This window comes from Cebidichthys violaceus, unplaced genomic scaffold (genome assembly GCF_023349555.1).
Source record: "Cebidichthys violaceus isolate CVI_PGR_0920_01 unplaced genomic scaffold, fCebVio1.0.p SCAF_28, whole genome shotgun sequence".
Taxonomy (NCBI): Eukaryota; Metazoa; Chordata; class Actinopteri; order Perciformes; family Stichaeidae; genus Cebidichthys; species Cebidichthys violaceus.
Genome location: NW_027176461.1, coordinates 4,673,464 through 4,745,209, shown reverse-complemented (window position 1 = coordinate 4,745,209; position 71,746 = coordinate 4,673,464). Strand labels below are relative to the sequence as shown.

The 71,746-nt window shown below is 44.3% G+C and overlaps 1 protein-coding gene across 3 annotated transcripts; it reads right to left on the bottom strand.

The window, feature by feature from the left end:
• Window positions 1–12,525: 12,525 nt before the first annotated feature.
• LOC137880350 (ryanodine receptor 3-like) lies at window positions 12,526–71,411 on the bottom strand. 3 transcript variants are annotated; one of them, XM_068721677.1, is made up of 92 exons: window positions 71,348–71,411; window positions 70,231–70,366; window positions 68,640–68,735; window positions 68,223–68,341; window positions 66,600–66,733; window positions 65,433–65,674; window positions 64,955–65,147; window positions 63,629–63,845; window positions 63,442–63,546; window positions 61,146–61,249; window positions 60,485–60,568; window positions 60,213–60,372; window positions 58,946–59,093; window positions 58,402–58,604; window positions 58,084–58,258; window positions 57,522–57,730; window positions 57,241–57,440; window positions 57,070–57,136; window positions 56,830–56,990; window positions 56,564–56,729; window positions 55,887–55,973; window positions 55,537–55,763; window positions 54,405–55,212; window positions 53,859–54,059; window positions 52,135–52,237; window positions 51,411–51,542; window positions 46,723–46,996; window positions 46,511–46,625; window positions 45,784–45,916; window positions 44,407–44,510; window positions 44,196–44,331; window positions 43,777–43,963; window positions 43,514–43,622; window positions 43,298–43,418; window positions 42,543–42,712; window positions 41,797–42,017; window positions 41,459–41,549; window positions 40,556–40,696; window positions 39,843–40,006; window positions 39,625–39,703; window positions 39,015–39,104; window positions 38,765–38,911; window positions 38,346–38,408; window positions 38,104–38,179; window positions 37,742–37,865; window positions 37,534–37,649; window positions 37,369–37,436; window positions 37,136–37,257; window positions 36,921–36,970; window positions 36,203–36,263; window positions 35,067–35,305; window positions 34,816–34,897; window positions 34,596–34,726; window positions 33,998–34,321; window positions 33,511–33,751; window positions 33,318–33,405; window positions 33,124–33,216; window positions 32,469–32,483; window positions 31,440–31,610; window positions 31,221–31,280; window positions 30,992–31,126; window positions 30,563–30,675; window positions 29,651–29,750; window positions 27,824–27,933; window positions 26,296–26,347; window positions 26,154–26,207; window positions 25,968–26,067; window positions 25,797–25,876; window positions 25,608–25,684; window positions 25,204–25,277; window positions 24,386–24,403; window positions 23,654–23,734; window positions 23,463–23,551; window positions 23,247–23,375; window positions 23,023–23,127; window positions 21,727–21,808; window positions 20,213–21,525; window positions 20,020–20,078; window positions 19,586–19,757; window positions 19,370–19,456; window positions 19,068–19,265; window positions 18,603–18,733; window positions 18,462–18,504; window positions 18,222–18,349; window positions 18,056–18,116; window positions 17,823–17,969; window positions 16,440–16,574; window positions 16,182–16,338; window positions 15,953–16,017; window positions 15,005–15,105; window positions 14,112–14,163; window positions 12,526–13,596 (listed from the first exon to the last, which is right to left on the bottom strand). In XM_068721677.1, exons 2-92 carry the CDS (start codon window positions 70,361–70,363, stop codon window positions 13,501–13,503), a joined length of 13,224 nt encoding a protein of 4,407 aa, XP_068577778.1. In that variant the 5' UTR covers window positions 70,364–70,366; window positions 71,348–71,411; the 3' UTR covers window positions 12,526–13,500. The 3 variants fall into 3 exon arrangements, with proteins under 3 accessions (XP_068577778.1, XP_068577777.1, XP_068577779.1); XM_068721676.1 differs by lacking the exons at window positions 24,386–24,403; window positions 29,651–29,750 and adding exons at window positions 28,775–28,864; window positions 28,950–29,046 and having other exon boundaries at window positions 23,463–23,734; XM_068721678.1 differs by lacking the exons at window positions 29,651–29,750; window positions 32,469–32,483 and adding an exon at window positions 28,950–29,046.
• Between the last annotated feature and the right edge of the window lie 335 nt (window positions 71,412–71,746).

Here is a 71,746-nt window from a genome sequence, read left to right as displayed (position 1 = left end):
ACTCATCTCCACGAGAACAAACAGAATGTGTTTTGTGTTCTGCGTGGTGACTCATTCACTTTCTCCGCCTCCTCTTCTTCGTTCTGTCACTTTCATTCTCTATCTTTTCTCCCTCTCTCCGTATCTCTGTCCACATTCCCTGGAAAGCATTTCATGCCTGAGCAAAGTGCATCTGCTTCTCTTCATCCATACCCTCCGTTGCCCTCCGTATGGCCTGAGGTCCACAAGCTTTGAATTTTTCCCGGTGACAGACACACTAAGGCTTACCTCAGTTCACGGAGACGCACCTGGGGACCCACGCGTCGACAGTGAAATGCTCAAAAAGCACCTAGAGTGTACCGTACGGTGAAACTGTACCCTGAAGCCCGTTAAACATGCACACCTCAGTCAAAACTTCCAGATGACGGACACACGAACACAGACCCAGCCTCCTCTCTCCCACTCTTGTCTGTACATATGCTGTCTGGCTCCTGACATTTGCTGTCCAGCAGTGGTGGAGCGGAGCTGTCAGAGCTCATCTCATCTGCTTCCTGTCGCACTCGCACGCCATCAAACCCCCCCCCCCCCCCCCCCCCAGTGACTCCATACAGCTCAGTGGCAAAAAAAGTCCTGCGGAGGAAGGACAAGAGGAGCAATTCTTCAACAGCTCAGTCAATGGCAGCGATAATTCAGAGCAGGACAGTGTGGAATTCAAAGCAATGTAACCTAAAAGGGATAAATTATATCATTTAGCGAAAGAAGGACACGGCCGCCTCCCTGACTCCCCAATCGCAGCGCGTGTTTCACGCTGTCAAATGGCTGGTGGTGATGATCCATCATTCATGGTAATAATGTATTGTGGGAAAAAAAACAACTTGCTGTAATCTTCAACGCCATGCCACAAACCAAACGCTAGCGCTAGCATACTAATATGCTCACAGTTGCCAGGTTTCCATCCAAATGTAGCCCAAAAAAATGTTAATGAGTTTCCAGAAAACCAGATACCATTATGCGAATGTGAGGAGATGGTTCGTCAAGATAAACAGGATAAATCTGTTAAAATAGAAAACATGATGGAAATATGGCATCTATGTTTGTTTCGTGAATCTATTTGAGGAAGATTATATTCTCCTAATCGAGATCTGATGTTTTTTGGGGGGGTTTTTATGCGCAAATTGAAAATGCACATAAAAAGAGGTGGCTGGAAACAGACTTAATGCCAACATGCAGATGTTTAGCAGGTATATTGTTCACACTGTTCACTGTCTTTGTTTAGCTTGAGAATATGCTAACATTTGCTAATTAGCACTAAACGCCAAGTACAGGTGAGAGTAATGGGATTGTCATTTGTTTTGCAGGTATTTCAGCAAAAAACGTTATTTCGTTTTTTTTATTTTCCTAATAATTTGCCAGGAAGCTTCCTTAAAATAAAATTTAGGAGTTGGTAATTACAAAATGTCTGATCCATATAATCTCAAGCAAATATTCATTCATTATTCATTTATTTTTGGAAACTTTATTTTCTACATTTGTGTAATTTGTGTGTCGTTGTAGACAAACATCTTTTCACATATTCAGTTTGGCTAGCAGTCGACTGAAGTGAATTGAAGTGTACAAATTGAACATGCTTTCGTGATATCTTTGGTCTATGCACCTGTGTTATCACAATCTGTTCAGAAAGCGTGGCGGCAAGTTTAACCCGGCATCCCTGACGTCCATGACCTATGCCTGCATCCCTCCGACAGGCATTTTCTTTTTTACAGGAATCTCTGTTCTGCCACCTCCACCACACAAACCTAAAAGCCCATTTATGTTCCTTTATCTTCCTCCTTTTTTTTTTTTTTTTTTGTAAAAAAAAAAAATGAAAGAACGATTCATTATTTCCAGAAGGAAACACACAGCTGCCTTTATCTGTGCCACACAACAGCAAAAGAGAGTGAGTGCAACAGCGGAGCGGTCTTTTGTGTGGCTTTAATTTTGTGGCATTAGCGCTGTGGTCAAAGGAATGTGTGCAGAGGCAAACTAAAGGCAGCGTGGAGGCTTTTGATGTCAGGTTCTGTTGTGTGCAAGCCTCATGGCTTTTAATGAGGCAACCTGCCTCATTATCGGAGCTCTCCAAGGCCCTGACAGCCACATGGTGGGACTGCCTCTACTCACTGTTCTGAAGACACAAATTACAGCAGCTTAGCCCCTCACTGGGACTAGAGGCCAACATGGTCGGCCTTTCTAATGGCACCCGAGGGACACGGGAGCTGTACATACCTCTGGCCAAAACTAGCTTCAAAGGCGATTCCTTTGTCAGTCCCATTAGAGTGAAAGTTTAAGATGTGAGGTGTAAATGTGGGATGCTGTCCCTATCGATTGAGTGGAGGTATTCAGTAAGTTGTAACACAAAAGGCAGCAGTCGACTCTACTTTCAGCACTGCCTCATGTTGTGACTTTTCTCTCATTTTGTTTTGGCAGTATTTTTCTGCCAAGTCTGTGGCCGAACGATAATTTCATCTGGGGACAGTTTAACAACAGCACAGCCGCAGCAGGGATGGAAATATCATCTGCAGAATCATATTAATACACTTCACAGTCTGTTAAATTCCTATTAACAGTAATTCATGACCTGCTCTGCAGTTCTCCGTCAGTCGCTTTCAACCTTTTTAAATGTAAATATCAGTTTGTTCTTTAAACAAGATAATGTTCCCCCAAGCTCTTTACACTGACACCTTAATTAACCTCAACATTATTGAGTTAATCCAAAAATGAATTCAGTTGGAATTCAATTTTTTTAAACAAAAGCTTGTAATGAAAGCCTCTCTCTCTTATGTGTTCTTATTAATGTTCTCTCTCCCTATTTCTTATGAACTCAGACCTTTATTGTAATAAAATAAGAAAGATTAACTTAATGAGGGTGAAAAAAAGGGGATGAAACAAATAGTTTGGGGCTGTCAAGTCAAGGAAAAGGTGGAAGATGATTGTTAATGATATAAACAGGGCTGTGCTGTTTGTGTTGGAGCATTGAAGATGATAGCTATTGTTCTGCCCTCATCACAGTACAGACTTCTGAAGAGCTTCCATGTGATCCGACCATTAACGACATACAGTATCCTCCAGTAGCTTTGGATTATGTCCCTACAGGCTACACCAGTGGGTTTTGCACGTTTTATACATCTATCAACACATTGCACATTGCTGAACATGTTGCGTTGCCTTAAGACTTGAAACATTCAGACGGGTTATTCATCACACAGATCCATAAGTGAAAGTTCTGTTATCTTCCCACGCAGTGCAGGTAGAGACTGGTGTCTTTACATCACTCTATCATCAGGGTGAACATTATTTGAGATAAACCCGTAATGATCACTGTCTAAATGTCTTTTAACCACTCCACTTTGTGTGTGTGTGTGCGCGTACAAATAGAGTCAGAACCGAGTTTAGTTTTGCGTGGGATGCCACCGCACGACATGATTCGTGACTCCGTCGCTTCAGTGGAGGGAGTTAATCCAGGCAACGTCCTGTGAAACGGTGGAAGCTTTTCACCAGCCTTCAGAAGATGCAAAGCTGCGAGGAGGTGGAGTGACGCCGGGCACACCTGACAGGACCTGTCCTTCACGCTGGGACACTAAGCCTCTTCAAAGCTCCTTGACCCTCAAGCTGACTCTTAAAAACACTGACAGACTCTCCGGAATGACACTTTAGAGTGAATCGTGTCGTGCAATTTTTCAAGAGATATCGCCAAACTGAGTGCGTATTTGAGTGTGTGTGTGTGTGTGTGTGTGTGTGTGTGTGTGTGTGTGTGTGTGTGTGTGTGTGTGTGTGTGTGTGTGAGCGCATGCCTGGACTTGCCGAATTTAGCACACGCAACAATCACCCTGTTTGTTCTTGATGAAAATTGCACTCCATGAAAATAGTCCGTTGCCCAAAGCTGTACAGAGCAAGGTGCTGAATGCTAATTGGGTGAGATGTCTGTCAGAAGTCCTCAGCGGGCTGATGCCTGCGGGCCGTTTACCCAGCAACACCCCGACTCCAAGGTGTTTATTTTGGGCGTATAGCCAGCGCTCATCATGTGGTCCCTCATCTTACACACAGACAATGTAGCATCCCACCATCCACCAGCAAATGACTTGCTCTCACATGCACACCCTGTTCCAGGAATTTGGCATTAAATCACACAAGCAGTCCGCTGAAGTCCCTTTGTGGGTAGACCATGCTGCGTTTCGCCTGAAGCGAGTCGATCCGTACAGTTTCCGCGATATCACTTTGTGTAGATGGCGTTTTCATTCACAAGCGCTGCTGCCTGACTTTGTTGTCTGTATGACGTGCTAGCAAATTGAAATCAGTAAGTACAGTATATGAGGTTCCCTGTTGTTCGTCAGTGAGATCAGCCCATTTCAATGGCCTTAAATAATTAATTGATACACGTAACGTAAAGTGTATCCTTGATGAGGAGAAAGATGAGAGAGGGGAGATGAGAGAGACACTCTTAATGGAAAATAAACACAGATGGCCTCCCACAACTGCGGAGAACTCCTGATCCACCGGCTGGCAGGAAAGTGTGGCCTCATACAGCCGGGCCATCGAGTAAATATTAAAAGTGACATGTCTTCAAAAGTTTGAGGATGAACCCGGGCTAAATCATAAAGTGCTCTTTGATGGTTTGAAGGGCCACACTTGTCTTTTTAGGAGTCTCTCTCAAGCATGAATCTTTCATTTCCATCCTAAATAATGTGCCATGGTTTATTGATGAGATTCGCTTTCCTGTGGTGCCGTGTGCTAATTGGTCCGAGTTGCACTAAGCTCCCGGCTGGAGCGATAACAGAATAAAGCCAAGGTAGCTACTTTGGATAACTTACGCTGGTTGTGCTTCTAAAGGTCTCGCATGGCGGAGAAAGCTTCGTCAGACTTCTTTAGAAGCAGTTCAAGCAAAACCGCTGCGAACACAATGTGCATAAATCAATGGCAGTGGCACATGCTACATGCAAATGACCTTTAGCGTGGTCCAGCATACTTCGAGTAATGGAAGCTTGAGCTCTTATTTGGAAGGTATGATGCTGGTAAATGCATAGATACTCAGTAAAATGTTAAAAGTGTTTTCAAAATAAAAGAGAACTGTGTTTGTTTAGCACCTTTCTGATAAAGGCACAATGTTTGTCAGTATTATGTATAATATTGAGTTTGAATATTTTATACGTTTTTTTTAGGCATTGTCATTTTGAAAACTGTAATTGTATCCTTATAGTAGGTGGTTGCAGCTGTATTAGCACAGGAACATGATACTGTATAACCCCCCCCTTTTTCAAAATCAGGCTCCCTTAAGTACAAGTAGTTCTTTTATTTAGTTTAGTTATTGTGGGTGACCATGGCTAAGTGGAGAGCAGGGCTGCCTCTCAATCAGAGGGTCGTCGGCTCCTGCTCCGCTAGTCTCATGTCAATGTGTTCTTGAGCAAGACACTTAACCCCAAAATGTCTCCCGTAGCTGTGTCTACGGTGTGTAGATAGATACTCAATTGTAAGTCGCTTTGGATAAAAGCGTCTGCTAAATGACTGTAATGTAAATGTTTCTATTGAGTCTGAACTCAGTGTACCTAATGAGAGTATATTGTACTAATTTGTCCCGTAACAAGACATGGCCGAGCCCTCTCCGTGGCTCAAGCTCCTTTAGTTCTTACAGTGTGTTCACAGAGCCATAGACTATATGACACACACACACACACACACACACACCAGCGCTGATCTCAGTGGGTGAAGGTTATATTTCACATGTGGGACATGTAGCACCTACAGCTGGGCGTGTTAGCGGAAAATGGCCACCCTGACATGAGTAATGGAGGTCAGAAGGGACCTGCCGTTTGCCTTTCCGCCATCGTGGATGGAAGGACACTTCACGGCAGCCCTTGTCTCCCTGTATGCGCGGGTCGAGCAGAGGAGAGGTCCAACTCAAAAGCAGCAGCAGCAGAGCTAGTTATTACAAACTGCTGGTCATTTATCAACTGCAGAGATGTCGTCGTTGTCCATCACGAGTCCCATTTCCAACATGATCGTAGTTATTGTCGTATTACAATTCCAACGTTTCATCTGCAGTCAGAAATAACAGAATTAAAAGATGCACAATGTGGATAACGCCGCCGTGGTTGTACCTTTAATCAATAACTTATTGTTCCATTTATCTCAGCGCTAGATAACTGTGGCAACATAAAACCCATTTCAGATAACGACAAACTTTAATAGTGGATTAGGACTCTGGTGACAACTGCCTGCCTTGTTTTTATGTGCCCAATAACCTAAAGCTGTCTAAGCTAACAGCCAAGTCCCGGGGCACAAAATGTAATAAAGCTGAGTGAAAAACAACAGTAAATTGCCTTTATAAGCTGGTGTCATGTGGAAATTACCTGTGGAACGCACTTGAGGCTTCCACACAGGATCAGATGACATTACTGTATCTGTTTTCCCTTTTCAGTGCTGTCAAGAGCAAAATGATATAATTGCATGCCACTTTATTAACCTCAGGGCAGCCAAGAGATATAGAGGTACAACAGCCCCTCTTCAGACATCACTCACAGGTTGTGCCTCAGGTGGAAAGGTGAATGCAAGTCCTTTACAAAAAATAAAAAAAGAGGTTAAAGAGTTGACCCTGAAGGAGGAACATCGCTACTTTGTGTTTTGAATCGTGGCAATTCTGCTCACCTCAGATAGCAGCCTGTACATCAACAGCTGCTGCTCCTGCTGCCCTCCCTCACATCGGGATGTGGCGCAGACGTTCACGGCCCCCTCAGGATGAATTGAATTAACGGTGGTGATCCACTGTCTTTTCCTCCAGCGCCATCACCGTTTCAATCCACCAGTACTTTGTTTTCCCCTAACCACTGTGAAACTATTCCTATCATCCTCATATACTTGTGTGGCACATGTTAGCACGCTAACAACGCCAAAGCTAAGATGAACATGGTAAACGTTGCACCTGCTACACATCAGCATGAATGCATTGACGTTAGCATTTAGCTCAAGCACAGCCTCACAGAAGCCCTGGCAGGACTCTTGTTACTCTGTGTGTGGATTACTCGTATGCTTATAGCCGGCAACTTCCAAACTTCCTCTGCTCTCTCCGTGACCTGCACCACCGTTGAACAAGCAACCAAAAGGCCGTGAAAAGGTCTACAGCTAATGACAGAAGGTCCCCTAGGGACTCCCGTTTCCCTTACTCGACACACCAAACGACACAAGCTGACTCTGGCTAACATCCAAGGAAGAGTAAATGGACCATGAAGAGGAAATCCAAAACTGCTCAGAAGAATGGAGGGGGCGATCTTGAAAAGCTTTCGAGAGACGTACCTCTGTGTCCTTCCTTGACTCGCATTAGTCAGCATCAGTGTCAGCCCCGTTCATACTCTGCGTTGATAATAACATGCATTATTCATATAGGAGGAGCAAGATTAAATTATACAATCACTGTCATCACTGTCATCGTCAATCACCTGTTTCTGCTCACGCAAATTATCTTTCAAGTTTTTCATTGCTATTCATTAAGTATGAATCACACACGGTGTGATCGAACAGTAATTATCTTCATCTGTATGAAGAGATTGCATCCTGCTTTGAAAACTATATTCAGGAAGCTTGTGGCACTTTGAATGACGACCTGGTGATTGAAAACAAAAGCGTGATTACCGTACACGGTAATATCATCGACTACACGATTACCTTGATTAGAGTCAGCCATTTGTTTCTGTGCCAGGCGTGTTTCGTTTGGCTTAGTGTACAATTTGGAATTTGAAAAAATGGAAATGGCAGAAATGGTCTTTGCAGCATCAGATGGCATGAAGTGAGATTAAAGGTAAGATGGTGATATCTTTGACGCCATCTCTTTCCTTGCCTCACACACTCGTTCTTCTCATATTCTGTCTGATCCTCTCTGTGACGCTCTCATCCTCTCTGCGCTCGTCTGCAGGATTAAGCCCACGTATCTTTGGATCGCATCGAAAGGGTTTGTTGCCTGCAGAAAAGTTAAGCGTGATCAGGATCAGAGAGCTGGAGTCTATCTTTTTTTTTTTTTCATATAAGATATGTCAAAGGATTTCTTTTGACATTTTGGAGAAATATCTTTCAATTTCTTGCTGAGAGAAAAAAGTTCGCCAGGCTCTGGCACATAAATGTAAAAAGGAAAATGCAAATATAAAAATGTAGATCAACTTTTATTGTCACACACAGCACACACTGACATTTAACCTCTCCAGCTAAGCCGTCCTAGTATTAGGAGCTGTTCCTACCTTAACTTGACTTTTTCCTCACAGGTTAAACAGGTTGATAAGTGAGCAAAGGTGTCCCTCTGACAGACCCTGACAAGCTGTTTCCCCCCCATTCCCATGACCATTTGTGCAGTCTGTGTTTACTTGCCCCAAACACCAACTGTAGCTACTGATGTTAGCTGTTCGATAGCTAGCAACGGCCGCACCGACCGGGTTCCTTTCGTCTCTGTACGTTAATGCAGCAGTTGCACGAAGATCCGGGATAAGCACAAATCTCCCCAAACGTATTCTCTCTGCATACGGTCTAAGGGCAGATTTTGCAGTAGCCGGCTGCTAGCTGCAATTTCCTATTAAAAGTTAATGTAAAATAAAAGATTAAAGTAAAATAAAAGATTGATTTCCTCATCTGACTTTCAAAAGAAAGCGTAGACACATATTTCCCAAAATGATGACATGTGCAATGCAGATTCTATATTCAAAAGTTTATCCCCAATCATTATATACAAGCTTGGAAAGTCCCATTTGCACGCTGCTCTTATTTGTCATTCGTCCTCTCCGGTTCGGCGGCCCCGGTGTCAGAGCTGGATCTGCACTTGACTTGTCCCTTGCCGCATCAGCGCAATAGAACACCCGGGGAGTACGACGCCGCCTCTTCAGCTCACTTCAGCCCTCGCTCAGCACCGTTCACCTCACATCGCCGTGCGCCTGCACTGCGGCCATTACAGCATTCAGTTACTCAGCAGCCGCGGGCTAAAGTGCCTCTGTCTGACCTTGGACATGTAACGGATCCCCTGGACGAGAACCTGAAGACCTGGTTTCTCTGCAGATATCCAAGGACAAGGCCATTAAACCAGTATGATGTTCAGGTATTCGTTAGATGATGAAAATATAAATGAGTTGTTCAATCTATCAGGATTTCAGTAGGACAAGGTTTCATTTTCCTGTCGAACATTGTTTTGCCAGTAGCCGCTTTGAGGGGGTCTGTGTCACTCTGTCTTCGGAAGATGACGTATAGAAGCTGAAAGAAGAAGCTCTTTTCTCTCTGTGACAATAGCGAGTGAAGGTATTTCCCACTCATGCGTTCTAAACCTAAACACCCTGTAAATTGCCTCAGTGCAGCATGCGTGTCCCAGAGAGACAACAGGAGAAAACTACACCAACTGCGTTTTGCGCCCTCAGACGTAGTCAACTTAAACAACCCAGATCCATCAATCCCAATCGCTTCACAGGAAAACCTCGGAGGATGAAGATACGGAACTTTGTGGTTGATGTGTCGTTCAAACGGGCGATGAAGCAGCTCTTGTCCTCAAATAACACAGACCACATCAGACCTGGTCTCAAGCCTCCCAATGAGGATCAGTGACACCAACAGATGTCACCCTTAACCACTCAGTCACAGACGAACCAATTGAATCTAGTTCAGTTAGGTGTCACATGTGACGAGGTGTCAGTGACTGACGTCAGTTTAAGATAAAATAAGAGGCAATAAGATACAATCTTTAACATTTGGCCTCTCTTTCTCTGTCTCTCTCTGTCTCTCTCTCACACACACACACACACACACACACACACACACACACACACACACACACACACACGCACACACACACACTTGAAGTCTCACATAAACTTTATTGATGTAGACGGTGCTTCAGGGAAGAACACATCTGTCAAAGAGGTGGATGCCAGTACTGCAGTGTGTGAACTGAGGACAGAGAGTTTTATGTTAGCATGGAAAGTGCTAACTGCATTCATTCACTCACACACACACACACACACACACACACACACACACACACACACACACACACTCACACACTTCTTCATTGGACAAAATGAGTAATTTGGTAATTTGAAGATGTCACCTTGGGCTTTGGGGATGTCGGTCATTTTTCAGCATTTTCTGACATTTTGTAGCTTAAACAATTTCACAATTCTTCTTGCTCAAAGGTCAAGAAAGTTTAACTGTTAAGCAGCATGGAGGATCCTAAAAGTGCTGTGGATAAAATCATCATCTTGACTAAGCTCCTTGTCAACTGTCCCCGTGGTAACTGAGAGAACAGTTTTCGGCCAAAACTTGATTCTTTAACTTGTTTCTTTTATGCTTAAAATGAGACTTTAAAAAAAGTTTAAATCTATTTAACATCATAGCTCAAGGTGAGCGGAATGCTAGAAGCAAATCAGTACCAAGTGAAAATCAGTTATCCATTAAAGGCCTTCAGAGTTGATTAAGCTTATCTAATGAAGAGGGAAATACCCAAATTGTCTCTCTTCCTCTTGGTTTAGCGATGAAGCCGTTGCATGCTGTGTGATGTTGATTGAACGGCTCAAACACTGACGGGACGCATCAACAGTGACTTGTCACCACTTGGAAGTTTTATCTGCAGGTCGCCAGCGGAAGGTGACGGCGAGGACTCAAGCTTCTCTCTTTTTTTTTTTTTCTCCAGACCTGCCACTGTCACTCCACCCGCGCTGCGCACCAGGAGCTAACAGACCGGAAACGGCTTTCAGGGGTTATGCATTACGGCAAGCAAGATTACACTAAAGAATATTGCCTGCTGGAAGCAACACAGATAGGAGGCTAATATTTCCTAATCGGCACTCCCGAGTTCACTCTAATTTAAAACCACAGACGTCAACCAAAACGAACAAAGTTTTAGAGTCATCTAAATTCTTGAAAGCTGTCAATGTCTTCCACCTGAAGGAGGACAGCGGTGGAATGACGTGCAACATGTCCCCTGGGTTGTGTCATTCTCTGGCCATGTGTCCTGTTTAATAACAGCTCTGTGTTGGAGATCAAGCCCCTGGTGTACAGTGTATGTGTGAGGAATCTGTTGGCAACAAGCTGCTCGCTAAATGACCCTCTCTCTGTTTCTCCTCCCAGGTAGCATAATGGAGTAACTGTGTAAGGCGCTTCCATGCGTCACTTCTTCTCAGGGGAGTTCGACTGGTGTTGTTTTCACCCTGTGAGTCTGCGTGTCGTCATGGCACCTGGTGGTGGCCAGGGGGGCCAGGAAGCGGGGACTTTGGGTCCCCGTCTCATTTTGGCTCTCTGTCTCTGGAGTATGTTTTCTTGTATCTTTATAGAGCAGAATATATTAATAAAATGTAGCAATGAGAACCTCATCAGAAGCCTCTCTCTATTGCCTGTACGGGGTTTATTACACAAAACCAGATTATGCGTTAGCTAATTGCATATTACGTTATGTTGTATATATCATATTATACATACATTGTTGGAAACAGAATCGGATGTCGACATGATACTTCAAAACCATGAAAAAGTCCAATATTTCTAATATTTGCTGAAACCCGACTAATGTGGAATACATTTCCTCAACAAGTCATTTGAGAGCAAAATTACAGGCTTAGCTTCATTTTGCCGCCACCGGAGATAACAAACGAGAATTTAATAGGTATTATATGTCTCCAGCTATTTGATGGCTTAATTGTTACCATTTCATGTTGGGAAAGGCTTCCCACAGCTTTCATTATGTCAAATTATTGAGAATGATCATATCCGTGACTTCACACATCGTTTTCTCCCGTTCCCACAACGGACACATAATATGCTAAATAATGCAGCAGCTTGTTAGAGCATGGAATACAATAACTGAAACTTTGAATCGAGTTTCCCTCAGATATTCATTTTTTTTTACACAGCGCATCCAAAACCACATTAACTAAATATTTACTATGACAGTCACAGCTTTTTTTTTTTGGTGTTTATGGAAATGTGGCTTGAAAATATGGCTTTTCAATCTTGCAGTTATTCATTTATGGAGGAATGAAGGCAATAAGTCACTCTTTTTATCTTAAAAATACAATTTCCTCAGCAGTGTGCTGGAACCATAAGAACCAGTCAACATGCTGGAGCGGCTGCCGGCGTAAGTAGAGGAGGCAGAGCTGCTCTCAGCAGCAGACTGCAGCCCTGTGTGGTGCCTGAGGTGTGGTGACATGATGCGAGCTGACAGGTGGCACCATGGGTAATAGGGCTAAAACTTCCATCATGCAGCCCACTGGGGCCCCAGTCCTACCTCTCTGACCAAACCAGAAGTGCACATCTACTTACCACGCGGTAATTAAAAGCTGCAGGATGGTCACGGCTACGATATAGCTTTGAGGTTTGTGGTGAGTCAAATTAACTTAGAACTAAAGCCAAGGGCTGTTTGCACACAGTAGGTCTCTTATTTTGAAAAGATTTGGATTAGCTGCAGAGGCAGCTGTTGCATCTTGCTGGTTTTGAGACCGATATGACTCACTGGCAGAGCTTCAGGACTCGAATAATGTCCAAAAGAAATATTTCTTGCATTGATTTCTTTATTTTTTTTCCATCAAAAGAAATGCACAGATCCGCAAAAGCTACTACATATAAATGGCCATACAATAGCAATTAACATTTTTGTTCCGTTTGAAAGTGATCAGTAAATTCTGATGAGTCGTTTTTACACTTTGTACCTTTGAACATTTGCAATTATGCTGCATTCAGTAAATAAAAATCTGTCAAATCAAACGAATGCTGTTGAAAAATGAGAAAGTTCAGCCATCAAACTATGTATCTGGACAGCTACTTGTTACTGCTCCAGGAGAACTACTGTACTTACATACAATAAAGAAGAAACAAAGGTTTTGCATAGCTTCATTGTAATGTAGATACAGTACTGTAAGGCACTTCATGAAAAAATTAGGCATTTTTTTTTTTTAATCCTACATAATAAACCTTTTTGCCACTTCATTCTAAAACTGTATCTCAATATGCAAGGTTACAACATCTGAAAAAAAGAACTTCTCACGTCACATTTTTTTGCGCACAATGTAAATCTACTGAACTCCTCCGCTTTTCTTTTGGCATTAAGTCTCAAGTTCAACATTCTCAAAATATTGAAGTTGGGTTCTTGTGCATAATATGACTGACACATTGTCCCATAACCCCACACAACCCAGTGTTTCTCAAAAAGACCAACAAAAATAATTGTGCAATGACTTGGGGTTATGTGGAGTAAAAGGCAACACGCTGTCAAAGACGAGTCCCAAAACAAACAAAAAAATGAAAAAAAACCGAAATGTCTGGGAAAGTTGCACATCGTGTCCTCATAGACCGGCACCGACACGGGTCGGAGACGTTTTCTCTTTTTTAGATTTAAAAAAGCAGTTTGGTCTCTCCTCCGGCCAGCCTGAAGCGTTAGAGGGATGACTGTGTGGTGTTTGTAGTCCAGCAGCTGTATGCAGGACTACATGTTCCAGCAGCCCACTTTATAAGAGTAGAGGTAAAGAGGATGCGTCTGCTCTATCCAAGCTGGTCTTCGTACTGTTTGCGGAAGCAATCTCCCGCTGGGAAGAAATCCCAGCAGCGCTCCTGGTACATCTTCCACACATATGACTCCTGGAGGCGGACGCACGCACACGCACACGCGCACACACACACACACACACACACACACACACACACACACACACGGACATTAAAGAGTTTCTATAATTTACAACCATTTGGACATAAACCAATATGTATATCTATTCAAAAATATGCTGAGACAAGAGCTGAACAATTACATTATTTCATATGAAAATAAAAGTGCAGTTTTTATTTAAATAATCAACTATCTTAACAGGGTGTAGATGTTAAAGTTTAGGTTGATAACTGCAATTGTAGTTGGCATGATGTCATCAATAATGTCAGCTGTCAAACCAACAGAAAATGAATACTGTGGCTGTTGTTGTGGTTGTTATGCTCACTCGTTCAATGCCTGTGTTTGCACATTTTTGTAAAACATTTTTTCCTTAAATCACAGACAAAAGCATTATTATCTCTGACAGCGACGGGACAATACTTCTCATGATTTCATAATTTCCGGTGGGTTACAGATGAAAGGTCGTTAGTGTAGACTCATACTGTACCTGGCCCGTGTGTTCTGTCTCGTCCTTGTTGATAAGGTACATCAGGAAAAACCTTTAGAGAAAGCCAGGCCAATGAGACAAAACAAAAATGTCACACCAAAAAAAAAAAAAAAAAAAGCTTGACAAGCGCTCACATTCTCCAACCTAAACATCAGTAGATAGTAGGAAAAAAAAAAAAGCCTTTAACCGAGGTACATCTGATTTCTCCATCGCCTCATTAACAGGAAATGTCACATTCGGTGTTACTGGAGACAATCTCTGATGCAAGTGTCAAACAAAGAAACATCACCCAATCACCCAATCACCAAGTGTAAATGGCGATCGGACCCTGTATCTCAGTGAGCATCGCAGCCTGCCAAATCCTGATGAATACTGTATGAGGGCACGCTATCACAAACCTATTTTCCAATAAAGTTCATAGCATTAAATAGTAATGAAGCAACATAATGAGGTCGCTCTCATCTCCTCCGGCCAGCTCACTGTGAGAGCAAATGGACTGAGACTTTCTTTTGTCACGGGCATTACACTGAAACACTGTGATAAGCAGGAAGTGCGGGGGGGGGGGGGGGGGGGAGACAGAGAGACAGATGGAAAGAATACCTGAAGGGATCTAGTGTTCTGGATCGCTGCGGCTATTAGTGACTTTGGCCCTGATTGCTGTGGTTACGCGCTAAAGCCATCAACCATGTGGTTAAATTACAAAAAAGATGCAACACGAGTTGGCGACAGACCATTATCATCATCATCACATTTGCATTAAAAAGGGTTGTAAAAAAAAAAAAAAAAAGAATGCTTGAAAGCGGCACACTTTACATTACATTACATTACAGTCATTTAGCAGACGCTTTTATCCAAAGCGACTTACAATCCAGTATCTATCTACACACACTTACAGGTAGTTGGCCAAGTTGTGCTCTTGTAAGGTGTGAGTCTCAAAGCCGTGCGGCGTCGTGTCAAAGTAGTCATTACCGATCCCACAGATGAAACATTTGGTCTGAGGACAGAAAATGAAAAGATAATAAGAGCACCTGCTCTCTTTTGGACATATTTTTTAAAGGGGCACTCCTCTGATTTCACACATAAAGGTCAGTTTACAGTTGTATAAAGTCTTTCTCTCAGAAAAATAATTATAATAATGTCATCTGGGCTAACTTAATTCACTCATTTTTTTAACCCCCCCCCCCCCGTCTCTGGAATCTTTTAATGACCCAGCGCCATATTCATAAAGCTCCCTAGTACAAAGAGTTCACTCCTAGTGAAGACAATTCATAGATTTACAACATTTCTAAGAATATTTCCTTCCAATTTAGACAAGATCTGCCAGAAATGAACTGATCACAACACTACAGATATTTGGCAACTGGAAAAATGCAACAGTGTTCGCTGGTTTATAGATTTACGTGCCGACAAACGGCGCTACTTATATCGATTGGCCAGGAGCTGATGAAAGCTGAAGCACTTAAGATCAAATAGATTAGGAACGTAAATTACTAGCATGGTAAATGAACTTAAGCAAATAACAGCTATCAGCATGTGAAGAGCTAGTGTTTCAATCATTTTAAAGCCAATTGATCAACAGAGATGTTCATTAAAATAGCATTCATAACTACACCATGTCTGAATAGAGACTAAATGATATGATACTATTGATTTCTATGAGCTTTACCACTATCAGTGCTTTGTTCTTTTTTTTTTTTTTTTTGATCAACCAATCACACCTCTTTAAAAGAATGTGTCATACCACTGAGCACTGAGGTCATTCACAACATACAATAGTGTAAATATGAATTCATCTAATATGATGCAATATTATTGCATTTTCAGTTAAACTCGACTCTCACCTCCATGTCCTCTTTGACCTGTTCCTGCTGGTCTCTCAGCTCTCCAAAGGCATCAATGATCAAACCTGCAACCACAAAGGGTTTTTCTGTGTTAATAATCATAATCATAATCATAGTTACTGCGAAACAATCTTACAATCTTATGTGGATCTACTACTGTGGTGAGTAATGCAACGTCTGTGTGGAATATCAGCGTCTTTGTATTTCTGGCTACGAAATAGGAGCTTACCCTGGATGATGGCCAGGAGGATGACGATGACGAAGAAGAAGAAGGTGATGTCAAACAGGATGCGGTAGAGCTCGTAGGGGTCGCCGGCCGGGTCCTCGATCTCGTCCCCAATGCCCCCTCCTGCTCTCACCCCGACGTACATGTGGAACAGGTAGCACTGTGACAACACAGAGGGAGGGGTGAGCACAGACCTCTCCGGGGCCGAGTGTCGGTATCTCGGTGCGTCTCTAATTAGAAACGCATGCGACGGATGCTTACGGTCATCATGTCGTCACACTTCATGTCTGGCTCGTCCTCGTCCTCGCTCTTGTTGTAGAACTTCCTGAAGAAGTTGAAGGCCACCACAGTGTAGAGATAGACCACGACCGCCAGCAGGCCCACTGTCAACACCAGCTTCAGAGAAACGCAGATGGCAGTCAGTGAAATGTCACAACCGACTTCCTGTCTATTTATGTACTTTTGGTGTAGAAACGCACTAAACAAAAGCTGCCAGCTCTCATTTATTTTCTATGTAGATTGCTGGCAGCGACCGAAGAAGAGCAGGCGGCGAGAAGGGAGGAGCTCGAACGAGTGGAAGGGATGAGAGAGTTTAGCGTAGCAACCAATCACACACACACACATCAGTTTTTATATTTATATAAATAAATCTTTATATAAAACTCCATTCAGATGCAGCTCCCTCACTGATGACAACAGTGGAAGCAGCAGTAAACTGCACTCGGATCGACGGTGCAATCGGTCTGCACGCAGATTTCCTCGCCGCCTCGCCATTTGGGAGCATTTCCACCCTTTGAGATTGAGGTGACATTCAATTTTGATTTGTGCCTCGGGGCAGTTGACATGAGAGTCCCCCGGAAGAACTGTCAGTCAGCATTGGGAGTGAGCCATTTGAACTCAAATGTCAAAGACTACTGGGTGCATTTAAATTCACATTTACACTACGCATCCTCGCTTCCTCCACTTGCATCGCTCCCTTTCGCCTTAGTTCTCTCTAATCATCTAATGAAGGAGAGATGCAATTATTGGATGTAAAGATACAGGAATTTATACAACAAAAATATTTACTAGATGACACATTCTTGCTCAAGCAAACGTTGTGTTAAAATTGACTATTCATAACAACATGTTGAACAGAAGGTGACACAAGTATGATACCTGCCGGTACCAGAGAGAAATATATCTCCCAGGAGTTGGGAGATATATGAGTAGGATTACTCAGGTGAACAGACACATATCTTAACATATTAAGGTTTAGTACTCTGGTGGCTTTAAGTGTGTGGGAAAAAAAATACACAAACATCCTGCAGCTTACACAATTCTGTTCAAAGTTGTCTGTTTTCTTGTGTAAAATAATCCATTAAAAAAATAAAATCAAGCAGTAGATTGTGACACTCTTAAGTAAAATGAGACATTTATATAGTCAGATGAGACAGATATGTGTCTACATTATTTGACAGAGTTATTAACTAGTTATTAATATTATTCAAAACGCCACCAGTGGGGCAGGAATATGGAAACCGTGATGAAAGTGGCTTGTGGTTGCACATCATGGGATAAACAGGGAGGTGGTTACAACCCGACCACTAACTCTGCAGTGACCCCTGCTGCTTGGAAGAAGACCTGCACCCTCCTCATCCTCACCTGTTTGCCGTTGTGTGTGACGGAGGACAGGATGGTGCGAAGGGTCTTGAACCCCATGGCGATGTCCAGCAGATGAGCGGCGAAGAAGAAGTTGTTGTAATGGCCGAGGATGGACATGGTGGTGTACCATACCAGATACAGGAACGACTGGCAGAGAAAGAAAATGAGATCAGAGTCAATCTGTTCAGTCCAGAAAAGCTCAACACAGAGAAATTACTCAGATTCAAACTTACATTGTCTGTAAACACCACCCCCAGTTTCCACACGTGGTACTTTGTGTCGATTGAGCTCAACCTGGCAAAAAAGACAAGGTTGATATGAGGGGCTCGTATTTTCCATTCGACCTACATTCAAGCATCTATTCAAGCCTGACTGCTCTTTATCCGTCTAATCTCTCACCATGACACCATTGAAGCCTCCTTGACGACGGTTTCCTCCGTAGGGTTGAAATCCAGGGCACTCTTATCCATCCCCAGCAGCTCTGCTATCCTCTCAGCTCCATACAGGTCTCCATACTTTTTGATTACCTACAAAACAGCAGCAAAAAAAAAAAAGTACACAAGTAGGTATCGCCAGATGGGTTTGTGGTGTGTTTGTATAACAGATTAAACACACACAAAAAAAGAAAAATAAGCTTACTTTGCGTTTGACAAATTTATCCCAGTAGTTGTTGGGGAAGGAACTGGTAAAAAAAAAGAAGCAGAAAAACAAAATCAGCAACTATCCTGTGTTTGTATAAGATAATGAGTCGGTAGAATAGCTCTACTGCAGCCGACTCACGGAGTGTTGATGACCAGCCGGTCCCACTGTCCTTTGATGTCATCATCCGACGGCTGCTCCGTGATGTAAAGTCCGGCGAACTCCAACTTCCTCGCTATCTCCTTCTCGCGTTTGAACACTACCAGGGGCACCTTGGACAGAAAGGGAGTTGGGCTGCATCATTAGTGCAGTGAAGGAAATGACATACAGTTACACACACACACACACACTGCAGTGTTTGATATCGACATGCTGCATGTACAGTCTGTCTAAGAGCGACAGGAAGTGCATGACTGTGTGTGTGTATGACAGCGATCACAACATGCTTACAGTGAAAAAAACCCTGAAAAAAGCACTGTTGAGATATTTTACAAAGTGTGCAGAAATGTGCAGAAATGCTAAAAGGAAAATAAAATAATTTGTTTTAGAACAAAAATACTAAAAGCAAACTTCAGTGTATTTTCTTGTCAGTTGGTGGTAATGTACCTTCAGGTAGTAGTATCCCACTACACACAGGAAAGATATGAGCGTGTGCAGTATAGCCAGACAGCGAAGCGTCGGCGCCATGTAACCCGTGCTCTCCTGCAGGACAAAATACTCAAGTGCACCCTCGTCTTCCTCCTCCTCCCCAGCTCTGCCTCGACCGTTCCAGGGGTCTTCATCGTCCGAGTATTCACCGGTCACCTGAAAGACAATGAAACATATAAACAGATATTTACCAAAGCATATTCAATCCCGATGCTGTATCCAATGCTGTATACATAATTATAGCTTAATGTCAAGCTTACTTTGTAGAAGAGCAGAATGAAGTTGATAGCAAAGGCGACAAAAAGCGCCAGGAAGCGGAGGTTGTAGAAGTTTCTGGCCAGGTAATTCTGTGAAAACAATCATTTCTGAATAAGTTGAATATACGCAGCAAGCTGATTTGAACTCTCTTAACATACTTAAGCTCATAGTTTTGGTCGTATTTTTTTTTAAAAAGAGATGGGAAGGAAATATCTGACCAGCATCTTGGTTTGGTAGATCTCCAAGCCAGCGAAGAAGCTGGCCATGAAGACCTCCGGGAGTTCTTTCTTCTGGCCGAGCCTCTTCTTCGGGGCCTTTTTCTGCACCGGAGGCTCAGGAGGGCCTTCGTCTTTCCCCTTGTCATGGTCTTTCTTCTCGCCATCTTCTGAACTGCAACAGTAATTTAGTCTTTAGCGGCAGACAGATACACGCTGCTGCAACGTAATGAATATAAACACACACATTTGCATGTGATCTATGAGAATAATAAAAACCACGGTACAGCCAGACTCTTGGAACTCATCCACATCACATCCCATCAGGACTTAAATCCCGTTAAATATCTGACATGTGTCATACTTAAAGCGATCACACAGAAGATGTATCAATTGATCCACTGAGGAAGAACAATGAACAAATGAAGAACACTCACTCTCCTTTCTCTGAATCCGATTTGTGGTCTCCATTTACAGCCCTCTTCTTTGCAGCCAACTATAACAAATCAACCATCAATCACTTCAAAAATGTGTTCTGATACAACAAACGTCTTTCAAGTAAAATGTCAAGGCTTAATGTTGCAGCGTCCCCAGTGTCTATCAATTAGGAATAGAAGTTATTCAACTGACCTGCGCCTTCTTCTGCCTGACGGCGCTGGCGATGGACGGAGCGTCCCCCACCACCACCTCAGACACGTCCCCCAAACCTGGCTCCGCCCCGTGCTTTCCCTCCTTCTTGGGCTGTATGTTCAGCAACTCGGCCATCAGGTCCGTCTCTCCGGCGTCCCCCTGCGCCATCTGACCCATCTCCGCCAACGCCGACGCTTCACTCGCCTCCATCTTTTCCATCTCCAACACGTCTCCGTGGATCCCGAACTGGGTGGGGTCCGGCATGTTTCCCAAAATGTCCGTGACCTTCATGTTCTTGGCCCCCTCGACGAGGCCGCCCCCAAACATGGTGGTCCACAAGATGTGGAAGAAACCCCAAACCAGGCTGTAGACAAAGTGGAAGAGGCCTGTGATGATCATCCAGAAGAAGGAGAAGAAGCCTCGCACCATCTCCTTAATGCTCATCTTCCTGAATTTTCTGTACTGCCGCCTCATGCTCTTGAGAGTGAGCAGCTGGCGGAAGTGGCAGAGGCTTTTTTTCAGGGAGATGCAGGCAACTGTAAAAGCAGAGGAAGACTCCAACATCACAATCTCCTCCTCTTCTTCTTCCTGGTTTTCCACCACGCTCTGCTTGTCTTCCTCGTCTTCCTCTGGACGCTCCACTGGGTCCGGCTCCGAAATTTGAGACGCCAACTGCATCTCAAAGATCGTGTCCTCGCAGAAGTTGACAAACAGCTCCATCTTCTCGCTCTCGCCGCCTTCGTTGACGACGTCGAAGATAAACTGCCGCTTTGACTCTTTCACCTGAGGCTTTTCCCACTGGGTGCGACTCGACTCGCTGATCTCAAAGTAGACTCTCTCGATGCGCTTGGCTCCACCCATGATCTCGATACGACCCAGGTAAGGCTCGAAGTAGCTGAGGACACTCTCGGCCAGGTCGAGGAACGTTGCGAGGCGAGCGTCATGAGGCATATGCTCAGAGAGGTTAGTCAGCAACACAGCCACATTAAAGCCAATGTCCTTGGCGGGCTCATGAAATCTCTCCACGAACTGCTCGTAGTTGAACATGTCGTTCTCATCAGCCTCGGCGCAGGAGAGGAGAAACTCAATCTCAGACTGCGAATACTGTTTCTGGTTCTCCATGGACTTTTGGAAATCTTTCTTGGAGATGACCCCTTTGCTCTCAGGGTCGTACTCCTTGAAGCTGTCCGAGGTGGTCAAGTCCTTCAACTTGAGGAACATGTCGAAAAACTTAAGGATCATCTCCACGTTGCTGGAAGATTCCACCAAGGTGTCCACCATTTGTTTGCCAATAGTACCATTGACAACGTTACCTGTGACGTAATGGAGAAAGAGACCAAAGCAAAGTTGGTCAGAACGCACGACGACAACAACAATCCATGCAGATTAAGCTAAGCTGCTTTGGTAAATATTGAATTACATTCCACACAAACAAAGCTGTTTGATGAAAGTCATATGAGAGACAATATCCTTGCAAACTAGCGTTGCCGGGGTCATATGCTCAAAAAGTAAACCTTCGAGAAGGGAGAGCATCATGACGATCATGTCCTTCTGCAGGTCCAGCAGCTCCTTCAATAATTCAATCTGGCTGGAGTCCTGTGAGGAGAAGACACTACAGTTCATCACACAGACCACTGATGGCCTCCCTGTCAGAGAACGGCCATCCTGTCTAACATCGCTAAGAGATCAAGGCTGCCTCAGATTGTGGGGACCCACAATGGTCCATCCATCAGCACCAGGGTTAATGTTATTTTACTGTCCAAGAGCAGACGGCTAGGGTCAGTTTGACTCATTTAGGGTCTCAAAGGAGTCTGTATTCAGCATGCCATAAATCTGAGGCGTACTTTGATGCGCTAAATTCAAACCCCTCCGCCCGGGCTCTCCCTCATACTGGCTACTACTGTCCTTTCTGATGACCATGAGATAAGGTTAGGCTGCTGGATTTCATCCACTTCCTGGCTTATTGGGCATGGAGGAAATATAGATGATGGAGTCATACATCACATAGCTGAGTGGGATGACATATGTAATAGTAATGCAGCAGCCTGAGGTTATGCCTGAGTCTGGAGAGACCTCTAGTGGCTGCAGATATTGTGAAGGAGCCCCTGGCTGACGAAGACGCAGACCATTGGTGGATGAAATATTCAGATTTTAACTTCAGTAGCAATATTAACATTCAAAAGCACTCTATTACAAGTTCAATTCCTACATTTAGCATTATTTTATTTTTTTGCAAAAATGTATTAAAATGATAAAAAAAAAATTATCATACAAATTAAATGTTTTATCTTATTGGATTATTATCACTCAAGTATTAATGTATAAATAGAAATGTAATCTTGGGAACATCTGGGAGCCAAATGATTAATACACACACCGTACAGTCAAAGCACTTGAATGGCATGAACACTTCCTCGAGATTAAATTTCTGCTCATACATTAATGCAAACCCTTTCAATTTGATTCCAGCAGGATTCATACGTTGCATGTCACACCTCCCTCTCTCCCCCTGTAATTCCTTTCTATAATTTATAAAATAAAACTGTCCAATAAAGACAAAAGAGATCATCTTTTTCATAAATTCAATCTAGCAGTTGATGTAGTGGAGCTAATATCACCACTTAATAAACTTATGGGTAGTTTAATCTATAAAGCAGCATCACATTTAATAAAATAATCATGTTTTGAATCAAATAAATGAAGTGGATTAAAAATGGAAATACTCAAGTACGAGTAACTCAAAACTGTACTTCAGTACAGTACAAAAACATAGCAGCACCACCACTTTATCGCAGATATAAAACACAAACCTGGGATAACTTCATCTGCATGTTGGCAAAGACATGCAAGAAGCCCACCACTGCATCCCACAGCCTGCTGTGAGCCAGACTCTGCTGGTTCCCAATGCATGGACCCTGGAGCCCAGTAGGTACAGAGAGAGGAGAGACAATATCACAGAGCGTCAAAATCACACTTTCTGGCTCTGGGTTTCCATTAGTGCTCGTTCGTGGTGCAGTGTGTTGCGGTACGGTACCTGTATATACTCAGTTAAAGAGTTGAAGACCTGCTTGGCCACTGCTAGTGCTTTGGAGAAGTTCCTCTGACCTGCTTCATCTATAATATCCTTACCAGAGTAGTACCAGTAGAAATCACTGATGGATTCCTAAAAAGAGGAGGAATACAACACTTTAGCATATTAAAGAACATGAATTTTTATATGATTTGTTTTTATAAATCTGTAGTAATATACCTGAAGTCTTAGTAGGTAGTCGACAGTACTAATAATGATGTTAACTGTAGTTGTGTTCCCTGTCTGAGTTCTCAGGAAGTTCTGAAAATCTAAATAAAATTGACAAAATAAGACAAAAAAAAAAAACAATTGTAGTCGAGTACATTCACACCACCCAGCTTCTAAAACTGCGTTGTTCAGCGTCGACCTACCATTGTTGTGTCCCTCACAGAGAAGTTGCAGAAACCTAAAGAGATCCTTTGTGAACTCGTCATTCTGCAGTACCTTGGAACCTGAGGACAGGAAATGAGATTAACTGCCTCTTTCAGCGATAAGAAGGTCAGAGACCCATCATTTTAATATCAGTGCAGGCATAGCTTCCGCTTCCTTATAAAGCTGCTATCTAACAACATCAAATTAATTATGTGCACTATATTTGCGGTTCAGACGACGTATAGTGCATCATTTCACAACTTAACAACAAGGTTAGGAATAGGAATAAAACTGGGCTTTGTTGTCGAACACCAGCAAAGTGTTGTTGTTTCTTACAGACAAAGCTTTGGGAGATTTATTTCTTATTACACGCTGGTTAGTACCAAAATGAATTTTTAAAAAAAATAAAAAGCTTCCACGAAGATGACAAGCACTGACTTCTTACAAAAGAAGAAGCGGAGAGATTTGAATCAGTTTTGGGCGCCTGACCATAGACTGAACAATCTATCCGAAGCATGCATGCGTTCCTTCGGTCCAAGGTACAAAGAAAGTGGCTGTAATTGCATTCAGGGCGAGGGAGGAGGAGGAGGAGGAAGGAGGAGGAATGGGGGTCGAGAAGGATTGGAGGGGAATGGGGGGGGGGGGGGGGGGGGGGGGGGGGAGTTGAACGGAGAGAGCAATCAAGATGTCAGCATTGCATAGAATGAGTAGAATCTAAACCATGTATTTACCCCGCTCACTCACGTTGACTGCGACCGATGAGATAAAAAACATGACCAGAAGAAACAAACAAACAAACAAAACAAAAGCAGACATAAGCAAAGGAGAAGACATTGATATTCAATCAGAAGAAGTAGGAACAGGAGAGAGTGATAGCGCTATAGATATATCTTAACATACTCACATTGATTGGAGACATTGACATGCGGTTACAATTAAACAAACGTCTTAAAAAGTACAGGTTGCCGCTAGGCAGGTGTTTGGACTACAGGTTAGACAGACTTAACAGTTACCATCACTTATGCCTGAGCTCATGAGGTGAAAATGAGCAGGAATATGCATGAGAAAAAAAACATATTTTTATACTGTATGCAACCCATCACATCGAATAGACCTCTGATTAAAATGTGGATTTTCGTGTGGACGTACTTGTGACTGAGTGCTTTTGAGGCCCGGACAGGACTTAGGCATACAGTAGCACAGGTTTACCTGCATGATGATGACGACACACAACATGACACGCGAGTGGAGATGGAGCTCGCACAAACGGCAAGCTAAAGAGCGGCCGCTTCGTCACGCTAATGCTCCGTCATTCGTCTTGCAGCGGATTACAAACCTGACTAAAAAGGACATTAATAACTCCATGAGCCAGACGCTTAATGCCACAATACGGCGTCTACACGTAACATCTCTCGTAGCCTGCGCTGTGGTCTCAGCCACATCTGGAACACCGAGTGTCTGCTGCACAAATAAATCTAGAAATTCCATAACCTCCGTTTCATTGTTCTCAGTCTCAGAGGAGTTTTCCACGTTTAGTATCCTCACTTACTTGATCCTTCTTCAGTAACCATCCCCAGGCCTTCAGCTTTATTTTGCCTTTCAAAAGCATTTAAGTCCAGGACACTATAAGAGATGAAAGATATACCTATGACACATACAATTTCGAAATTTTGTATTTCTGCAATATGCATTTTAGAAAGGGGTAAATTCATAATAGACGGTTCAAAACACAATGTCAGGGTTATTTTCTCAGACTTGACAAAGCTCCACCGGACGACATTACACAACTTTTTTTTTCACAGGGAGTACTTCCTGTGACAAGTAAACTGACCCTTAGTGTATAATTGGTGGAGTTCTCCTTTAAAGTAAATCAGGTGTTTTGTGTGTGTGTGTGTGTGTGTGTGTGTGTGTGTGTGTGTGTGTGTGTGTGATGGTCGGTTGTGGCTTTATTACCTGCAAGACATCATCAGTCCAGACAAACTTTTGAAAAAGCCAACATCTCTTTTTTCCTTCAGGTAATCCAGCATTTTCTGTATCAAAATAAAAGCACAAAAAAAAAAACCGTGTGATGCTAAAGATGCTACTAACTACAGGCCTTTTTCATTGCCATGTAGAATGTTTACGTTGTGGATGCCGACAGACCTGCTGCACCAGTATGTTTCCACCGTTGAGGACGGAGATGCCTAGTTTGAGGGTGAAAGTCACCATAGCACCGAGTCGACCTGATGACCACAAAGCGTACGTCATACAGCGGCGATACCGAAAAGGTGGAAGTCGTAAGAAGACAAGACAGGTAAATGTGTCTCTTCCCACCTTTGCTGGCACTGATCATCTGAAGCACCATCTCTGCAGCTCCTCGATCATGTAGTCTGGCTTGCTGATACAGCATCTTCTGCTTCTCCATTTCCTTTTCCTGTAGGAAGTAACACAGGAAGCGCCACTTGTGAATATGATTCAAAAGCAAACGCGGAACAGGTGTTCCTGAGAAATCAATAGCACCTCAAATGTTTTCTCTTTTTCCTCCTCTTCTTCTTCTTCGCCTTCATCGCAACTCTGAAAAAAAGAGAGCAGAATGTCAAAACCTGCGGAATTTTGCTGAACAGCGTGCATTTCAGGAAAAGTAATTTAGAGAATGAAGTACCTTTGCCATCATATCTGCATATGCAATATACAAGGGATCCTCTTCCAAAGAACTAACAGAAAAAGGAAGATAAATATCATTAAACTATGAAACAAGCAAACAGCGCTCCGTGTAGCAGAGGGGCGGGGCTTCAAGGCTCTGCAGGCTGAGCAAAGCTGTCCACGGTGGGCAGTACGCGGCTCGGTGACTACAGTTCCCTGGAGTCACCACGAGTGGATAGCCAACAGCAAGCAGAATCAAAGCAGACTGCATTTCACCGGTGTGACCGTGAATGAGCCACGACTTGTTTGTATTGGTCCCTTGTGGATAAGGCTGTATTTCCCCAATGTATGACTTGATTCTCACTTAACAAATTACTTCCGCTAATTAAATCCACGCTCTACTTTATGACCGTGGCGGTTTTGTCAAAACAAGCGACTAATACGCCTATTTGGAAATAACCTCTGCCAAGTTTATTTTACCGATGTTTCTGATCGTGACCTCTGACCCTTGTGTGTTTTTTCAGGGACAGGTTGAGTGAATTGGGGGGGGGGGGGGGGGCGCCAGGCAAACGCTAACTTGCTTTTCGGCCTGACTGTAAATGGGCAGATGGGACTGGCAGTGGTAGAAGTAGTAAGACGTTTTCTGAAGTTAAACTACTAACTGTTAATAAGAAAAACAGTTAAAGTCCTACATTCAATGGTTTACTTCAAGAGAAGAATGAAAGAGAGGAATTATCAGCAGAAGGTACTTAAATCTACTCAACATCTGTTCAAGGCGGAGCTGATGCCGGCTAGCTTAATGAATAATAATGCATTATAATTCAATCGTTATATCTTTTGAAACAAATCTTAATCTGCAACATAAACAGGCGACAACCTCCGGATGTGAAGTGCAGAAAGATGCAGAAAGATGCCTTAAACTTGCATTCTTTCAAATGACCAGCAGGAGGCGACTCCTAGTGGTGCAGAAAGGAAGTTTCATTGAATAAAGAGGTATATGAGAAAATGACCCTTCTTCTTTCTTTCTTTTTTTACCTCAGTACACACTGTAAACGTGAGTCTGCCTTGTGATTGACAGGTCGTTACCACGGCGTTGTTCAATCTGGGAGTGTTCCATGTTTTTGTCTTAGAACCTTAAACCTCACACAGGGTGTTTAGTTCATGAAATTCATAAAGATTTTAAGCCTTCTGTTGTACTAAGCTCCACCTTCTCGCGTTACTTTTGGTTGCCAAAACCCAAGATGGCGATGGCCAAACTACCAAACTAGAGGCGTCAAAAACGTCAGTCCACAGACCGATGGGTGACGTCACGGTCAAGCCACTGCAATGTATGTAGAGTAAGCGGCAAGACAACAGAGAAATACTACACACTGCTCGTGTTTCTGTCACCAGTACAAAATAAACGCCGATGATTAGACTTGATGCCGCTCTTCATTAGCTAACAGGCAGGCCAACGCTATTATGCAGCGCAGATTGAGCAAAGCGTGGCGGTGCCAGGTGGCCAGGTGTGCAACCATGAGTGTGTGTGTGTGTGTGTGTGTGTTCACCTGCACTCAGTGAGAGCGTTGTGGCTGAAATGCAGAATGAGCTGGTGAAGAGGGTCTGGCTGCTTTCTGACCTCCTCCTCTTCCTCTTCCTCCACTTTGGGCTGCGTTTTCTGGACAAAACCCATGCAAGTAAATACCGGAACACAGGCACGTAGTCTTAACATCCACTATACGGGCTCTGAACTACTTTGTATGATAACATCGAACTGCTACTTAACTATACACCACTTACCTGAAGAGAATCAGGTTTTGTCAAAAAAAAAAAAAAAAAACAGTGATAAGATAGACTGACGGCATGCAGACGATAAACCACAAGCATGCACACAAACACACAGCGGGCGATGTTCAGCAGTGTTAAAAAGGTGAAAACATGGAGTAAAGCATGACTCTCCATGAGCCCAGTTTGCACTTTGATAAACTTCTTACCATTTTACATCAGCGCAGAGACCGATCATGATAGACACGTCGGAACTATTTTTCTCTTAAGTTTGCCGCTAATGGATCATAAAGTTCTTCCTCTGTCACACCCCTAACTTCTGATGTGGTGCCCTGTGGCTTTCATTTCATATCATGTGGAAATGTTCCTTTTTTTTCAATAATGAAACGGCAATAAAAATTTGAATTGTGACTTTTGAAAGTCTAGACACCCATTGGCACAGGAGGGTGTATGTCGAGCACCAGCGTGCTTTCATGATTGTCTCTTATTGGAGAGAACTGATTTTTATTAAACTCTTCCATAAACCCTTTAAGCCGGTTATCATGGGCCACAAAGTGGAGACATATCTGAGGCGCTTTTGTGAAGTTGTAAAGAAGCTGTTTTTTCGTCTGCCTTCTCCACAAATCCACTGCATGACTGCAATGTTTCATGGTACTTCAAATTTTAGAAAGAAAACCACAACTTTCAGAAATTTCACTGGTAAGTCGAAGCATCGAGGCGGGATGCCCTCTTACCGACAATGGGTGGGGCAAGGTGGTCGAAAATACATCAGCTGGCTCTGACATCAGCGGTGATGTCATGCTTGCCAAAAATGGGGGGGCTGGCTGAAAAACACGTATGGATGACTGAGTGCGACCCAGAGATTCGTGGTGGAATTGGGGCACTTAAAACGACGACACAAGTACTTACAGCAAGATCCTGCACTAGCTTCTCCTCAAAAGAGTACTCCTCTGTTTCTATCCATATTCTCTGATAGGCCAGGAGGAAGAGGTTAATAGAGCGATGCCTGGGGAAGGGTGAGAGGAGATTAGCCTGAGTTATATAATAGCAGAGCAGAGGAGGGGAGAAGACCCTTTAGGGGAGGTTAATGCTGGTTAGTTTAGGGTACTGGCACATCCAACTGGTCACCTCGGAGGAAACTGTCATGTTGCTTATAAATACAGAAATGTGACATTTATGTTCTCTGCCAGACTGCCGATCTAGTCACAATTTTTTGTTTTCTTCATCAGCGGGCAGAAATTACAATTCTTGCCTAGATCAATGAATTGATCTGAATTTTGATTTATATTACGAATGTATCTGCACATCTGCAGATAGGAATAGGTTGACATTTAAGGGTTGGTGCTAGGTTCATATTTAGCGCACAGACACGAGAGTGGTGTTCATTTTCTTATCTAACTCTCGGCAAGTAAACGTGAATAAACTCCCAAAATGTCAAACTAGTCCTTACATTACTGTGCAGATATGGACCAGTGGAAAAACCAGCAGGGAATATTTGAATGGGAATTACATTTGTAGCATAAACCGTGCTTGAAGGAGAAGCAAGGGACAGTTAATAAGAAAGGTATGCAAGGTAGTGGAGTAGCAACAAAGGAACAGTGCTACGTTACCGTCAGCACGGAGAGCAGACTGTCATAGTCTGTGTTCTCATGCATTATCTCCAGCCAAATATGTCGGTAGGCTTTCAGGAAGTAATTATTATTTTTGTGCCTGAGGGGATGAGGTACAATAAAGTGTGACATTGAGGAGAGAACAAAGGCTGAACAGAGAGAGACAAAAAGAGAAAAGGTGACATCTGAACGCGTGAAACTTCCGGTCGAGTCGGCATTATCCAGAAGCTTCGCATTCCAGCCCTCAAACTCACAAATCTATTAACCACAAAGAAAAACAATCAATTGTCCCTGCATTGTAAATACTGTCTCATAATTATTAGCTGTGCCGTGTCATATTTCACTGTCAACAACTCTGAATAAATGAGTCATGCTGTCAGGCAGGCGGGCGGCATCGTCTCAGCACATATTGAAGATGGCCACCCCCAGGTTGTGCCTCATAATTGTTTTCCTCCCTACTGTAGCTCTCGGTCTGACTTCCTGTGATTGAGTTACAGAGCAGCGGGGCATGAAATTGCCAGTGTTCCTTTTTTTTCTTTCTCTTCTTTCTATTCCTTGATAACAGCTGCGGGCTATACATTTGTCCTACAAAACGGGAGGGAGGGAGGGAGGTTGTGAATTAATGCAGGGTCAGAACCCAAGAACAGAGAAAAATGAGGGTTGTGAGTCAGACCGAAGAAGAACAAAGTGTGGTGCTATTTGGCCAGCAAAAGATAGAGGCGGAGGAGCTATAACAATTGCTAGACAATTGAAAAAGAAAAAAGAAGAAGTAGTACCGCAAGCAGCTCTCTACTACCTTTGAATGTGGATTCATGTTGGATTCAAGACTATAAAGCCGTTTGATAACGGTTTTCGGGCTAAAAACATCCAGCGGAGACGTAGAGACTGTCGGTGTAAAGTATGCAGGCATACCTTGGCAGGTTATAAAGTGGAGCCATGCGGAAGCAGGCGACAACCGCTCGCTTCCTCTGCTTGGACAGCAGCTTCTGCCATACGCATTTCTTGGATCTCAATGGCTGCTCCACCTAACGGGAGGAGAAGAAGTCAGTGTTGAGATGACATGATTGAGAAACGCTGGAACGGCATTCTCTACCAGAACTGGCATTTTCATCAGGTTTTTCCCTCAGCGCTCAAAAGCGGCCTACGGTACTTTTTCTTCCAAGCATTACTGCAATTTGTGTTTTGTGTGGAGGTGACTGTATCCTACTAAAGATGTCCAGGACTGACTTGCGGATTCCCTTCTCACAGTCTTTGGCAGTGACATTAGCTGTATGATTCACAATGGTTTAATGAAGCAAGCGCCCTGAGCAGCTCTATAAGCTCAATATGTTGAAGTCCGACCTGCTCCAGGTTGAAGACAGCAGCAGAGATCCTCTGGATACGGTCCACCACCCTCTCGGGGTCTGGAGGCCCCTCACTTATCATCGCTATGTCCTTGTACAGGTTTAGCTGCCACCTCACTGCAGGGTCCTCTGACTGAGAGCGGGACACAAACAAAGGATGTGAAAAAAAAACAATATTAGTCATTGGAACCTAATAACCACTCGTGATACTGAGACCTTATGCTCACCTTTTCTCGAAGGTGCAGATTCTGCCGGATATGATCTTTGACCTCTTCGTCTGTGTCTCTCTATGAAACAACAGCAGGGACAGGAGCGTTATTGTTGCAAAACGTAGCCGTTTCAAAGACGTGTTCTTGGTTGAATGCAAGGATGGATCTTCACTTTAAGGGTGTGATCTCATAAGACCCGTATCAAATGTGTGGCCAGTGCATGTGAAGTTGCCTCACCAGGAGGTAGCGAGTCTTGGCTAGAGAGATGAGCTCCTGGTCTCCCGGTGTACACATGTTGAGGCCGATCGGCAGCATCTTCTTCAGAGCGGCAACAATGAGCGACGTCTGGATAGAGTAGAGCTCACCTCGCCTTTTCTTGTGTTTCCTCTCCTGGTCTTGTCCTCCAGACTGAAAAAAACCGAGTTAAGCCGCCAAGTTATGGCGGCTTAATGAGCTGGTCTTTTTAGGTAATGAATATCGTTTTTCCCCAATTTTTTTTTTTTTGCCGGGTTGCACTAAAGCACTTTCTCTCAACATTTAAACTGATAGATCAACACTATTTTATTGGAGCTTATTTCACACGGGATGCCCTCCCACTGTATTTGATCAAAAAGGCAACTGAGGCATTTATTTTTCAGGCCTAGCAAAATGTGTGACCGGACAGAATCTGTGCCGCTGAAGCATTAAGAAGTTTCACACCTCAGCTGAAAAGCAGAACCAGCAGACTGATGCTGTTAGAACAGCAAGATGTTACCAATGAGGGAAAAAATTTGCACTTTTGAGCCAAATTGAAGCAGCTGGCTCTGTGAAAACACTCATTTCCATATTAATACATACACATATACATACTGACACACACACACACACACACACACACACACACACACACACACAACCTCATCACACATTGACTACAACATCATATAAATAGCATGAGGTAACTGTTGGCCGAACACACCAGGGTAACACAATCCATCAACTGCAAACACACCGGTGGCATGTGATCACATGATTTGCTACAGAAGGGCTGGGCTTCATTACTCCTGATGAGACGTGTTCCGCCCATAAAGCAATGAGGAATGAGCAAAGTTACCATGTAACACATGGTGATGAATGGTGGCCACAAATAATCAGATGACACACTATGTAACTATTCTATAGACTATATAGCACAGCGGCACAAGCTATTGGCTTTTCTGCTTAACGACGGGAGCATACAAGCCAATAAGCTGGCAGGTAAACGGCACATGCACTGCATCACTCTACCTTCTCCTTAAAGGACTGTTTGAGATAGAGGGAGAGACAGAGAGAGAAAGGCAGATGAGAGGGTAATTAATGGAGGCACGCGGTCCTCATATGGACGTGCGCTGCAATGAAAACCATTTTGTTTGCCTTTGGACAGCTAAACCAGGCAGACAAGAAATGAAATGTTCCGACCTCTGCAATGCCGACAAGGGCTGAAGGCATGAATGTTAGTTTTCTGGCATCTGCTGTAACAAGCAGCATGCATGCAGAAATTCATACAGGCACACACACTGTCGTAAGTTCATTTCATTATTGTCACGTCATCAGCAAAGAGATTTTCATTCACAAGTTTGATGCAGGTGTGTGTGTGTGTGTGTGTGTGTGTGTTCACTCAGAGTTTCTCAGAGATCGTTTTGGGCATTTTACATGTAAACGTCAACACAAAAGTGGTGACGTTAGCATGGCGGAGAAAATGCTAACGTGTATCTTGCTCATTCTATTAATCCTGCTTATTTATGGGACATTTTCAGCTGTCGCACACACACACACACACACACACACACACACATGCTCGATGGGTCATAGTGGCGTTACACATGACCGACAGGGTTTTAATCTGCCGCCAGAGCAAGTAAAGAAATAAAGTTGACATTGTTGAGAGGCATATGAAGCCTACCTTAGACATCTTGGTTTTGTTGTCTCCAGTCAAAAAGGAAAGGTTGTTGATTTCATTCTGGACCACAAAGTTCTGCTCTTCTCTTTTGAAATTCTGGAGAAAGACAAACATCAAAGGCAGATCGGTGTTCTAATTTAAAAAGAAGGATGCCTGTTGTTTTGCAGCTGAACATACGTGGAGATGAGAAAACGTACGTGTGACTTGCACCAGAGGATGAATATCTCAGCGACCATTCTAAAGAGCTCGTTGGAGTCGGCGTCTGGTTCTTTCAGCCATCTTGACCTGCAGTAAATAGGCGAGATTAATAGATTAATACATCCTCTGTATTTCTTCTGCATCCGCTAACGTCTTAAAACAACTCCATGGTCCACTGCTCAGTGAGCTGACCTGTTGTTGTCCACGTAGCGGATGAGCATGGGGTAGAAGGCGTACAGGTCCCTGCAGAGCACGGCAAACTCGTCCAGGATGAGCAGCTCCGCCTCCTGGGTGTCTCCCTTACTGTCTGCCTTCAACAGCTCTTCCTCAGACACCACCTTCACCGTCTTCTTCTTCAGCTTCTCGAGTGTAGGAAGGAAGTGGCTCTTCAGCAGGTCTGCACGGGCCTTGCTGATGATGGGTTGCACGTAAACTGAACAGTGCAAGAGAGAGATAAAATATCACTTTATTACAGTTAGTGTTTATGTATATCAGAATGTTGCCAGTGTTTAACAAACATTTTCATATAGAAACTGCCCAATTTTCAGAACAATAGTATACAAAATTAGCATTCAACCTTCCAAACAGAGTAGTTAACATGAGCTATAAGAGATGATGCCACTAGAACATTTAAGTAATTTAAAAAAAATGACACGTATTAAAAGAAAACCACGCCCACCTGCAATCCTCTTCATCCAGGAGGCCTCGTCGATGCCCAAGTTGTTGTTGAGGATCTTGAGGATGTTGCCAAGAATGAGGCTGAGGTTTTCTGACGTGACGGTGGTGCAGCAGACGCTGCCCCCGCTGGCTGGCTGGTTCTCAGGGCCCCTCTCCCACCAGTAGGACAGATAGTTACACAGCATGGGCAGCACCACCTCGATAACGTGAGGCATCTCTGTGTAACGCGCTCCAGACTCGGCCATGTCGTTGATGTCCTTCATCAGACCGTCGAGCCGCGGCATCCCGGGACACATCTCCTCCACCGAGTCTGGTATGCCTAGGACTAAAAAAAATGATTACATCAGCGTCTACATTATATATAGGTTAAGAAGGGAAGGTTTATTAACTAAGCACAGATATACACATAATGTAAGATTATATTTCGGACAAAACATACATCAGCCTTTTCTCACACTGTAAGATACGCACATCTAAAAATGATGAGACGGTTGTAAAAGACAGACATTTTTACTCTCTGTAATAATATCTGTTTAATTGCCACCTTGGTCCACCGCTGGTGATGAACTTTTATCTTAGAATTATTACAAATGACTCACTTGCACGTTCTCTGGCACTCTTGGTATTAAAGACGGAGCAGGGGTTGTATGTGTTGAGCAGCGGCTCCAGGAAGGCGACGGGCATGGCTCCAGCCAGGGTGGCCAGACACTGACCGAGAGCCGGCAGCTGTCTGAGGGACGCAGAGGGGATTGAGAGTTGGTTGGAAAAAAATCTTCACTCGGGCTTTAACTACTTAACAGGATGTTGAAGAGGAGATACCTTTCTACATAGATGTTTTTCCCAGTACCCAGTGCGTAGAGGCTGGTCAGGATTCGATAGCAAGACACTTGGACATCATCCACTGGAATAAAGAAAGTCGTTATGTTAAGCGACAGATGTGTCCCGTGGTGTCAGGTATGAGCAGCATGCAATCGCTGGATTACAATACACTTAAGATTGACATTTGAATCCAATTCTTTAGCAGCCTCTCGCACAATACGTTTGATCATTCCTCTGCCGTCGGGACTCACAAAGCAGGTCGACTCCAAAGTGGTGTTGAGTGATGTGTTCAAACAAAGCGGTTAAAATGGGGAGCAGAGCTACAGTGGTGTAGTTGATGTTCTGCGACACCCCTTTCATCTGCGAGCGCGAGTGAGTGAACTTCCCCAGCTTCAGGTTCTCGAACGTCTTCTCCAGGTCCTCCGCGGCGTTCTCGAAGAACGTCCTCAGCCCCACCCTCACCAGCTCCGAGCCCGACTTCATCACCGTCCTGTTGGAGGGAAAAGGGAGAGAGTGATGAACGACGGAGACCGAATGAGGAGATGTGCAAGGGCAGCGCTGTAATAAACCACGGGATACCCGTCGGTATGCAAAGGACAGCGCTGTTTATCCACTGTCGGACACGGTCACATGTGCAATTTCTTAACTCTCGCATACTGTGAACGCTTTAGTCATGAAATATGAGACGTGCGTATCAACCTGACCGCCCTCACACTGAAACATCGCTGATTTATTTAACGAATTAGGTGAATATTTAAATCCAAGGTGAGTTTGCCAATGTTGCAGGCATACTGTATGGAAAAAAAAAAAAAAGCAAAAACGCATTAATATGATTAGTCGGGGGCCATTTCCAGGTATTTCACAGTTCATAATATTGCCAAATGAATTACCCTTTGTTAAGCCTTGACGTGTCTCACTAGGAAGGAGAAATAAAAGGCAGTCTGTGGGCATCAGCTGTAGCTCTTGAGCACAAACAAGACAATAATACATTTCCCATTTAGCCTGGTTATGTGTGAGCTGCATTAACAAACAGTACATTGTCTCTAAAGAAACACTATAAGCCTTGGGCAACATGTGCCGTATGACATTTGCCTCGCTTCTTTAAATGCCAGAGGACGCTCTCTTTCTTAATGCCAGCGCATCCCACAAGACGCCGCAGTAATAACTGTTAAAAAAAGAAAATGTTCAATGCAAATATGCTCCTCATAAGGGTTCTACAGGGGTTAGAGTCTACATCATTGCATTACAGTGGAAACATGTGATTTGTTTCTAAAACAATTATTGTTTAAACGCAGTCATTATTTAAGGTTTTCAATTTATGATGTTTAAGTTTTCATTCCAAGGAGGAAAAACTCAAATCTGGTCCCTGTGAGTCTTGAGAGCTCACCTGGTGTCCAGGGTGTGTGCCAGGATATGAAGACAGCTGACGATGGTAGTGGAGTCGCTCCCTACGGGACAACAGACAAGACTTCAATATGACGTGAACACACACACACACACACACACACACACACACACACACACACACACACACACACACACTGTCATCCATGTTTAACTTTCTTGACCTGAACTGAGCCTTTCATTGCAGCAATGTTGAATTCAGTTTTTTGACCTTTTGAGTTGCCGTTACTTAAAGGAATAGTTTAACATTTTGGGAAATATGCACATTTGCTTTCTTGTCAAGAGTTAGAGGAGAAGACCGATGCCACTCTTGTGTTTCTGTACGTTAAGAATGAAGCTACAGCCACCAGTCGGTTAGCTTAGCATTACATAAAGACTGAAAACTAGGGGCAACAGCTAGCCTGGCTCTGCCTGAAGGTAAGAACATTCAAAAATCACTAAGTAACATGCCTCGTTTGTTTAAAATAGTTCATAAAAGGGCGATTTTACAGATACATGCTCAAGTATTTGGAAGCTAATATGTTGACCACCATGTTAAAATCCTTCAGACAAGACACAACCGAAAACAGGTTTACCAAACCAACTTAAGACTTGATAAAACGACAAGCATTCACTTTTACGAAACACACACACACGCACGCACGCACGCACGCACGCACGCACGCACGCACGCACGCTGCTGTCAGTAGTAATCAGCTTACCAAAGAGAGAAATCCTATGTCTGACAAGAGCTGCCAGTTTACAAAACAGGCTGGAGGTGTGATGGATAGACAAGGAAAGAAATCAGACAGTTACAAGGAGTAAATTCTTAGAGAGAAGATTAGTAAATAAGATTACAAGGGTTTAGGGTTTTGAGTAAAGAACGGCAAAGGGTTATTGTCATGCTATATTGCTGTAAGTGTCTTAATTTTTGTACCTGGTGACCATTTCCTTCTCCTTGTTGGAGGCGTAACCGCTGCTGCTCAGGTTCTTGCTGGGGGAGGAGAGGAAGTAGAGGGAGTGGTTCTTGAAGTACTGGTCGATGAGGGGAAGGAGAACCTGAAAGAGGACATCGACAATGACAAGGTGATTAATCGGGTTAATGGAAACTTCATTTCAAAAAGTGTTGTCTAAATATGTACAGCAGCTGTATATAGATCACATCCTTACTTTGGCAAAAAACTTGATTTCTTGTTCATGAGGGGACCTGTCTGTTTTGCCACTGGCAGCCATGGCCTCTGGATTGAGAGCAGAAATCCATATTTAATAGTAAGTAACAAGACTACATCGTCAAGTCTCCTGCAGGCAGGTCCTATGTAATATTACCAAACATACCCAAGTGAGCAATGAACTCCTGAGCCGAGTCGACATACTTGAGCAGCTTCTTGAGGAACTTGTAAGCGAACCTCTTCTCCATGGAAGAGGAATCCTGCTCCAAGTCCTTCAACCCTCTGCAACACGTATAGGATTATTAGCTATAAATCGACACTCGAAACGTGACATCCACATGATAATACACAACAGACATCCTGAAAGTGTTGACCTTGTGACGCTGTAGCCATTGATCTGCAGGAAGCGGAAAAGGTCCTGTGCTTTCTCCCGGTCCCGGGCCTTCTCTTTGGCTGTCAGCGTGTCATAGGGCACCAACAGAGGGTGTGTTCCCCCTCCTGAAACCACAGACCACCCCGGTGTTATGCAAGACTCGATCAGTGACGGCTCTCCATTGTGCATTTACGTGAAGGCAGACGGTGACATGAAGTAGATGCATCGCTCAGCTGAACCTATTTAGTCAAGACCGGCGAGGTGCGCATATGCCCACAGGCGACGAGCAAACGTGGCACCTCACATCCGCCCACGCAGGCATCAACTGAGTCTCGTCTGCGATTGAATTCATGAGCAAATCACCTCTGCTTCCAAGGTCGCTCTTTTTCTTCTTGGCCCAGATGTTATGATGATTTTCTGCCACCACCTCCACCATCCCCTTGGACCAAAAAGATACAATCAGCAGATCTCACAGAGGAGCGTGTCCCGCCCATGTAGCTCATTCATATTCAAGAGTTATTGCTTTTCATCTTTTATTCAGACTGAGAGATTGCTTGATGGGAAGAAAAAAAAAAGCATGACAAAACAAATGTGAGGTCACTCACCTGCAATTCTCTGGATAAAACCACGTTGCTCATGTCTATGGGGCTCGGATTGAAGCCATTCGCCTAGAAATGTTCAAAAAGATGAAGACATTGAGACACTGTGTTCTTTGGTTTTGCATCTAGCATATAGCTAAAAGAAGCAATGAACAAAACAGTTGGAATAGTTAGCTTAAAGAACCAATTACACAGCAATGGATTAATGATAAAAATGCTAAGCTGAAAGTAATGGATACATTTTACTAGTTAACGAAAAATACAAGAAATAAACCATTGGAATGGATTGTAACACCAAAAACTGTTTGGCCAGAAGTAAGGGTTAAAAATAGCTAATGGGTTTGGATAAATGGTTGAAACTAATGCTTCCTGGAGGACAAACACATTTGATGTCAGCGTTTGTCTCGTCATTCGTTGCCCTGTACCTGTGACGCCTGAGAGATCTTTCTCATTTTCTCGTTCTCCCTCTGTAGAGACATGCTTTCTCCATCCTTGGTCCTGTCGATGGTCCAGCCCATTGCCAGAATGCTCTTCAGGGACTCTCTAATTGGCCATCTGTAAATCTCTTTCTCCTGAAGCACAAAGATAGAAATGGGGAACGAGGACTGAGCCTAGAAGCCTTTGGGTTATTCTCGTCAACGGTGCTATTCTTCACACATCTCACGTTCTTCATACCTTCTCTGTCAGGGCTTTGTAGATTCTGAGTTGAGGGTGAATCTTGGCCTTCTCATCCACACCGTCTCCATATTTCCATCCCAACAGCACCTGAGGCGCACGCACAGAGGGATGCATGTACAAGGGTGAGCAATCGTCATGTCCTCCACTGAAGGACATGATTAATTATTTGAAAGGCTGGGTAAGAGAATAAGTATGCACAACACATTAAGGAGTCATGGTACAGTCAGTTCTTGCTGTCCTCAGTTCTTGTTAATTTTTTTGTTGTTGATAGATGCAACAATGCAAGCTCAGCAGTTCTCATAAAAGAGAGCAGAGGCCCTCCACACAGACTAGCATAAATACTGTCAGCCCTCGCAGAAGATCTCTTTCAACACACAAAAAAAGGAGGCATCACCGAAGGAAACAATGCTGCGATATTTGGAAAAGAAAAGAACAATCAAAATATTGAGCCAAAGTATTTCACATGAATAAGGCTGCTTTTCTGATGATTTTGAATGCAGTATTTTCTAAAAGAGAGACATTTTAATACTCGAGACTTGTTCCAAGTCAAATACTGTACAGTTTAATACCCATTTTCCCAGATGAAAGTTCTCCTCTTTGGCCTTACCTTCTCTGCAGACCATTTCTCATGGGAGTGCTCTCCATATTTGTTGGCAAAGTACTCAAGCTTCTCTGGAAGAGCAATGCTGGGGGGAAAAAAAAAAAAAAGTGTGCGACCAATTAGTCAGCTTGTGTCTACAAATGCATGGACAGTCATGTACTGTGCATGATAAGTCAGGCTTATACTATAATTCTTATTGACGTGTGGCTCCAAACGCGCCTTACTTAGCAGTACTGATGGGTTTGGGGTCAAAGTTGCCCTGAGCATCGACAGAAACGGGCTTCTCCACTGTGGTGCTGATTGAGGCGTCCACGTAGTCCGGCGGCAAAGCTCCGGCTATGGCACTGAGGCAAGGCATGGCCATCTTGAAAAGCTCTGCGTCGTATTTCTACATGGTGAGAAAAACAGGAAGCGTCACAGTAAGTACAGTTATGAACATTGTGTTATTATTTCACAAATACAAGAAATGCGTTAGATTGTTCATTTGAGGTGGGACTTAAATAAAGCGATAGAGCCTCTTTAGTGAAAGTGTAACAGTGCAGTGGGACCAGGAGAAGAGACGCTGATAAAGAATTATTCTAAAAGCTGAAGAACCAGTGCGCTAGAGGCTTTGGATCAATGATCACTGTCCAGATATTGATGTTTTCAGGCCGGGCCCTTTGCACAGCATTTAGAGAGATGTGCTGAGTCCGGCCATCTGCGTCACGAAAAGACCTCGAGACCTTTGTGCCAATGGGTCCTTCGCATACACGCATGTCAATTACGACTGTGATGAATTAAGTCACTTTAGCGGTGCGAACACTTTTGTGGAGCATTTCTGGCATTACAATCTCTCTACAAGAAGTAGCTGTCAGCCGTTTGCCAAACAGACGTTGACGTAGCGTAATGAAGTCGCAGAGGGCCCTGAAACGACAAAAGGACTCGAGTGACGGCTCACCCTCTGGGACAGGGAATCAAATACTCCCCAGAAGATTTTCTTGGTGAGCAGTAGTTCATCCTCCGACGCGGTGCCGTAGCTGCCCCAGCCCGATGGGAGGCAGTAGTACTTCCAGTTCTGCTCGTAGTGGTTGGTTAGCAGCTGGAGGACAGAATAAACAGAATTTTAGTAAACAGAGGCACTTCACTGTTTTCAGTGACACGAGACAAGTAAGCGGCCTAAAAACATGTGCTCACAACACACTGGGCCATGCATGTATAGCGCGTAGCACCTCAAAGAAAATCAGTTCTCCCACAAATTAACTCCAGACGTGTACATGAAGGTAGAACAAGTGTGTGTGTGTGTGTGTGTGTGTGTGTGTGTGTGTGTGTGTGTGAACCCTTTCGCAGGCTAGTCACAACCCATCACATCTTCAGTATTTCTCTGGTGTGTTCCAGACTGATTGCGCGGAGCAGTGGAGTCAACAAGCCTGTAATCACATAGTCCAATACTTCAGCCCCTTGTTTTCCCTCCTGCAGCTGCCCACTTCATTCCACCGCGGATGATTAATACCGCCGGTGTGTTGGAAATGTTCCCCTTTTAAGTATGCGTGTGTTTCTGAGAGACAGAGGTGTACACCAGTAATATTACAGTAAAAAAAAGGTACACCTGCAATAGAGCTGGTGGAAATTGGCTGTTGGTACGTCACCACCGAGCTGACAATCTAATAAAGTGAAGTAGTAAAAGGTGTGAGCAGGCAGCGACCACAGGCGGAGCGCAGGTTAAGTGATGTAGAAAGGAAAGGAAAAGACAGAGAGAGAGAAAACAAATAAAACGAGCAATCCAACAAGCGAAAAGAGACGAGGCCAAATATGAGATGGCGAAGGGATTTAAAAAGAGTGAATAATGAAAATCATTGCCCACTCTCAGAGGCATCTTGCAGTATTCGGTCAGCAAGGGCACATCAAAGACGAGGCGGCGAAGGAGCTGCTGCAACATGGAGGGACGGAGGTGCCTGCAGGAAAAAGGTGAGAGATAAGAGCGCTGCTGCCCTGAGCTGCCTTTAACCGCAATCGCATCTTCAGACTAACCACTTTTATCACACAGATGTAGAGGGATAATAGGGAAACGAGGCCCTTAGCTATAACGGAGTTTTGCTGGAAAGCAGATAAAATGTGCTGTTGATCTTTGCTATTCCGTCCAGGCTGAATGGTTGGTGTATCAAAAAAAATAAATAAAAAGGCTCTTCTAATAATCCTCACTTGCAGACAGCCAGCAGACACTCCTCTATGGCGTCTCTCTGGGCCTTGGTGAGGGAGCGGCCCTTGGAAAGGCGGTAGATGGTGTGCAGAGTGGAGTCGATGAGGGTGGCGTAGTGCTCGGTGCCGGCAAAGAGAGGGGCGCAGCGGGTGAGGAGGGGGAGCATGGCCGAGCCGATGAAGCGGTTCATGGCCAGGGCCGTCTCTGTGGTACATAGACCCTCCTGTGGAAAGAAGGGGTTAAAGAAAGTAAGACTCTGTCATTTCAGAAAGGAAATATAACACATTCTCCCACTGAGAAAAATAAGGTTTTATTTGTCTTGCTTGAAAATGAATGTGTGTGTTTGATAGCCATTTTCAAAGAGTACCATTTAAATTAGCACTATAAAACTGTCTTGTAAAGAACCTCGCAAAATATATTAGACAGCTCCACAAACGGCAGCCTGCTCAGCTTTAAATAAATAATAAGTATTTAGAATTTGACGTATTATGTGACGGATTCATTTTCGCCAAAAGTCTGCACACTACGGCTTTGAGAGTTTAGAGAGAAAACGCCATGAATGTATTCTTGATAAATAAGAGTAAAGAACAATTCCATTAATCAAGCGAAGAGAAACTTGAGCCAAGGCTTAATGAGGAGCTCCTCATTAGTGTAAAAGGCTGCCCAATATTATTGATCTCTAAGCTCCTTGATGTAGTTCATGCTACATTCATTACTTCTCTCCCGCATCGTTGTCAGCTTCACCCACCGTATCCAGAGAGGTAGCAGCCCTCAGGTCAGGCAGGAAGCCCACTTCGAGCAGTTGAAGAAGAAAGCTCTGGTCCTCGATACCATACACCCTGTCCAGAAACAGCACCATGGGGGCCTTGTGATCTGGACAGAAGCAGGCCGACATGTCCGGCTCGGTCACCGACCCATCTGAGAGAGAGATTGGGAAAAGGAGGGCACAGCGTAGAGAGTAAACCGCTCAGGTGTGAAGCAGTGAAGCACTCAGAGTGCAGGCCACAGCGCATAATGGAAAGTCTTTTCCGATTAGGAAAGCCTTGCGTATTCATTAGGCGGCATGCAGCAGCGTGCCGATCGGAGTTTTCCCGGAGCCGGAGCCGGAGCCCACCGCTCGCCGTTCCTCGCTCTTGGCCTGCTGACGGCGCTTCTGTGGCTGTGCTCCGGGCAGCAACTTTAATAAGAGGCGAGTCCCCGCCATGCTTATGCAGATCAATCAATAGTGCAAGACGGCTCGCTATAGAAATGATCTGGCTTACTCAGACCTATGAGAGAGTGCAGCAAAGCGTTGTGCTGATTAAAAAGGCATGAGCAGTGAAATGTAATCAATAACCTTCGGCCTTGCACTGAATGTGCATGACTTTCTTAAACCGTTGTACCTTCACATGAGCTAGACGTAGTGTAGTAGCATGCAAATGAATAGGATGTGTCCTACAGTGGAAGTCTAAAGGTGTGCTGTTTGCTGCCCCGTGTTATTAGAGCCAACATCCTGACCAGTACCTTTGTTGGTGATGGGCATTTTGAGCGGTATGCTGATGATTCCCACGAGGTCTTCGGTAGGCACCAGAGAGCGCAGGATTGCACGAATACGCAGAGCTTCACCTTTCCCCTTGTTGATGAGCTGACGAAAGGGGGAAAAAGGAAGTGAAAAAAAAAAGGGGGGGAAAAACTGTCCCGAAGGGGAAAAAACAACAAATACATTTATATCAAACATACATGCATCTCTGGAGCGCAACGTCCCAACAGGTCAATGAGTGCAGAGTAGAAGGACATTATGGCATTGCCCATGTGCACCACCTCCTCCTCATCGTCGCCATCAGCAGACCTAACAGTGGGGGGAAAGAAAGTGAAGAGGTGAGGAAGAACAGACGCAGAGGAGGAACATTTCTTTGGAACATCACAGCAAAGATGCAAGCAAAAGGGGGGATAAGCGGCTAATCCTAAAGGTCCCCAGTATCGACTCGATAAGTGTTGCTTACGCGTCAGAGCTGACTCCATGCACAGAGCCCGGCAGGTCCAGGGCCGGCGTTTCGGAGATCTTGATGGCTTCCTTCATGGCAGCCAGCAGGCCGTTCCCTCCCTCCCCCCTCAGAGCAGGTCCGAAACACTCAGGGCGACGGATGAGCAGCTTGACCACAACACTGGAGTTCTCCTCTACGCTCTCGCCTGGAACACGAACATACATTATTAATGTCAGCAAGAAAATATAGCATATAAACACTCTAGCTCTAACACAAACACCCCTATCCCCAAATACTCGGAGAAAACAGCAAGAAGACCTTGCCTTAAGCAGCAGAGTGAAGATCTGTCGAGCTTAGCTGGGCCTTTGCTAGCTTACAGATAGAGATACAGTAACAGAAAGAGAGAGAGAGAGAGCGGATGGTAACTGCAGTCTTACCGTTGACAAAGACAGCAAACCGCAGGAAGGAAAGGTAACGCTCCCCCTCAATGGGGTTCCAGCCGATGTCTGGATAACCTTTAGCCAGGAGAATTGGACAACTCTGGAGACCACAGCCTGCTAAGTAGGTGACCACCTACGGGCAATACCACATAACATCACATATAGAGCAGAACACAAAACTGGGTCTCTCACAAAGATCGAGTCTTACCTTGTCCAGATCTGGCTCCTCCAGCGCCAGAGCCAGGCCGTTGTTGTCCATCACCGAGGAAGCAGCCACATCTAGAGGAGTGGAGCCCCTCATTGCCGGCGAGGCTACGATATAAAGCACACTGGTAGAGTCAACTATTTATTCTGCTGTATTTCATATAAGCCTGCGTCTGTGTTCTCATTTCAACAAACAGCAGGGGGTGATGTTTTTCACTCCTTCCAACAGCTGCTTGACATTAGTGTGTAAGGAAAAGTTTCCTCGCCAATTTGCTATGAACACATATTTCATACTGGATTCCACAGGGTCTAAGGGAACCAGATTGTGTCGCATGGTGCATAACCCCCCCCCCCCCCCCCCCGTCCCCCGTCTATAATGCCGCGCTTGCAGCGTCTATGTTTTAATTGGGAATTTTGATGATTTTATTCTTAGATTTCATTTTTGTTTTGCTGTCACATAACTTGTTGCAACTTGCTTAATGAGCATGCCTGGCTGCATGTGTGTGCGCAGCCAGGGGAGACACTCTCTCACCCCAGCGGGGAGCTCTCTGAGACTGTGGCGCCGACGTCTTCTAACAGAATGGGAGATGAGTCGCTCTCCTCGCTGATAGATTCTCCAGCGCTCACACTCACAACTACACACACACACACACACACACACACACGTCTTCTAAGGTGCGAGGCTAATGTATGTGAGCTCACAGGCGCAGAACAAGTCCTATTACGGCAGAAGGCTGATGATGATGTATCACCCATAGTGATGAGAAAATGCTGGCGTCTTTCATCCATCCTAGGGGTGGCTTTACAGGTGTGTTTGGCCTGTTCTTTAAGAACATGTTCTAGCACAGTGGTTCTCAACTGGTCTGGCTGCAGGACCCACCATCACCCCTTAATGACAAGCAGCGACCCAAATTTTCAACTTCTCAAATGTATTAAATGAAAAGATGGTGCAGTTTGAACCTGAGCTGAACATGTCCTCTCATGTAGTCGGAGTCATACTTGCGTTTCGCTCAATTAGCATGAAAACAAACTGTGTGGGTGTTCTTCTATACTGTGAAATGGCTGTCTATTAGCATTACAAGGCCAAATACTGTTAAGGAGTGTGAATAACTTCGCTGCATAAAAAAAATCCCCTTCAAAATAAAAGCACAGGATCTTTTTTTCTTTTTTTTCAGGCAAATGCCCGCGACTGTGACCCACTTTTGGGTCACGACCCACCAGTTGAGAATCACTGCTCTAGCATGTCCTACAGTCTGTGCATGCTGGTTGATTCCTGATCAAGTCATGTGGTCTTCATCCAGTAAAATAATGTTTTTAGCTCAGCATCATTTGGCTAATCCTTAAGAGTGGCAGTTGAACAGAGACATGAAGCTGTACCCACCTAGGCCCACGCTGCTATTCTCCAGCAGGTAGCTGAGGTGGTCGAACATGGCTTTCTGGTTCTGACGGCTGATACGGCAGAAGTAGCACAGGAAGCGACAGCAGCTGGCCACCATCTTGGGGAAGGCAATTTCCTGTGGAACGGCACACACACACACACACACACACACACACTAAGTAAGTCAAACGTCTACCCTGGTTGGATTTTAAAACGAGAACTGAACTTCCAAATTAAAAAGCTCAAGTACACAATATTTCTCCGGCAACAGTCTCATGTGTTTACAGTCGGAACACAAATACAGTAACTTGTCGAGACATTGCTAGCAAATTGTCATTGTAATTTGATACCATGTGGTTTTGGAGAGGTCGTCGCTTTATTCTGGGGCGCGGAGTTTATTGTATCGACTTTCTCCCGGCTTGTTACTATAAAGTCTCCCGCATGGGTTGGATCCTAATTAGCGTCTAAAAAGCCTGACACCTTCACACACTGCCAGCCTCACTCTGCCCTTTCTGCCCTCCATCCCAGACTCTGATGCCGTCAGGCTGAGGAGAAAGCCCACCAACTGGGACCACGTCTTCATTAATGCGCGCTAACAAATGAACAAATGAACAAATGATAACACGCAAAACTGCACTCAGACACTAACTTTCTCAGTGAGCAACACATTTTCGGCCTCTTTAACGACCTGTGGAAGCAGAGAGAAATATAGAAATATAAGTTTTCCAACCTGGGACTTGTGTCCTCCGAGCACATTGACCATGACCTCCATAACTGTCTCATGCATGCCCAGTATTCTCATTAGGTTGGGGTGCTGGTAGAAGACTTTGTTGTTCATGATGTCACTGTCATGATGGGGGGGAAAAAAAGAGACATAATTCATACTTAACATTCACTAAAAACAGATAGCTCACATATAGAGTTGAGGCAACCACAACCTACCCAAGTCCATCAATCATGAGCTTCTCCTCCTCTTTCCCCATGCGAACCGACAGCAGAGATCGGATCTGACCGAGGGCAGCCAGGAGGTTGATGGTGTCCTGGACCGAGGCGGCGCTGATGGTGTAAGTCTTCCTCATGGCCCGGAGAAGCTCCCCGATGCTGTCGTACTGCCTCCTCAGTAGGCTGAACATCTTGCGGACCAGCTCCGAGTCCAGGATGTGACACTCCTGGGCCCAGCTGACCATTGTCTGAGAAATCAGCTCCTTCAGATTAGCTGGAAAAAAAGTTGGGTAAAGATGACCGATCCTTTCCTCTTTTTTTTTTAAAATAACTTGTTAGTGTATTTGCTAAAAACAAATGTCTAAGAGACACTTTTAAAAGTAAAGCATTTGCCTTGTTATTGGTCCGAACACACTGAATCTTGCACTTTAAATGCAACTAGTGTCATGTAAAATCAGTGGAATGGCACTTTAACATTATATTGTGTAACAGCAGTTAACCCAAAAGGTGAGATGACTCCTGTCAAGGGACCAGCCACTTCATAAATCATAGTCTCCTCTCAGAGAATGAAAATACATCATTTAACATTCAGCAGATATGGAGCAACACGAGTATTAATTCATTTCAGGTCACACAGCAAAAGTCCAATATTGACTCTGCTTTTAGCTCTGGTTGAGTTATGAGAGCAGTAACAGTGAATAAAACATTTAGTGAGCAGAAAGATGCTAAGATGCTCAGTAGAGCTGAAAGGAACTGAAGGTTTATCGATGCAAATGAGCCCTTTGACATTACACAGTCATTTCAATGACATGGAAACATTGACGACCGCAGCTTTACTGTTGCAACATAATCTTACAATACAGATAATAAAAATCCAGGTGTGTGTAACTGTAGAATTATTTATTATGAATAAGAATATTGGTTGAAACAAAACAAGCTTTTCCTGATTTTCTACAACTTGTTTTGACAGTGAAGCGCCTCCAGCATTGTGTTCTAATCCTTACTGTACGTCAGTGGACTGAAGAGGAAAATATACCATTACCTTCCTTCAATTAATTGACACACAGATGTTAACACACACACACACACACACACACACACACACACACACTCAACGCAGAGCTTCATTAGAATGATGTTAATCGATCCTCCACTTGACTGGTTGCTCCCTTTTCTACAAGCCATGCTTGAGCAGTAAAATTCATGCGATGCAAATAAGACCTTGAGCGCAGAACAAAAAAAAAAAAAAAGACTAATATAACTGCACACATGTATCTGCTACTTCTACAAGACCCAGCCTCCAAAGAAGAGGCAATCAGCTGAGTTTCAACAATGTCAGCAAATCTATCAGAAAGAAAAACGCAGCTTGCAAGTTCATTCATGAAAAGGCACAGTTTCAGTGGAGTGTTATCTCTGGGACAAGGGAGGGGAGGTGGGGGTATTAATAGTGCTGTACAGTACAGCATTCCGCTTCTATGCTTAAACTGAGACATTTGTTTGGACATCTCGTATGTGGGCTACCCTTAAGGCTTCATTAAAACTTGATCAACAGCGGGTGAGGGTATGAATACACAAAGGACAGAAAGACATCAATTAAACAACCATAAAAGATGGAGCCATTTATACACAATTTATTGCTTAAAAGTATTGCAAATTAGGTGATTGTGGGGGTTTTTTTGGGGTTCTGTTTGGTTGATTGGATCTGTTGGTTTTCCAAAGACTATTTCACACAAGGCCGTCAATCACTGCAAGCGTGTGTGTGTGTGTGTGTGTGTGTGTGTGTGTGTTTTTGAGTGATGGGGTGGGGGAGCCAGCAGAACGTCACCGTCAGTGGTAAACCGATCCTGCCGCAGAGATTTGCGTGGGTGTTTCGGAGAGAAAGGGCAGAAGCACCAGCTTGCTCCAAAAATGAGAAGCTGCATTTCTTCCTCTCGGCCAAGACGCTCCCTCAAACACCTGACGCTCAATCTGTCACACGGTCCAACTCTCAATCCGTCTCTGCCGGGTTTCGCTCTCGACTACACCCCTCCAGCAATTTCCCTTCACTACACCCAAACAAACAAATCGGACCGGTCTGCTCTTACACTGATGGAACTGGAAGTCAGAGGTTTTTATGGTGTGAGAGATCGCACACACACAATCCCTATGCTCACACACACACACACACACACACACACTTCTTCAAGGCAAGTCATCATGTCTGAGCATTAAATGCTTCTGGTGGATAAACCATTCATCAGAGGAGGAGAACAGACTTCTGCGCCCCTCTTACTTCATTCCCATGAGATAATGGTAAAGACGACGGGGCCTTTTCGTGTCTTCGGGCTCTCGCTGTGCAAGGAGGACAAGTTATAGCTGAACGTAACGGTACAGAATGTATCATGTCATCTCAACTCGGGTCCATCCTCCTGCCTCCTGGCAAACCCTCTTCTTAGAAAAGATTTTACTCTCAAAATATATCAACTGTCCCAGTCACTTCTCACACACTATATGCGATAGGTAGGCTTTCAGCCTGGCAAATGGCGCCATCTCACTTGTATGCCGTCAACTAAACATAACAATAGTGACCAATATACACACAGTTACCACATCACACCATCACATGGACTGACGAGGGGAGGGGCACCACCAGTACACCACCCTATTTGTCTGGTAGGAACACTAAAAAAAAATGGAATTAATACCTACAATGATGTGTAAATTAAATTAAATGAGTTATACAGTTACGTGAGAACATTTCCAATGGCACAAATGACACCCAAACGGCCAATTTGATACCGCCTTAACATGTTTCTACTAAAACCTCTCCAACAATGCTCTCCTTCCCTTTATTAGCATCAGTCTGTGCACAGGTCGTGATACGTTTGCTAAAGGTTTTGTGCCGCAACTGCATCATTCCAAAAGGGATATTCACTCTAAATGTGCACAATGTTTTGTTCGGCATTAATTAAATCTTCATGCCGTGTGTTCCATCTTCATTTACATGTAACCACTGATGCTTACCCCTCTGCAGAAATCTCACGAGCGTCACCTCTATTATTATCATTACCCGATAAGAACCTGAGCTTGTTAGCATTCCGACGTTAGCATTTAGCCTCACAGAACAGCTGGTTTGGCTAAAGACTCCTAGACTCCTAGTCCCTTTACATGTTGCTGGATGGAAAGGTTGGTCCAGTGAACCTTATGTTAAAGGAGATAATACTCGTAGTAATACTAATAGTATGTATACTATAATGATTCAAAGACAAAACACTTTTAGCGGATAAGAATTTGCCTGCATAGATAGTAAATGATTCCACTGCCTTCCCCTCGCTTTGACGCCTACAGCTGTTCCAGAGGTGGATGCGATGCTCCTGAACTGCAGCTGCTACCACAAACCAGCCTTCTAATCAATCATCGCCGCACACCAGCAGCCTGCAGAGACCACCGCCATCCAAAGCACTCTTTCAAGGAGGAATACACACGCCTCTTTTTCCATCCAGCCTTGCTCCTTGGAGATCTGTGGGGTGGTAGTATACGCTCCATGTCAGGGTCACAGCAAATCCCAATGGAGAGATGGCCTTTCAGCGTCCCATTCTTCATCCCAAATTCATCCATTTGCCTCTCGGGCCACTTCCTGTTACCGGCATCACTCCGATGAATAGACGGGGATGATATGGTGACGGGCAGATTCTCAGAGGGGTTTTCAGACGTAATAGAATGTTTCACTTTAGTTATTCCTTTAGTATAAGAGAAGAATTGCTGCCATAAAAAGGAGATATATGCTGATAAAGAAAACTCAAAAACAGCGATAAAGCAGTTAAAATAGCACACTGCTGTCTACAGTGAAGACCAACACAACAAAGCAGAATGTCTTTTTTTTTTTTTTTACCAGTTAAGTAATATTTGCAATCAGCTACATGATTGGTGGCCCCTTACACAGAGTGGTACTTGAGATAGAAAATTAGATACAACTTGCTCTGCATTTATACTGCTGTGGCACCCTGGTTATTAAGTGCTGTGATTGAAATCTTTTTGGTTCCGGTGTGTGTGTGTGTGTGTGTGTGCTCACGATTGTGTATATGTGCTCGTGTGTGTCTATGGGTTTCATCAGGTGAAGGATTTGGTTTTATCACCAACGTTTTTTTTCCCTCTCATCGCTCCTCTCTCTCTCTCATCCTCCGGAGCTTTTGGAGCCTCTCCTCGCTCCCCCGGCTCCATATTAGCATAATGAAATTGAAAAGAAATTGAAATGAAAATGACTGCCACCCGGTGACTCAGTCCACATGACACCGGCAGACAACTGGAGGCAAAACTGAGGGTGCTAGAGCTGCAATACAGGGGCTCCTGCTTTCAATTCTCACCGCTCTCCAAGCGAGGAACACAGACAGAGAGCTCGCACTAAAAAGGAGGGAAAGAGACCATAAACAAGCAGAATGGAGTGGAGAGTAAAGGGGTGACGTGTGTGAGAGCTCGTGCTTTCATGAGAAAGTAACAAATGCTGCAAAAGCTCTATAGAAACAAGGATGCTGTTTTTTGAGATTTGGAAGTGAAATGTGAGCCAATGTGTGCATGAAAAAGCTTTAGTCTTCATCCGTCCGACCAATCAGACATGTGTTTATAACCCAGAGCCACAGGTACACTGGTACAGCAAGGTACTCGGCAGCATCGCTAGTATTATGAAGTAATAAAAACATTGATTTCCTCACATGGTGCGGCTTGCTCCTTCTCTGTGGGCTCCTCGGCTTTGTGAGACTGCCCTTTGATCTTGTTCACCAACATCAGCAGGCGACCTTTGATAGACGTAGCTTGCTCGTATTCCTCTTCCTCCATAGGGATCCCTGCACCAACACAAAACAGACACGCTATATATACAGAGCAAGGAGAGAGCAAAGCCTATTACAGCAGTAGCTCCATCTCTTCCTGTGGGGTTAGCAGACAGTCATGTGTGTGATGCGGAGCATCGGGTGCCCAGTAGCTACTATTTCTTGGCAATTTCAACTCGGTTTTCATCTATGCGAAGGGTGCCATGGCAGGTCGGTGGCATTAGATCGTTTGTAGCACAGAGGGTTGGGCATTTCAATGATTTATCACAACATCAAGATGTCAGAGCAATGTGAGAGGCACTGGACTATAACTCCTGTGCCGGGAGACAGAGAGAGAGAGAGAGAGAGAGAGAGATGCTGATTGGGAAAAAAACAAAAAACATTTCTGAGAGCAAGTACTGCAACAATTCAGCTGATGTTGACACAATGTCCCCATCTTTAAATGTTTCATCCACGCTGCCTTTGTAAAATGATATGTATTAAATTATGCAATCAATCCAAGCAACATAAGATCATTGTATCAGGTTAAATACAATCATGCATATTTCATGATGGAGATAACCAATAAAGCTGCTCATACAACTTTTTTGCAAGATCTGTATCTCACCGCAGTGGAGCTGCAGCTGGTTGTGAAAGTCATACAGTTCCTCTTGGATGTCTGTTGGACACGGACAGTCCTCGCCCACACTGAAAGTCAGCAGCATGTTGATCTGAAGTATGGAAACATAAAAAGGCAAGACACTTACTAAATCTGCTACTTTAGTTGCAATGGCAATCTGAACACGATGTGATCTCATTGTAGGATTCACAGAAGAAGAGGGGAAAAAAAACAAAAAAAACAGCTGAAGTGGCTAATTCTCCCTCGGCTCTCACAGACCGAAGGACACCATGACAAGTCATTAAAGTAGCTGTGAAGCGCTGAACTCCATCTCCAGCTGCGACCCTAAAGGGCTGCTGTATATGTGTGTGTGTGTGTGTGTGTGTGTGTGTGTGTGTGTGTGTGTGTGCGCTCACGCTCACTGGTGCAATGACACCAAAGAGAAGAAGGATGAGTTTGCCTCGAGGCGTTGTTCATAGCACACAAAGAGAGTGCCTGCAACATTTGGAGCGAGGACTAGCTCCCATTCTCCTGGAACCCAAAATGAAGGAAATCTGGCGAAAAACTAAAAAAGGGAATCTGAGGGTGGGGAGAGAAATTAGCCATGCATGTGGAAAATTACACAAGTTATGTAACGGCTCCCTCTGAATTATCCCGTTTCATGCATCATTTGAAGCAGCGAGCCTGCAGGCTTTCTTTGCGGTCAGTTATTATAGATTTATGCGCGCTTAACTGTAAGATTCATCGGCTCTAACTTGCGCACAGTTTCTTGCGTTTGCCCTCTGCGGGTGATTTGCACCTTTTGGGGGTCACATAAGCATCGATAAGATCACGCAGCGGACGCATGAGAGTCGTCCAAATCACACGAACAGAGGTGCAAATTGATGTGAAACTCGGCGCGTAAAGACGTCACAACATAACTGCGAGGAGGTGAAAAGAGCCGTTACCGTACCTTACCCACCGTCTGGAGTGGCAGTGTTACTTAAATAAGCAGTAAATTTGTTTCCCCCATTGGAAAGTCTACATCTTGTTACACATAAGAGAGTGAATGATGTGGTTTTCAAGAGGAGATGTAGTGTTGATGCTGTTTTACTTTTGACTTTTGTTTGCATAGATCAGTGGATAGCAAAACCCGTTAACCAGGGATGATGATTAGAGCTCCTGTCAGGAATGCGCAGGCTGCGTTTGATTGACGTCTTCGTCGCTCTACAGTGAGCTGCCAGGGTGACAAATTACACTTGTGTCATCTCATTAGTGCACGGAGCCTAATAAGACAGGATACGCAGAAACACCTGTAATCCTTTAAGTGTGCGGATAACATTAATGTATCATTTCATTCTACTCAAAAAATTAAATTATCTTACATTTTTGGTATTCAAGGGCAACATTACGCATTGAATATTAGTGCTTTGCTACACTAATATGGATTGTTTTTTTTGCTTATTTCTTTCTATTTTGATGTGTCTGAATATAACATAATATAATCTCTCAATCATAATCATCATATCATGTAGACTATAACTGTAAAACGTAAATGTTCCTTAGTCTTTGATGTGGTAAATGTAAAATCTCTGCCTCCTTGGCATATGCATAAGGAAACCACTGGTTTAGATACTAGTAACTGATGAACACATTGAACCTACAATGTCGTGACCTGGAACTGCAAGTCGGAACATTACTAGTTAGTTGTCCAGATGTGACTACTCTGCAGCTGACTACGACCTCATCGTCACCTGTTCTTGAGGGGGCGATCGAAACTCTTTGGTCTTCTTTGCGGTGACGGCAGCAGACATATTGAGGGCCAGCATCAGCTCGTTGTAGCGGAACTTCTGGTTGTACTGCAGCTTGGAGACGAAGCTGTCGGAGAAAGACACGATGGCCTCGATGCGGTGCTTCAGCTCGCAGTCGCAAAAATAGTGAAGCAGCTCACACATCTGGGGAACAGACAAGGGGAGGAGACAGACGAAGGACAACGCCGCATCAGTGTCTCGCACCTCGATGCAGCTGTTACGAGCAAGTCTGTTAGGAATACATACAAGCAGCCTTATGGCTTCGCATCATCCCACTTATTAAAGAGACATGTAAGAGATCTGTTCAATATGAGTAATTTCATATTTGACTGATTTCTAAATGGGTCTATCGCAGTGGTGCATTTATGGAGCACAGCTGTGGAGCTGAAGATGTTCATTGATTTACCTTCACCGGTTTATTTTAAGGTTTAACAAATATATGACGATGCCAGATCTTGTGCTCTGTGCTCCATGTGTGTTTGGTATCACCTGGCGTTTGACAGGCTCTGGCAGCCTCTTCTCCAGCAGGCCTTTCATCGGCTGTTTAGCCTCTTTGGCGGCCTCCTCTTCTCCAGCTTCCACTGCCTTCTCCTCCGTCCCCGTAAGTCCCTCTTTGTCTGTGGCCCCCAAGGCCCCCTCCTCACGTGTCTCTCTGAAGACATTCGGGTCAATGAGCAGTAAGATCTTATGAACGTCCTCGCTAACTAGCACACCCATAGTCAACAAGGTGCTGATGAGCTTCAAGATTGGCACAAACTGGTACTCCACTCCTCCCCCTACGGGATCTCTGATGTGGTGGCCGCCGCCCTGAACGGCCTCTGTCAACATTGAAATCGACTTCTCCTTCAATGCGTCCAGTGGGATTTGGGGACTATAGAGATGTTGTTCCCGTTTGGTGCTGATGAAACAGGGCGGGGCGAAGTTGAGGCGGGGTTTGAGCGAGGTACTAAGCCCCACCCCTGGCGGGAGGTGCTTTTTGGAAGCGTCGGAGAAGAGGCGAATGGAGCGCGTCTCGGCCGTGACGGGGATGATGAACTCATCTTTCATCGTGAGTCGAGCCTCTTTAGCCGTCTCCAGGTGGGTGCTGATCAAGACATTGTAGAAGCCCTCGCGTAACATGCCTGACAGGTACTGATTGTCGATGGTGTACAAGAGCTGCGATTGGTCCAGGTGGCTGCAGAGGGCGTGGGCCACGCGGGTGTTGCCCAGAGCGCAGAGGGCACAGTAGAGCTTCAGGGTGTGGTAGTGGAACTTCCTCATGTCCTCCTGCTCAGACAGCTCCATGATGTCGACACACCTTTGAACAGAAGCGAGAGGGGATTATCAAAAGACGTGCTGGTGTTCTGATTTCATCTACTTAGAGGACAAGACAGGTGTTATTCACCACATATAGGATAATAAAATATTGATCGTTAAAGGCTCCCTGGAGTTTTTGACCTCTATTAGAACTACAGAGCTGTTTTTTTTATATAATACTTGAGAAATTATGCATTTGCAAGTGTTTTATGAGGGGGGGAAAAAAAAGGAATTAGGCAAAAGTTTTAGGTACAATGTCCTTTGTGATCAACTAAAATGCGCTGAATAGATTAATCCCTTAAGCACACTAAGCCATGCACTGCACCTGTTCTCCTCAGGTATATGAACGGCCAACATCTGCAGGGGCTCCACGCACTGGACCACCCAGCCGTGTCTCTCATTGACCCTGGCTGTTTCCACCTTGAGGAAGATGTTGGGCATGCGGCTCCACAGCACGGCGCTGATGGTCTGGACATCTAGCCGTGGTGGACACTGGGGCACTGGGTTCTTATGTTCGCTCTTAAAGATGGCGGACGACAGAGGCATGGCATTCTGGAGAGGGCAAACAAACATGGAGGGACGATTGAAGGAATGTTCCTATTGATCAATGCCAAACAAGCAGCTAAACACAATCTTTTTCTATTTCTCATCCAAACAACTGACGCAACCCTCTACCTTTATTTTAGCCAGCTCAAACTGGAAGAGGTTAGGGCTGGTGGGTCGCACAAACACAGCAGGGAAAAGCTTGGTGTTGGGTTCCACCTGGAGCGGAAACAAAGAGCGGTACGTTTAGAATACAGGAAGCACACATCAAAAGCCCGAGAAGCAGCAAAAGAGCGCGCCTTGCGGAGAGAGCAGCTAATGATGCATCATGAAACTCCTCGCTACTTAGCATGTGTGTGCGCGATCCTTTTAAGAATGTCAGCTGGCAGGATGACTCAGCGCTGGGTGAAGCCTCACAGAGTTTCAGTGAGCGAGCGCATAAGAAGATTATACCCTTCTTTAAGATTTAGTTCTCAGAGTGCGTCTAAATTCTAAAGTCGGAAATTGAACAATGCAGACTTCAAAAAGGAAAATACGAAAATACAGAAGGTGAGTTAATCTCAAGGTCAACAGGATAAACTGCAAACTGATAGAAAGAGGAGTGGAAGGAGAGTTAGACATGTAGTGATGGTGACTTACAGGTGGATGGAAACAACGGCAGAAGGTACAAATGAATGAGTGAACAAGCAAAGATCACAAGGAAGCTTAAAAGCAACCTTAAAAAGTCGGATTATTCTCTCATCATACACTGTATCTACTTCATGAAACACGATGTAAAACAACGTTTGAACATCACATGTGTTCAGTACCTGGTAGGACGTGGCTATCTCCTTGCCGTTGACAGTGAACGTCACCAGGCCGGTGGACAGGTCTATGAGACAGCCGATGTCCAGGTCCACGTTGCTGCGGCTGGACGCGTGAGCCGCGTTGGTCACGTCTCCACCCCACACGATGTAGCAGTTACTCCTCCTAACACTACCAGTGTGCAAATACCAGTCATCTTATGTATGAAACCTTATTAAAGTAAAGCACTTTTAACCGTTTCCCTAAAAAAAAAAAAAAAAAAGGGTCTCACCTCTCATGGACTCGTCCTCGCTCGTCACCCAGGGTTACAGTGACCGATCGGTTTTTGCTGAGGTTGAAATTGTTGCTATAGTAATGGTAGTCGGGGGTAACCCAACCAACCCACACACCGGCAGGGTCCTGGCCAGCGAAGACCCTTACCGAGTAATAGTACTGCAATGAGACGCGCAAGAGTTAGCCAACGCTGTACAGCTGCAACCAAATGGTGAAAAAAAGAAAGGTTGTTGAATACCGTGGTGATGCTGCTGTAGTCCACTCTTCTACTTTCATCACTGTGCCTCACAGATCGCAACGGATACCTGTTCGGAAAACGGCATTCAACAGGTGACGATCGAGTACAAAGCATTTTAGTCTTCAGCTCCGATCGGCTGAGTAATGTCCACAGACGTTTTATTTCGAGTACCTGTGTTTGACTTTGAGGGTGTCATCTTCGTGGACTCCGTTCATGTCAATAACAGGACTGGATTTGAAGATGGAGTGGAACTCTACAGGCATGCTGAGCCGACAAAACACCATGTCAGCGTTGCTGTTCTGGGTGCCGAACGTCTTGTGGGTGACTTTAAGACACGGGGGGCTGTCGACGGTGCCGTCGATCCTCGTCACCTGCAAACGGGGGAGAAAGGCTTTGCAATTATCCAATGACCGATTTTTAACCACCAAATATCACACCGCTTTCGTTCTTACTGCGATGTGGTTGTGGTCCTTTGGCACGTTGACAAAAGTAGGCAGACGCTTGCTGAACCACATGGTGACCTCTCGGTTCATGTTGACAGCAAAAGGTTCGAATCCCTCCTGAAGGCCGCACATGGTGTAGTACTTGAAGGTGCTGGCGTTTTTCCCCAGATTCATGCGGCCCACCTGAGACAGACCGAGGCTACACACCGGAATAAACCCTGAAGGACGGCCGGAGGAAATAAAAAGGAGGGAGAGAAAAAAAAGAGGAGAGAATAAATAACCTCTAAGAACACACAGCAGGAGGGGAGGGAAAATCAATCCAGCTTTAACGAAAAAGGCAATTTACAAATGTCACATTAAATAAGGGTGATTTTGTTACAGGGAGACACTTATTTTTCACTTATATCCCCAGCATGGTCATTCTAGTTTACTGCTGAGTTTCTACGATCCCCTCATCAAACACTCCCTGACCTTTAGAATGTATAACTTGGCTTGGCTTACCGCACACACACACACACACACACACACACACACACACACACACACCATATCCACATGTAAACGTTCTCACCGTCCTCAGTTTCAAAGTCTGTGAAGCAGAGTTCAGAGCCCTTGGTGGTGATGAGGATCTCTCCGTTAAGGGTGAAGATCATGGACTTGTCCTCCATGTTGATCATACAGCCCACCACGTCTCCAGTGTGCCAGCACCGCCCGAACAAACGGCTGCCCATGTTCAGACAGTGACCCTATATACAGTACATGTACAAGCAGAAAATATATATTACAAGAAATCTCCATCTCAAGTCCTTCCTTTTCAATTAAGTCCATCACTTTCATCCGTTTCTAGAATTTCAATGATAAAGTATTTAAATCGCTCGGTTCAGCTCACCCTGTATCCATCGAAGACAAAAGCGAGCTCATCCGTGCCGAGCTCCACATCTGGCTTACACCCTGGTCTCGCCCAGCCCACTCTCATGTCTCCTCCCGTCACAGCCTCAAATTCAAAATACCACTTCCCGCTCTTCACTGCGTACGTCCTCTCCACTCTGAAGAAGCGGATCTTATCGATGCTGAGCCGCTCAACCACTTGTCCTAGAAGAGGGGAAGGGATAGTCATAGTGTCAAGTCAGGGATTGCTGCTTCGAAAACCAGCTGAATCCTCTCCGACAAATATGGAAATCAATGATGGAACTCTTAATTGTTAGAGTCTAACATTGGGTGAGGTTAGGGGCAATCATTTCACACCCCTATTCTCTTTCAATGACAACTGAAAGGGAGTGGGAGGCACAATCCTTTATCTGGGCTGGGAAAATTAAGTCACAGACAATTTTCCCATTTCTTTGTAACGAGCGTTTTATCATGTACTATATAATTTGATTTTAATTGGAACATCTGTCCATTTAGAGCGGCATACATCCACGAGTCAGCCTCACCTCCTTCCTGGTCCGAGGGCTCGATGTTGTATCCGTAGCCGATCAGAGTGCGGATGGCCTCCCGCAGGCTGTCCCTGTTCGACTTCTTGGTGCGCTCATCCAGCAGAACATAGGGCACCAGGCGAGGGTTACGCTTGCTCTTCAGATCCTGCAGAGAGGAGAGGCGGTCAGAGAAGATTTCACGCACCCATTTTGCGGGAAGAACATTTCCAACTATCCCTGGTTCTCTCATTAAAAAAGTACCGTAGGCCAGCTCAAACGCACAACTGTTTTGCCCGCAACAAAATGCGCCGTCAATCCCTGTAATCGAGTGGTTAATTGTCCGTTTATTGCCACCGTGCTACTGCCGCCCGTCATTCTCTCCATCTTTCCTGTGTCACTCATTTCCTATAGCCGCTCTCTCACTGGGCCTCGAGGCGCAACCAGGGAAGTATCACATTAATACTACTTAAGCAGATTTGTGGAGCTTAATTTGAAATCTTGCGCTGGTTATACAGATCGCACGCTGTTTGTTTGGTCTGGCGTAGCAGCTTTCCTACATATCACTGAAGGGCTTAATTGAAATTTGCAATTTTCCCAACGCACTGGTCAGTTACCCGGTCTCAAGTCATCAAGTACAACCCTTGTTCTACAAACAATACAGAGAATATGATGCAACATCTGCTTTCAAGACAGATGCTGAAGTGTGACACAGAGGCGTGACTTTATCTACTTCAAATGGCAAAGATGGGAAAATGCAATTTCATATTGCATTGAAATATATTTAGTTTCCACCATGATGAAACATTCTGCATCACATCGTAGGAGAACATAGCTGTGAAAAAAAGAATGACTTCAGAAGAGTGTGTTAGATCCAATTTCATGGCAACGGTACCAAATTACACCCAAAAAACCTGATAAACAACAGATAGCGGTCGTGTACAGCATTCAGGTTCAGCACGTTCAACAGATGAGAATAGGTCGCGTTCTGTACTGTGTGTTCTTGTCTCCCTTTACTGCAGAACATCTGGCTCTGTATAGAATAATGAAACATTGCTTTGAAACGTCAGACTAAACAAACCGTCTGACGTGTGCTCCGGTAGAGACCGTATGGGAGGGGAATTAACGAACCGTGAAGGAGAAACTGAGCACATCAAAAATAAAATGCAGTAACAAAGCTGGACGCAGAAGGAGGAGGACAAAGCTTCCTCTTCTCTTTACAAATTAAGAAAATAAAAGGTGGGAATTTAATTGAATGTTGTACACGAATACATCCAGCATACAGTACCTGCTGAATGCCGTAGGTCCATCCCTGTTTGATGCGGTCCTTGGCCCACACATTATGTGCATTCTCTGCCAGTTTGTCCACCAGCAGCTCCTGACCTGGAGTCAGCTTTATGTCAGACAGGTCCAGAGGAGACGGCTTATAACCATTGGACATCATGTAGCTAAAGGAAAAAAAACGTACGGAGGTAATAAAGGGTAAATCCACCAGCACTAGTTGACGTAGTTAACATGTATGTATCATTTCTGATATTGCTGGACATAAGGCCCTCTTACTTCTTTGGGAGTTTTATCTTTTTGAGGGAGCTCTCAGCATTGGGATTGACCTGAACTACTCGACAGCCCAGCGCCAGCAGGGTCCTGAGGGGAAATACAGCAGCGAGTGAGCGAGCGAATGCTGCTGCCGATTGTGTTTAATCAGCACCTCGACATTACTTCTTAAATTTGATAGTGCATGCAGATCCAACGGCAACGATTTTGAGGTGCTGGGAGTGTTCGAATGGAGCAGAGGTGGGTTAAATTGTGCGCGTGTCCTAATCTGTGAGGAGAAAAAAGGCCAAAGAAAACCCAGAGGAGTGCAGAGGGTGTGAAGTGCTTTTGACAAAGTCTCTTCACACCGTGTGAGAGGACAAGGTGTCGGTAAAAATGAGTTTGATGTCCCTCAGAAACCCCATCAGTGTCACCCAGAAGTGCAGATGAATCACAGGAAACCCCCACAGTCTCCTGTATCTTAGTACTTTGTCTTAAACTTCTTCATTAAGACTGTGGCTGATGTCATGTCTGTGATGCTCCAAATGAATGTTCGTAAACAACAACAAAATCTAAGTCTCTTTGTTTGTAATGAACTGCCTTTGACTCAGTCCAACACTCTCTTTCTTCATCTCTTCAAAAAGCAAAACGAAGCGCGGAGGAAATCAATCCATAATGCTCAACATACTTCAGAGTTTCTGTTGACATCTGCAGATTGTAGTTCTTTTCAGTTTCTGGCAGCTTGGAGAAATCCACTAGGCACGGATGCTGCCGCTTATTATCATCCCTTATCTATGAGAAAAAGAACAGTCACAGAAATCATACTTCAACTTCCCTTTGCGTTCTGCAACTTCGGCCCCACGGTCCCTCTATTTGTATGTGAATTATGTGGGAAAGTTTGCTAAATATATATATGCATATGAAATGCACAGCCTTGTAAGTCGGCGTCATTGTAAACCAACAAGGAGGGGAGAATGTGGTTTAAGTAACAGGGTGCTACTGGTTGCGGTGATAAGACAGTCTACTCTAGTGAACATGTTATGGAAGAGGAACAAGGGAGCATGTTTTCTTGGGGGAGACAGAAAGGTGTACGACTAGAATACCGAGTGAGAGGTGTAATGCCTCTTTCGAGGCTGCACCGTATGCCAAATAATATCCTTTTTTTTGGCAATGCCGCTCAGAGGAGGCGGCATGGCAATGGCGGATGTTTACCAAGAAAACATGCGGGGCTGCGTACAGCTATGCAGCTGTGTGTGTGTGTGTGTGTGTGTGTGTGTGTGTGTGTGTGTGTGGGTCCAATGAAAACCAGCCAGCTCTTTTGTGAATAGTACAAGAACTCTGTGGGGAATCACTTATCTGGCAGTTCTTTATTTTACATAATTACATTTGTGGAATAAACAAATAAAAATAAATTAAAAAAGAAGAATGTATTTTTTTTTTTTATATAACACCAGGGCAAAATAAAAGAACACTTCTGTAGGACGTCTACTGTGAATGCTGCTGTAATGAATCACAATGAATGACAAGTACAGAGCACATAATGAGCTGCAGTGGAACCACATCCAATACTGCTGTACATTCACTATGTGCGCCATAACTACATCTCACTATTTGACACATTTGTGCATCCGACCCCTTAAGGAAGAAAAACTTGTTGACGGTAAATATGTTTGCGCTAAACTAAAGATTCTGTTGAGGTGCCGCACAGGATGAAGGTCCGTCTAAAAGCCGGCGTATTAATAATAAGGGGAGTATTCTGATATACGTTTGTATTATAGACATAAGAGCTGTGTTCCATATTGCTGTTTGTGTTGTCATCTGTTCCCTTCGGGGCAAAACAGGTCACTTTGGCGTTATCCTTTAGCTAATGTACAATAAACCAAGAGAGTCGTCAATCGAAACAAAAAGGACAAACTATTTATGTTTTTTGACTGTATAGACCGCAGGTTTAATAACTAGAATTTGGTGTTATAATGCAAAATAACCATCGTTTTCAACTGATCGCATTAGAAATCTACAGTAGGTGTTCTACCTCTGCGTGAACTAATACTTAGGATATAATCAAACTTTGATGGAGCGATTTGATATTTTGGGAAATGCACTTTCTCACTTTCTTGCCAAGAGAACCAGGAGAGGGTTAGCTTACCATAAAAACTAGCAACAGGGGAAAACAGCTTGCCCGACTCAATCCAAAAGAAAGAACCTCTCCAAAAAAAAAAAAAAAAAAAAAAGTCTCTAAAGATCACTAATTAAAATACCTCTTTTGTTTAATCTGTACTCAAAGTCTGGATTCTGGTGTTATTGGACTTTGAACAGAGCCAGCTGCTCTCCGTCGCTACACGTCTTTATGGTAAGCTAAGAGAACGGTATTGATCCGCTCATATAACTATAAACACACAAACCTTTTTCCCCAAAATGTCAAACTATAGCTGCCTCGTAAAACCCCTGCGATTACACTTGGATGATAGATTACGTCTTTAAAGCATCAATTAAACGACTTTTAAAAGAGGAAAAACTGAATGCGGACAAATAAAATACAGGCTTTCCTCTTGGTTTATTGCTGCACAGAAATTGCCAAAACACCCTGTCCTGCCCTTCGGTGGAACAATCCTTTTGTTATTCATGACTTCTACTAAAACACAGACACAATGAAGCATCTACTGAATGGCATGAAAGGCATCGGACATGGAAAACGAGAGTTTTCTTTCCACTTACCCTCTTTTTGGTGTGAACAGCAAATTATAGAAGAGAAAGCAAGATGACGTACAGGCTTCTGATGATTCACTTCTAATACCACCAACATCTGACGCTTTTCAAGCAGCTCCTTATCTCAAATTTGAATAAAACATGTGCAATTGGGATGTTTATTTCTCCCCAAACAAAATGTATGAGTTATGCTTTTTATCTTTAGATCCAGAGTGATGATTTCTTTCTTTTTTTTTGTAAGAGTATTATATGAGTAAAGGAATCTGCATATTTCTCACCTTGCCATACGTCCAGCCCAGCTCGATTTTATTCATCCCCCACAGTTCATGGATGTTCTCTGCTAGCTTGTCTCGAACCTTCTCTAAATGAGGCAGCATCACGATCTGAGGAAACGGGCAAAGATCTAAATGAAAGCGTTAAAACAGAGAGAGGGTTCTTCACATATTCGCCCGGCTGTCGGTTTACCTGGCTGGTTTCCACAGGTGTGGGGATGAAGGAGGCCTGCGACATGAAATGCGCGGTGCCCAGCAGATCTCGGACTCCCTCCACATCCCTCTTGTACTCTTTCACCGGCTCCACCTTCATCTTCTCTTTCGGCAGCAGCGCTTCGTAACACGGAGCGTAACTTGACGGAGGCAGGAACTTAAAGTCGCCATGTCGGCCACCCAACAGGAAGCGCACCCTAACGTGATGAAATGTTATTACAACCTATTATTCTGCACGCAAGTTGATTAACAGGGGACAAAGTGTGTGAAAATATAAATGATTTATCTATTCAAAAGTGATAATTAGACAGCTGTTAATGGAAGAAGCAGTCAGGGAAAAGAAAACCCACCATGCAGCTTAAATGTAACAGTTTTTCTCCTCTAAATCCACTTCAATCAGTTCCCGCCTCTGCTCTAACAGGGACAAGTTTAGCTCTGAGACGCAGGCCATCACTGTGAAGAGGCTCTCCTGAGGACGCCCAAAATAGCTACTGAAGTAGTAGTGGTGACGCAACCAAGCCCATTCTGACTAAAACCCTCAATTATTGTGGAGGGAAGCTGTGCGGCTGTCATTAGTGGATGGATTGGCATTCAATTTGACACAGAACCATCATGTCCCCTCTGTAGGAATTGTAATCTGTGGTGAGTCCCTGATTATTCCTCTAGTGCCATCATCGATCAAAACGTAAAGGTGTCCAACCGTTTGCATTTAGCTCAAGGTACCGCTGAACTCAGGACATTCCAGCATCTTTGAAAGGCAATGTTGCTTTAACACTTTGAGGACAATTGTCGAGTCCACCCTGAAATTCGTTTATGAAACAAACTTTGCTCAATCGCATTCCTTTTCCACGCCTCACAGGCCATCAGGTTTTGAGAATCCATTTTCATCACGCGATGAGGATTTCAAATGTGCTTACATGACCAGACCAAATCAGACCAGTCTCTTGATGTCAAAGGTCTCTGGGCTTCAAAGACGGAAAACTGTGAATGCAAAAATGCAGCTTTGCTCTACAAAAGTCAAGAGGCAATCGTGGAAATCATGGGAAAACCGCTGGAGCTTGAAATTCCACTTTAAAGTGGCGTCAATCACTCTTTGTCACCGTGTCAACAGAGCAGAATATGAAGTACATATATACACACATACATGTATATAATAATTATAATAATATAGGTTATAACATATTTTTTCTTTTGGCTCGTCTGTCTCATCTGCCTGTGCTTCTCTGTGTAGCCCATTCCTCATGGAGGAACTTCAGGGAGGCTGTTCATCTCAGACAAGACACAGGAGGAACAGATAAACACTCACTTGACCCCTGCAGAGAAGCTGACGACGGGGAAGAAGAGTCCGTCTGTGTTGAAATTTTCAAACATGCCCTGAACGGGCTGTCCGTTAATCCTGAAAGAGATGCTAGGAGCTCCCAGGTCCAGGCAACAGCTCACCACATCCTCAGAGGTCAATACGTGCTGGTTTATGGACGCGACCGCCCGCGGGATACGACCTGTTACACACACACACACACACACACACACAGTTATGTGAAATATGACCCAGTGAGTGATGCTGGCACAGATCACGTCTCTTTCACCAACACACAGGATTGAACATGCAAACTTGTACACAAAGTAACACACACTCTGGGCAAGGAGATCAGAAACACCCTGCAGGGGAACTGATCCTGTCTAGACGCAACCTGGCTGCAGCCCAGGGTTGCCGCTCATCTTAAAACACAATAGCTTATCGTGATATGAGCCGACAAAAACAGAATCTTATTCCTCCCACTGACCTGACCAGAGATGGAGACCATCGAAACCGTACGAGTAGAGGTCATCTCCCACTCCGTTGCCTCCCCATCCCTCTCCTCCTCCAGGGTAGGGAGCGTAGCCTTTAGCGTTGGCCCAGCCCACCCTGAGGTGGGAGGGCTCGCTGGTCACAAAGTGGTCCACCTGGTCAATCATCAGCTCGTAATACCACTTCTTATACTGAGCCGAGCCCTCGCTCACCCCCAGGAAGATGTTCGGCCTCATGCTGGAAGTGAAGTTAAACATAAAATAATTAGTTATCCCTAAGAGGCAGTGACATATTCTCAGATATGCTTATATATTAATTTGCAATATCTTATTTTTGTTTCCGAAAACTAATGAAAAAGTCTGCCCATAGGACAAGATAATTAAATTTGCCTCTAATGTATTTGGTTCAGGAAGTTCTTTAAAAGTGTTGATGTCTTAAAGCAAGGAAGCCCAACGCAGATCACTTCAAGTGTCAAGAAAGTGACCCAAAGAGATTTGTTAGATTAAATCTCAATTCAAGTGATCTCACCCTGAGGAGCAAAAACGCTACATCAGGCAAAATGCTTCTTTTCATTGTACAAAGACAAAACGTCAAAGGAGATCCGAGGATGTTTAAAGGGCGAATCTCTGGGCGCCTCGCTGCCCAATCTCTCACTCCAATGTTTGAGCATAATTTAAAGCTCATGTTGTTAAGTCTACATGGTTTGATGCTCAACATGTTTTAGATGTGAAAGCTGCACACTCAATTACACGGTCCGTAGACTAGAAGGCTGAATGTACACACATCCACAATAAGGTGGTCGGGACTCTGGAACCGGATACACCAGCTGTTAGTATCATCAAACGTAACCCTAGTTGTAACGTGTGTGAATAAGTAGAGATTTACTCATCACTAAATTAAAGTAGCACCAACAAAAATACAAGTTTTTATATAAAAATCACAAAAAAATAAATAAAAATCGAACAAAGCTAACGTTAGCTTGCTATTAAATGACCTGAGACTTTATCAAAACTCTGTTTAATAATGATTTAAACTGTGAAGTATCCATAAAAATAACACATTGTGCTCTAAAATACCAAACGTTATGCCAACGAATAAATAGAACTTTTTTTTTTAAAGCACGATGTTGAAAGGAGACATGGTGAGTGGACGGCTTTCTAACCTCTGGACATCATTGACCAGCTGGGTTTGCAGCAGCAGATCTCTCTTGGGCAGCAAGTGATCACAGATTAGGTTCTGATTGGTCCGCACAGCCACACCGTTGCACACACACAGGGAGCAGAGCACATCCAGAATCTAAAAAAGAAAGTGGAGGCAGCAGGGAGGAAAATAAGTGCCGACATTGAGAGCAAACAGCAGGAACAGTTCCCCAATAACTGTCCCTATTAAACCCTGGATAAGAATCTATACCTTTCCAGAAATGACTTATTATTTTTTTTGTCACTTATCACTGTCCAGGTTGCTGCTCTAGGGACGCACTCTTTCCATGCAACCGCTGCATAATTACTCAGAGATGCTTATTGGGGGCAAAAACATGTCCAATAATATCCCTTTGATGTTAGCTTAACAAAGCCGTGGAATTAAATGGGCCGTGAAGTTCAGCCAAGGGCGACAGGCCAGAGCACCTACGCTTCATCATTGGCCCTTTTCTCCTGCTTCCAGAGCTAAATTATACTTTCTGGCTGATTTATGACCCTGGCCGGCCGACTGCCTGCTCCTGATCTCATTTCACTGTTAAACTGATTGAACCATGATGGCCACACACTACAACCAAACCTCCTTGAGCCTTCTGTCACCGACGGAAGCTTGAATACTGGTGTGAGGAAAGCGCAATGAATTAATAGCTAAAGACAAGAAGAGGTGACAAAGAGGCCCAAAGGGAACTGTTATGGAAATGAATGTGCATCCAGTGAAGCATTTTAGTGTGCCTAATGAGGAAAAAAACTGGATAGGGTGGATGCGCGATAAATAGGCACTTAAGCTTGTTGTTGTGTGCTTTCTTGCTTGACTAAAGGTTTCTGACGACATCCGAGTTACTGGAGATGTTTCAGTTTATCTTACAGGAAAGAAAAAGTCAGACATTTTGGAACATTTAGAGGAGAAGATCAATAAAAATCTCACGTCTTTAGCTAAAAAATGAAGCTGATGTCAGCATCCAGTTAGCTTAGCTTCTTAGCTTTACAGAAACGGGGGGGGGGGGGGGGGGGGGGGGACAGCAAGCCTGGCTCTCTTCACATTAGGCAACAAAATCACCTCAGCAGCACCTCTTAAACTCACAAATTAACTTAACACATCGTATCTCATTTGTTTAATCTATACACAAAAAAAAACAATGTGTATAAACAACAATTTGCCGTTTAATGAGGGGGTATATGCTGGACTATATCTTGGTCAGCAGCAGTTGCCAAGCAACCAGCAGAGAATCCGTGAAGCTACTGGTCTTGGCCAAGATGTAAGCGCAAGTAGACAGATTCTGTAACCCTTGCACAGAGCTAAAATAGCAAATTCCCAATCTTTCCAGTCGTTATGCTAAGCTAACTGGCTGTGGGCTCCAGCTACACATTTACCTTATTCCTTTAAGAGAATATTTCATCGTTTTATTACCTTATTCCAATTTTAGTTTCTTTTCACCAAGACCTTTATTTTCCACTTGACTTCATTCAACATCCTTCTTGTACCTCAAACCACATAACGCACAATGATGGAGCCCAGATGTGTCATTGTCTTGTATCACAGCAAAGACAGTACCTCAGACTAACACTTGAAGCTCTACTAGCTTGCTCACCTTGTGGTTGCGTCCGTGCTTGTAAAGCAATGATATGATGGACTTGATGTGTCCTCGCTGGATGATGTTGAGGGCCTCGGGGCTCTCGATTAGAATGCAGTGCAGAACTTCCAGAATGCCTGCACAGCCACAAAGTCATCAATAGTTAACAGCCGCTGAAGAGAGAGACGCACAGCAGAGGACACTCGTCAGAGAGCTACCCAGTCTGCAATCGATTAACAGGGAACGCTGTTCACACAGTGCTGCATGTACCGCTATCATTTCTAAGCAAGCAGTGTCATCTTTCACCAATTTTTAAGACGGATGTCCCCGTCGAGTAGCGCTGCACTGCCATTAAAGGAACTGGATAGCTCTGTGATGTCTCTCTGACAGAGGAAATGCTATTTCAAGTATGGGTGAGAAAGACATCTAGCATACCTGAAGAAGACTCCAGTCTCTCCAGCTTGCTAACCAGCCAGTCCAAGTTGTTGGAGAACTGGGTGCAGTTGTTTCTGTTCCCTCTAATTAACGCAGCTGTAGGTGACAGGGAATGTGTGCATGAGTCAAATATTAAAAAGGAAAGTGTTTTTGTTCAAAGGGATATGATGGATCGGTGAAACAGCAAAAACAATGACACCCAAAGGTGGAAACCTTAAATGCACGCTGAAAGCCAGGGAAGGTTCTACTTTGACACCTTTATACATATTAAATCTGGAAAATGCCTAGAGGGGAGGGAACGACACAAGGAGAGGAAAGACATAAACACAAGCTGACAAGCACACCAACATTATGTCCTATCAACAACAACAACAACAACAACAACAAAAAGACAGGGTCACCCAACGCAGCCAGACAGAGAAGAAAGGAGGGAGGCGTCCTAAATCCACTTAGCGCTGCGCCGGAGCAGGTGTGTGAAGGAGGGGGGAAGAGAGAGAGAGAGAGAGAGAGAGAGAGAGAGAGAGAGAGAGAGAGAGAGAGAGAGAGAGAGAGAGACGTGGCTGGAACACTAATATCAGTCAGGAGGGGGAAATCAGTGTAAATGAGAGTGTGAAGAAACACACTTAGAGGGCAGAGGGGCTTCAGTGTGGCAGGATGAACAACCTCTTCATGGGAATGTGACACATCTAAACCGCTACATGGAGGGAAAATCATGCCCGCTCGCAAATGCATCTTTCATTGCCACGACCGGTGAAGGAAATGTTGCAACCAAACGTTGTACTCATCAGATACGGCAGGATTTAAAAATATATATATATATATATATATATTTTCCTGCCAGATCATTTTAGTGAGCTATGTCTCTATCCGACAGAGCATATGTTAGCAGTGCAAGAGGTTGAAGTGATTTTTCAAAAAGGCACGGCTGATGACGTTGTGCTATAGGAACACAAAGAGCGCAGCAAGAACAAATAAACAAAACAGAAAGCAGCATGGTGATGAGAATTGACATTCAATGATTGAAAAAAAAAAAACAACTATCTGGCCGATAGGGGTGTGTGTGTGTGTGTGTGTGTGTGTGTGTGTGTGTGTGTGTGTGTGTGTGTGTGTGTGTGTGTGTGTGTGTGTGTGTGTGTGTGTGTGTGTGTGAGTGAGAGATAATGATTCTGCTCTGGAAGCACATCACATAAACAGGAAATCTCTTTTGTATGCAGTGGGCCACATGCCACCAAGTCTTTTTCCCGGCAAAAATCTGTGTATATGTGCGAGTGAGTTAGAGATGAGCGTTAAGTGCATGAGCGTCGCACGTCTGTGTGCAAATATGCAGCTGAATTCTAGCAACCTCAGAATTCGATCTTCCACTGCGACGTGTCTGCAAATGGCCGGTTAAATGCAAGGTCAGCACACTTCTTCATCACCATTGCAGCTACTTTATCTTCAAACGACGACTCTCGCCTCTGTGATTGATCACAGTCGGGGATCGGTTTGGAGTGTGTGTGTTCATACGTGCGTGTGCGTGTGCGTGTGTGTGTGTGAGTGTGTGTGTGTGTGTGTTGTGTGTGTGACTTTGCGGTAGACCGGCTCTTCTTACCCAGCAGCTCATACAGCAGGTTGAGAATGTCTTTCCAAGCCGCTCCGGCCTCTGAACCCGCACACTCCCCGAAGTGGGCGGCGCTGTTGTACACGTTGAGGCGATCGATACAGTTGGACACCAGAGTCAGCATGCCCTAAGAAATGCACAGTGATCCAACGCATGAACATAGCAAAACCACCTGAGAATAACAACAACAAAAAAATATGAAACACACACATTTTTACAAATTCAAATATAAACTTGTGTTAAAAACAAGCTCATTAGTTTGACAAGTTCATTTGGTGAGCTCTTTTTCCGCAGCGTTCAATTAGCCGACCGTCCTGAATGCAGCTCGGTGGCTCTCTCCCGTCCCATTTAGTTGGCTGCGTCATGGTGATTTATGCCACAGAGAAATATCCATAGTGATCAGATATGCTAAAAGTGTGCAGTAAAAAGACAAAATGGCAATTGCAGATGATTTATAATGCCGGGAAAAAAATCACGAGTCAGCTGTCTACAGTGACAAATTGACCTTCTAAACGTAATGTATTAGGCCAGCGACAGAGATGCGCCGTTTTTGGTTTATTATCATAGAAAGACATGGTAAATAATATGAAAGAGGAAATATGCTGAAATATGCATAATTTGCCAATATTGAAACCACCAGAAACGCATATATATTTCACTCACATTCATGCATGTTGGCGTGTGACACGTCGTTGTGGCGTGTGAAGGTTAAGGGGAGTTTGGATAGTTGACATCATAAGACACCCTCAGTATGGCAGCTGACATTTGGTAATTGATGAAAGCAATTTAGATCCTAGAGGCTCAGAAGAAAGCTTCAGTGCTTCTGGTGCCAGAAAACTTCTAACAGCAAAACTGCTGACACCTTCGAATGCAATGCCTCCAAAAACAAGATGGTATTCAAACAAAGAATCAATTGCTTTAGCCTTTCACACACTCTGTCTTTCGATAAGTTGCCGCTGCTCCCTGCACACTCGTATGTTTGGTCACTTTCTAAGTCACACTCTTTACTCCGGGGGGGCTTTTAATATTTCGCTGCACTGTGGAACGGCCCACTGTGTCATTAATGGATATTCCATGGAGTATTGGTTTCCTTTATGGTGAAACTCACTTCCTGTTTGAATAGGTTCTGCCGGTTCTTGAGCGAGCGCAGCTTGATCTGCCTCTCTTCGTGCTCCAGCTCAGCGTCAGGCAGCTGGAAGTAGGTGATGAGGTCATTGAGGGTTTGGAGCACCTCCTCAACAGGCAGCGCGACCAGTGCCCAATTCTTAACACCCAGACAATCAAGGTCTCTGGGAGGGGGAGGGAGAGGGAGAGAGGGGTAGAGAGGGAGAGGGAGAGAGAGAGAGAGAGAGAGAGAGAGAGAGAGAGAGAGAGAGAAGGGGTAGAGAAAGAGAGAGAGAGAGAGAGAGAGAGAGAGAGAGAGAGAGAGAAGGGGTAGAGAAAGAGAGAGAGAGAGAGAAGGGGTAGAGAGAGAGAGGGAGAGAGAGAGAGAGAAGGGGTAGAGAGA

Bases quoted from the DNA above. Each gene is read 5' to 3' on its own strand.
- LOC137880350 (XM_068721676.1), bottom strand. From the start codon at position 70,363: ATGCTGACTCTGGTGTCCAACTGTATCGATCGCCTCAACGTGTACAAC. The intron at 65,148-65,432 runs GTCAGTGGGAGG...TGTGTGTAACAG, and splicing joins TGGTCTCCATCTCTGGTCAG to GTCGTATCCCGCGGGCGGTC. The intron at 40,007-40,555 runs GTGAGCCGTCAC...CTCACCATGTAG, and splicing joins TTGATTCCCTGTCCCAGAGG to AAATACGACGCAGAGCTTTT.